This window comes from Thamnophis elegans, chromosome 2 (assembly GCF_009769535.1).
Source record: "Thamnophis elegans isolate rThaEle1 chromosome 2, rThaEle1.pri, whole genome shotgun sequence".
In the NCBI taxonomy this organism is placed as follows: Eukaryota; Metazoa; Chordata; class Lepidosauria; order Squamata; family Colubridae; genus Thamnophis; species Thamnophis elegans.
This window is the reverse complement of record NC_045542.1, coordinates 5,715,368-5,770,367: the sequence shown is the minus strand read 5'-3', so window position 1 is coordinate 5,770,367 and position 55,000 is coordinate 5,715,368. Positions and strand designations below refer to the sequence as shown.

Genomic DNA, 55,000 nt, shown 5'->3' with positions numbered 1-55,000 from the left:
TACTATTCTGGACCTCCTCCTAATATAATTCCTGCTTGTTTAGTTATGCTTGGAAAGTTACTTTAATTAAATATGTTTCATCAACTCATTTTTAAAATAAGAACTAATCTTTCCTAACCTGTTCTTCAGCTAGTACATTTCTGAAATAAAGGTGACACATTTATTTATCTTCCATGTCACAGATGGACTATAGTGCCTTTATTCACTATTTCATAATATTTCTACTGTACATATCCTTTCAATTAATGCCCATCAAGACTGGTAACAGTATAAACAATAGCAGAGAAACAGAACAGCAGAAAAATAGAAGTTGTGACTGGAAGTCTCTTAATTTGGAGAGGAAGTGATTCCATAAATGGGAAATAGTACTGTGAAAAGCGTATTCACATGAGTCCATGAATAGTGAAAGGAGTGTTTCCTCTCCCACAAGGGAACATTTGCAAGCCCCCACCACCACCCAAACTGGATAGATTCCTCCTGAAAAAAGTCTCTTATCTGTTCCCCATTTAATTTAATTTATATAATTAATTCAATTTACTTTATTCAATTGAGGCACAACCCAATTCTGAACAACTCTGGGTGACTCACAATCTAACAAAAATAAAATAGTCAAATATAATACAATTAAAAAACAAATGCAAACAAAATTAAACAAGGGGTTAAAAGATTATAATGAATTGGCAAGCAGGGCTGGATTTGAGGAACACACCCAGTTTTCCAGTCAGTGCTTTCCAGTCAATATCAAGAATCATATTTAGCATTATATCAAGAGAATCAGGAAACTAAGTTTAAGTGAAAGTTTCCTTGGGGGAGAAAAGAAAATTAGGCCTTGTGAGTAAATCATATCATACTGTATTTTCCTCAGCATATCACATTTTCCTCCTTGTGAAACTCAAACTATCTTTTAGTGGTTCTTCATATGAGCGGATTATTGGCAGACCTGCATTTTATCAACCCACACTTATTTTCCCAAAGTCTTTGGCTTAACCAGCTAAGGATCATCCGAATTTCCATGAACTGAAACATGTAAAGCTATGATCATTTTAGTAGTCACTCCAGATTTAGTCTAGCGTTGTCTTTATGCAAAATTTTTCCTTTGCTATTGAGTTATAAATTCAGCCTAAAATGAACCAATAATTGCTAGTATACCAAAATATTATTTCTTGAAACTTGAGAGGTCTGAAATTTATATATCAGTTAAAGATGTACTAATTCAATGGCTGAAAAAATTGGTTGTGACTTTTTGTATGAACATATGTAAAATGCAGTATCCCATCTGACAATATAACTGTAAGCTGTGGTGGGGTATGGTTCCACCACAAAACCGCGTTCGACTAAAGCGCGCTCGACGAAACCGCGTAGCTGACGTCATCACAGGGCGACAACAGCGCGGAGACAGAAGCACGCTGTAAACGCTAAACCTAAAATTAACACCTAAACCTAACCCCCCTAAACCTAATCCTAAACCTAACCCTAAACCTAACCCTTAACCTAACCCTAAACCTAACCCTTAACCTAACCCTAAACCTAATCCTAACCCTTAACCTAACCCTAAACCTAACCCTAACCCTTAACGTAACCCTAACCCTAACCCTAACCCTTAACCTAACCCTAAACCTAACCCTTACCTTAAGTTGAATCGGCTTGCTTTCAAAGCGCTATTTAAAGCGCCCTTCTTTCTCCGCGCTGGCTGTTGTCGACCTGTTGATGACGTCAGCGACACGGTTTAATCGGGCGCGCTTTAGTCGAGCGCGGTTTTGTCGTGCCACAGTGGGGGTATAATCAAATGATAGATACCTGATATGTTCTTCAGAGCCAGTTTCAGATCATATTAATGTAATATTATGCTTGGAAAATATGAAGCACATGTGAAATACATGCGAAATACAGCTTCCTTTATTCGTGTTTCCTTTGATTTGGAGAATTTGTAGTTCTTTTATAACGTAAAGTAGTATAATAGTATTCTGGAATATCATCGATGCACTTCGGTGATACACTGAATTTTCTTTGCAAAGTTCACCCCCTCTAAAATATCTAAATATTTTGACAATAATGTTGTGTTCTCCTTTTCTAATTGTCTTCCTATCTGGTTTTCAGAATCCTATTTGGCTATCATTGTAGCTGTTACTGTTGTTGCTGCTTTGATAGCCTGTGTGCTGGTGGTCTTTCTCATCTTCATCGTTAAACTTTGGATCAATTAATGCAATCGAAAGGACAACTCAATGAATATATGTGTGTGTTTGTCCCGCTCTCTGAAACTCTTCTTGAGCCGAGGTGGCGCAGTGGTTAAATGCAGCACTGCAGGCTACTGCTAGATCAGCAGTTCAGCGGTTCAAATCTCACCGGCTCAGGGTTGACTCAGCCCTCCATCCTTCCGAGGTGGGTAAAATGAGGACCCGGATTGTTGGGGGCAATATGCTGACTCTCTGTAAACCGCTTAGAGAGGGCTGAAAGCCCTATGAAGCGGTATATAAGTCTACTGCTATTGCTATTATTCTTCCTGCTTGAAATGTCCCATTACAAGGTAGCTGAAATGATTGGCTGGTGAGATGGATTCCCATCAATTCCTAGCTTGAAGGACTGTTTACATTTGAGGATTTTTTGATAATTATAAAATGAGCAGTGATCATTCATATATTTTTACAAGGACCACGTTTCCTAGAAGATGCACATGTGAAAGGAATGCCAACAATCATGTATGATGTATTATTCTTATAATAAACTGACAAGGCAATATTATATTCATGTAAATTCACTTCCCCTTCCCATAGTATAAATAATATCATAGAAGGAAGTGAATAATGCATTTACTAGCAATACAACAACTTTGTAACTATAACACTTTGAGAGCAAGCAATGAAATACAAATGTATATAAAATTGGGGACATTTGCTACAAAAAAAAACCCCAGGAAAGTGGAGCATCAGGCCATAAATTAGTACATTGAAATCAATGCCCATTTTGTATCCAACAATATTAACATTCTATATTTCCAGATATTCAGAATTGATTTGATTTTATTTGATTGATTTGATTTAATAAATGTATGGGCCGCCCAATCCCGAAGGACTCCGGGCAGTTTACAGAAAATAAATTTTAAGAAGTGAAGAGTTAAAAACAAACGGAAGAAAACAGATTAAAAGAAAGCACATCATGCACCCAGTCTAATCGGGGGCAGGACCTCGGTAAAGAGGTCAGCAGCCCCAGGACTGCCGGAATAGCCAGGTTTTAATAGCCTTTCGGAAAGGCAGAATATTTTTTTGCAGTATCTAGCCACAGAAATTTAAGGGAACAGGGCCGTGACAAAACCGCGGTCCACTAAAGCGCGCCCGATTAAAGCGCGTCACTGACGTCATCAGCAGCGCAACAACAGCGACCGCGGAGAAAAAAGGGCGCTTTAAAAAGCGCTTTGAAAGCAAGCCGATTCACATTAAGGTAAGGGTTAGGGTTAGGGTTAGGGTTAGGGTTAGGTTAAGGGTTAGGGTTAGGGTTAGGTTAAGCATTAGGGTTAGGTTTAGGGTTAGGTTAAGGGTTAGCGTTAGGTTTAGCGTTAGGTTAAGGGTTAGGGTTAGGTTTAGGGTTAGGTTAAGGGTTAGGGTTAGGGTTAGGGTTAGGGTTAGGTTTCGGGGGTTAGGTTTAGGTTTAGGGGTTAATTTAGCTTTAGCGCTCACAGCGTGCTTTTTTCGTCGCACTGTGATGACGTCAGGTACGCGGTTTCGTCGAGCGCGCTTTAGTCGACCACGGTTTTGTGGTGGAACCAACAGGGCAATACCCCAAAACCTGAATACCTGAAAACTGTTCTTAAGGAGGAATGAGAATGTACAGCAATAATTTAGTGGATCGGGAATAAGGATGTATGACAACCAAATAGACCAGAGAAAAACAATATATGCCACAAAATTATAACTGTAAGAATAACATCATAGTACATATTGTAAATACAACACAACACTGTGTATGGTCGTCTTTCCACAAACAAGTTGCTTTCTTGTTCTAACAACTAGTTAAGAAACATAGCCCCTAGGAGAGTTACTCCTAAAATTGTATCTTCCAATTGATTGTTTAACACAACCTCAAGGATTTTACATGGCAAGACAGTCAGCGTAGGAGTGAACAATTGCTCTTGGGCTGCTAAGTAAAATAAGAGAAGAAAGAACTTTATTCAGCTTCTTGCGTTTTAACATGGACAATTCCTGAAAGGCTGAAGAATTCCTGCACAACTTTTCTGCAGAACTTGGGAGGGAACAGGAAGGCTATTCCATCAGGCCCATGGAATAAATGCTGTTCAATAAATGATAACATGAAGATAAGCAACTGATTAAAATACTTCTTCAAACAAAGTGTCATAATTGCTGGTTAAACAAGATGAATGTAAACAGAATCTGAAGGGAAAAGAAGAAAGAAAAACATTGCCTCCTCCGGGTTCCGTCCACCAGCCAATGCCGTCTGGCTACTACCCGGGGGAGGGCCTTCTCTGTGGCAGCTCCGGCCCTTTGGAATGAACTCCACGCGGAGATCCGGACCCTCACCCCTCTCCAGGCCTTCCGGAAAGCCGTCAAAACCTGGCTGTGCCGGCAGGCCTGGGGTTGATGAGTTCCCCTCCCCTCTCGACTGGTATGGCTGTATGATTCTTGTGTATTTTAATTACGTGTATTGTGTTTGTATCCCCTTTTCCCCTTTTGAGTTGTTCGCCGCCCTGAGTCCCTCCCGGAGAAGGGCGGCATACAAATAAACTAAATAAAATAAATAAATAAATAAATAAATTGCATTATTCATGCAAGCACAGAAGTATACCCACCTGATAAAGTGTGAGAGCTCAATATGATGGGTTCTACCAGAGTTACCTAGGATTCATGAGCAGCAAGCTACGCTAAAGATACAGAGATTCAGGGCAGTATGGATTTGGATTTGGATTTATTCAACTTGTATGCCGCCCTATTCCCAAAGGGACTCAGGGCGGCTGAACAAAAACCAAGGGGAGGGGAACAAATACAAAAAGTAAGACAAAAAACAAAACAACAATACAACAATACAAACAATTTAAAAATCACAACAGGCACAACCAATTCGAGTAGGGGTGGAACTCAACAGCCCCAGGCCTGCTGGGACAGCCAGGTCTTAACGGCTTTACGGAAAGCCTGAAGGGAGGTGAGGGTCCGAATCTCCACGGGGAGATCGTTCCAGAGGGCCGGAGCAGCCACAGAGAAGGCCCTCCTCCGGGTGGTCGGCAGCCGGCATTGGCCGGTAGATGGAATTTGGAGGAGGCCTAATCTGTGGGATCTAATGGGTCTATGGGAGGTAATTGGCAGAAGGCGGTCTCTCAAATACCCAGGTCCAATACCATGTAGGGCTTTGTAAGTGACAACTAGCACCTTGAAGCGTATCCGGAGATCAATAGGCAGCCAGTGCAGCTCGCAGAGGATAGGTGTAATGTGGGTGTACCGAGGTGCACCCACAATCGCTCGCGCGGCTGCAGTAGACTTTCTTTGACATCAAAGAGGGTTAAGAGCCGAGGTGGCGCAGTGGTTAAATGCAGCACTGCAGGCTACTTCAGCTGACTGCAGTTCTGCAGTTTGGCTGTTCAAATCTCACCGGCTCAAGGTTGACTCAGCCTTCCATCCTTCCGAGGTGGGTAAAATGAGGACCCGGATTGTTGTTGGGGGCAATATGCTGACTCTGTAAACCGCTTAGAGAGGGCTGAAAGCCCTATGAAGCGGTATATAAGTCTAACTGCTATTGCTATTGCTATTTCTGCACTTGCATTCACCAGGAACCATGAAGAACCAGCACCATGGAATATGACAAACATGGTCCATGAGGAAGGCACTGCTTTAGAAAGATCTTTAAAACCAGCTGAACTAGCAAACAAATACAAGCCTATCCCCATGTTATTCTGTTTTTAAAAATTTGCCAAACGCCTACAGTTGACTCTTTAAAAATTGTGCTTTCTTAATCATACCCAACCAAAATATGTGTGTGTATCACTAGATGACAACATGAAATAAAAATTAACTGCCGCTCAAATACTGGAAATCTATCATACAAATTAAGCAAGTTTTAAAACCTGACAAACTATTCGCATTTCCTTCCTTGCTTCTTTGTTCAAAATTACTACCACCAAAAGTAAAAGCACACCCAAACATAACACAAATACTAACAAACTTTCAGCAGACCACAGCTTGGGAGCGGTGTGTGTGTGTGTGTGTGTGTGTGTGTGTGTGTGTGTGTGATTGTCTCAGAGTAACCCAGTGAGCTCCATGATTGAGTGGGGCCTTGAATCCGGGGTTCCCCAAAGTCCAGCATCGTAACTGCTGCAAAACAAAATATATATTTTCTTCTAGAGGTTTTTTTTCTGGAGTTTTTCTAACATTCTCATATAACAGCTTTTAAATCAAATCAAATACTTGGTTTTTTTATTAAGAGTTTTAATAAGTTTTACAATTATATACCTTTCCCCCCCCCAATCCCACATCCCCTCCCCCCCAACCTCCCAGAGCAAATACAGGGTATAAACATTTAGCAATCATACACTAAAATAAACTAACTTTAGCATCATCCCTTCGCTTGTGCTTTAACTCCCCTTTTATAAAGCTAACTTTAAACAAATTGTATCATTCCTTGCTCATTCACTCATAAGCTATCTGGAGTTTCTTAATCCCATATTTATTCTGAATATAATCAATCCATCTTCTCCATTCCAGCTTGTATTTCTCATCTGAATGGTCCTTGGGGTATGCTGATATTTTAGCCATCTCTGCTAAGTTTGTTACTTTTAATGTCCATTCTTGAATAGTAGGCAATTCTTCCTTCTTCCAGCCCTGAAATCAAATAATTGTTAATGGAAATTCATGCTGTAGAAAGTTTTCCTGTTGAACTTTCACTGGGAGAAAGTTTTCCGCAACCATTTGGCTGAAATCTGCTTACTGCTGATTAGAAAACCCTGCTCCAAGAGAAAAGGAAGGAGAGAGGGTAGGAAGGGAAAGAGGAAGAGCAGGAGCAAAGGAGAGGTAAGGGAAGAAGGAAGGGGAAGGAGAGGAGGAAGGATGAAAATAGAGAAGGGAGAGAGGGTGAAAAGAAAGAGGTAAGGAGAGGAGGATGGAAAGGAGAGAAAGAGGAGGAGAGAGGGTAGAAGGGGAAGAGGAAGAGCAGGAGTAGGAGAAAGATACAGGAAGAAGGAAGGGAAAGGAGAGGAGGAAGGAAGAAAGTAGAGAAGGGAGAGCGGCTGAAAAGAAAGAGGTAAGGAGAGGAGGATGGAAAGGAGAGAAAGAGGAGGAGAGAGGGTAAGAAGGGGAAGAGGAAGAGCAGGAGTAGGAGAAAGTTACAGGAAGAAGGAAGGGAAAGGAGAGGAGGAAGGAAGGAAGTAGAGAAGGGAGGGAGGGAGAAAAGAAAGGGAAAATAAGCTGGTGTTACAACAGGAGGAAGGGAGAGAGAGAGAGAAAGGAATAAAAGAAGAAAGAAAGAGAGAAAAATAAAAGAAGAAAGAAAGAAAAAGAAAGAAAGAGAGAGAGAGAGAGAGAAAGGAATAAAAGAAGAAAGAAAGAGAGAAAAATAAAAGAAGAAAGAGAAAGGAAGAAAGGAAAAAAGGAAGAAAGAAAGAAAGAAAGAAAGAAAGAAAGAAAGAAAGAAAGAAAGAAAGAAAGAAAGAAAGAAAGAAAGAAAGGAAAAGAGCAACCTGTTCTGCTGGGAGTGAGGGTGGGGCTGGCTAGGGGTTGACAATCCTATGACTAAACGCTGACCTTTGCAAAATATGGAAAGAACACCAGCAATAGCAAACCAACAACAACATTAATGCTGCTTTTAGATGAAGCCATCCTCTTAGTCCTTAAGGAGTTATGTCGAAATACCCTGAGTGTATAGATTGACTAGACTTTTGGGCTTCAATGCCAGTGAAATCTGCAAAGCTGTACTTGCTGCATAGTCCATAACTGGCTTGTTTATAGACCCATCTGGAGCCACTCACGGCATGCTTCGCCCACCCACAGATCCCTAGCTATTATTATAACTGCCTCCCGCACTTCTCCTGCCCGCAAGGCAGTTGCCTGGAGCTGTCCTTGAAGTTATTTTTCTCTCATCAGAACATCACTGCACATGTGTTGGCTTGTTCACTCAGGAGAAAATCTTGGGGGCCAGCAATGTTAGGGAATTGGGGTCAATCTAGCCAAGATATCTAGCTGCTTTCTTTATAGGTCCTGTAGTAGCTGCCCACTGCAGGAGATTTACTGTCCCCAGATAACTCCAATCTGATTTTGAAACACCTTTCCTCTGAAACGGCTTGCCAAGGAATCCACTCCAGGAGCTGGCAAAGCATCTTATCCCACCTTCTGAAGCAGCAAAGACCAATATGTCCCTTTGTTTTCACACCTAAAGAGGGGGAGGAACCATATGTTGCGGAAATTATGTCAACACAGACTCCCTTCCTTTATTTTGCTATCGGAGGACCTGCCCAGCATTTTCCACATTAGGTTCTTCAGCTCCTTTTCCTGATCTTTACAGTATTCCTCTAGCCCACCCAGCGGTGGGTTCCTGCCAGTTCTAACCTCTTCTATAGAAGAGGTTCCCCAAATCTACAGTGCTGTTTAAAACCGGTTCCAGCTCCCTCCTCCCACCCGTCCACACATCATCAAGATGAAGAGCGAGAGGAGGAATTCTGAGAGTTGAAATCCACAAGTCTTAAAGCTGTCAAGTTTGAACACCCCTGGGGGTTTTTTTCTCTAAAGGGTTAGGGGTGCAAGGGACTTGTAACTTGACAGCTTTAAGACTTGCACACTTGAATGCCAGAGTTCCTGAGCCAACATGACTGGAGGAGGAATTCTGGGAGTTGAAGTCCACACGTCTTAAAGCTGTCAAGTTTGAACACCCCTGGGTTTTTTTCTAAAGGGTTAGGGGTGCAAGGGTCTTGTAACTTGACAGCTTTAAGTCTTCCGTGCTTCAAACGCCAGAGTTTCTGAGCCAACATTTTGATTGCTAAGCAAGAGTGTTGTTAAGTGAATTTCACCACATTTTACAAGTTGGCCATACCCACCCGGTCACATGACTGCCAAGCCACTCCCACTCGGTCACATGGCTGGCAGGCTACTCCCATCCAGTCAACTGCCCGGCAAGCCACTCCCATCCGGTCACATGGCCAGCAAGCCACTCCCACAAAGCAGGCCACACCTACAGAAGAGGTTCTAAAAAAATTTGAAACCCACCACTGAGCCCATCTACTTAGTGGAGGCTTAAAGCACACCTCCTTGCATTCTTGCAAAATGGCGGGGGGAGAACAATTGCACTGCTGAGTTTAAGTATCTCCATGAACTTTAGAAAACTGGCCCCAGAACAATGGGAAAATATGTGGATGAAAGGTTTAAAATTTACACTAAACTATAATTTAAAAGAAAAATTGTCTAAGATGATGTATTGTTGATATTTAACACCGGATGTTACCCTGACTGTATAAAGGTATTTAAAAAGAATGTTGGAAGTGCAAAAGAAAAGGAGGAACTTCTTATCATTGTGGTTGACGTGTGATAAAGCAAAGAAATTTTGGAGTAAGATTCATATTATAATATAGAAAATTCTTAAAACAAAAATAAAAACGGAACCAGAATCGTTTCTTTTGGGTTTCATGGAAAAAGACTTGGAGAAGTGTGGAACGTTGTTGTTATATATGTTGACAGCAGCAAGACTATTATACGCACAAAAATGGAAGGACATTTTGATTTCCACCATGGACGAATGGCTACAGAAGCTGAAGAAGTTGGCAGAAATGGCTAAATTGACCATTTTGATTAAAGGAAACATTTGAACTTTGTGCTTGAAATGTGGGGGAAATGAAACTTTGATTTCGGGTTTTATTGACTAGCTTGATACCTTTTTATAGCAATAGCATTAGCAGTTAGACTTATATACCGCTTCATAGGGCTTTCAGCCCTCTCTAAGCGGTTTACAGAGTCGGCATATTGCCCCCAACAACAATCCGGGTCCTCATTTTACCCACCTCGGAAGGATGGAAGGCTGAGTCAACCCTGAGCCGGTGAGATTTGAACAGCAGAACTGCAGAACTGCAGTCAGCTGAAGTAGCCTGCAGTGCTGCATTTAACCACTGCACCACCTCGGCTCTCTATAAAAATGGCTAGCTTATATTATTATGGAAAAACAATAAGTTGTGGTTTGACGTTAATGCTTTTTTTTTTAACTTCAACAGGGGGAGTCAGAAGTCAAAGTTTCTTTTCTCCAGTTTCTCCTCACTATTCTCCCCCTCTTTCCCTACACTGTGTCTTCCTATTTAGTTTTGTATTTTGTATTTTATCTTATAACCTAATAAAAATTTTAAACATGAAAAAGAAGAATGGCCCAGGATCTGTGGGTAGTTCTTCCCTATTTTAAAACAACAAAACATCCAGAAGGAAAAACTGGTTACCAGTCCTGCTTTAAAAGGCAGAAATAAATACTGAGGATCACATAAACACATCTTTATATCTTTGAATCAGGATATGCCAAAGAAAATGGAGTGCGGAAAGGCAAAATTTTGTGATAAGAAAATGGAGCATATATTGAAATAAAAACAATAGGCTAGAAGTTGTGGTGGATTTCTTTAAAACTGGTAAAGGCTAGTCTAAACCCCCAAGCAAGCAGGAGGTTTTTGACACATGTCAGTCCAGTCTCTTCTTGAAAGCTTCCAGTGATGAAGCTCCCACAACTTCTGAAGGCAAGCTGTTCCATTGGTTGGTAATGTAGATGGTAAAAAAAAAACTGTTTGGGTCAAGCATTTATCTTTTCAGGTTAAATTCTGCAGTCAAGCGGACTTGTGTATTGATGTGATAATGCTACATGTGTACAGCTGTTGAGAATATTTGGAAGTGCCCACAGAACAGGTCAGCCGCAAATTTACTTTTGAAAAGTTCTGAAGTGTTCTGAAGAGTTAGCAATAGCAATAGCAATAGCAGTTAGACTTATATACCGCTTCATAGGGCTTTCAGCCCTCTCTAAGCGGTTTACAGAGTCAGCATATCGCCCCCACAGTCAGGGTCCTCATTTCACCCACCTCGGAAGGATGGAAGGCTGAGTCAATCTTGAGCCGATGAGATTAGAACCGATGAACTGCAGATAACAGTCAGCTGAAGTGGCCTGCAGTACTACACCCTAACTACTGTGCCACCTCTGCTCTGCAAGTTCTAAAGGAGCTGGCAGATGTCATCTCAGAACCACCATACCACATCTTTCAAAAATCCTGGAGCACTGGGGAACTACCAGAGAACTGGAAAAGAGCTGATGTGGTTCCCATCTTCAAAAAAAAGGGGGGGAAACAGACCCAGGAAACTACAGACCAATCAGCCTAATATCAATACCTGGGAAGATACTGAAAAGATAATAAAAAAACAGATCTTCCAACATCTAGAAATGAGCAAAGTAATAACTAGCAGTCAGCACTGGTTTGTTAAAAACAGATCATTCCAAACCAATCTTATTTCATTCTTCAACATAGTGATTAAATTAGTAGACCAGAAAAATACTGTGGACATAATATAAGCAAGGCATTCGCCAAAGTAGACCACAACCTACTTCTTGGTAAGCTAGAAAAAAGTGGGAAAGATAGTATCACCACCAGATGGATTCGTAACTGGCTGAGAAACTGTACTCAATGAATAGTCCTTACTGGGTCTACATCTACATGGAGGGAAGTAAGCAGTGGGGGTACCACAAGGTTCCGTCTTAGGCCCAATACTCTTCAATATCTTCATTAACGACTTAGATGAGGGAATAGAAGGGGAACTTACCAAATTTGCAGATTATACTAAGGTGGCAGGAATAGCTAACACCCTAGAAGATAGGCTCAAGATCCAGATGGATCTTCACCAGTGGTGGGACTCAAATAATTTAAAAACCGGTTCTCTGCCCTTATGACCAGATGGGTAGGTGGGGCTTGGTGGTCATGTGACTGGGTGGGCATGGCCAACTCAATGTCACTCAGGTCGATGGGCGCTTCGCCTTAGCTGTTACAATGCAATAAGGGTTAACCAGTTAACTGTAAGCAGGGGAATAAAGATTAGGCTGGAAACAACACCAGAGTATCTCCTTCCTGCCTTCCTTACAGGATTAGCCCTGTAGAGTAGAAAAAAACAAAAGGAGATTTCTTCCAACAATTGGTTCTCCGAACTGGTTAGAAAGTTAACAACTGGTTCTCGTGAATAGGTGCGAACTGGCTGAATCCCACCACTGATCTTCACAGACTTGAACACTGGGCCCTATCTAACAAACGAAATTCAATGTAGAGAAAAGTAAAGTCTTACTTTTAGGCAAGAAAAAACAAAAGTACAGATATAGACTGGGCGAAACCAGCCTTAATAGTAGTAACTGTGAGAAGGACCACTTGGAGTCTTAGTGGACCAGTTAAATATAGCAATAGCAATAGCAGTTAGACTTATCTACCGCTTCATAGAGCTTTCAGCCCTCTCTAAGCGGTTTACAGAGTCAGCATATCGCCCCCACAGTCTGGGTCCTCATTTCACCCACCTCAGAAGGATGGAAGGCTGAGTCAACCTTGAGCCGGTGAGATTTGAACCGCTGAACTGCAGATAACAGTCAGTTGAAGTGGCCTGCAGTACTGCACCCTAACCACTGTGCCACCTCGGCTCTTTTGAGCTACCAGCGTGCAGCAGCAGCCAAAAAAGCCAATGCAATCCTAAATTGCATTAACAGAGGGATACAATCAAGATGAAGTGAGATACTAATACCACTCTATAAAGCCTTAGTAAGACCACACCTAGAATACGGCATCCAGTTTTGGTCACCACGCTATAAAAAAGATGTTGAGACACTAGAAAAAGTGCAGAGAAGAGCAACCAGGATGATTAATGGACTGGAGATTAAAACATGTGAAGAAGGGTTACAGGAACTGGGCATGGCTAGTCTAGTGAAGAGTAGGAGCAGGGGAGACATGATATCAGTGTTCCAATATTTGAGGGGTTGCCACAGGAGGGGATGGAGTCAACCTGTTTTCCAAAGCACCTGAAGGCCAGACAAGGAATAATGGATTGAAACTGATCAAGGAGAGATTCAATCTAGAAACAAGGAGGAACTTTCTGACAGAGTCTTCAGAAGTTGTGGGAGCTTCATCACTGGAGGCTTTCGCTGGAGGCAACATTTGTCAGAAATGGTGTAGGGTCTCCTGCTTGAGACCCAAGAGCCAAGGTGGCGCAGTGGTTAAATGCAGCACTGCAGGCTACTGCTAGATCAGCAGTTCAGCGGTTCAAATCTCACCGGCTCAGGGTTGACTCAGCCTTCCATCCTTCCGAGGTGGGTAAAATGAGGACCCAGATTGTTGGGGGCAATATGCTGACTCTCTGTAAACCGCTTAGAGAGGCCTGAAAGGCCTATGAAGCGGTATATAAGTCCACTGCTATTGCTATTGCTATATTGCTATTGAGTGGGGAGTTGGACTAGATGACCTACAAGGTCCCATCCAACTCTGTTAATCTGTATCTGTAAGTAAAGTAAAGGGTCATCAGATCCAATTGAAGGGGATGGGAGACCAGCTAAAATCTTAAGACTGCAAGTTAGATTAGGAAATAAGCCGAGGTGGCGCAGTGGTTAAATGCAGCACTACAGGCTACTTCAGCTGACTGCAGTTCAGCAGTTCGGCTGTTCAAATCTCACCGGCTCAGGGTTGACTCAGCCTTCCATCCTTCCGAGGTGGGTAAAATGAGGACCCGGATTGTTGTTGGGGGCAATATGCTGACTCTGTAAACTGCTTAGAGAGGGCTGAAAGCCCTATGAAGCGGTATATAAGTCTAACTATTGCTATTGCTATTGCTATAAAACTGAGGAAGGCAAGAGTCAACGACTTCTATGTGGCTTTCAAGAAAATTATAGGAAAGTGTTCATGTAGTCACCTGAAGTTGAGCTTGATTTGATATAGACCAGAGGTGGGTTCCTACCAGTTCGCACCTATTCGGTAGGTCAAATCGTCAAATCTACCGAACCGGTTAGAAGAGGTTCCACCAGTGGACCCAGAAAGCAGGCCACACCTACAGAAGAGCTTCCAAGATTTTTTGAAACCCACCACTGGTCCTTGGATGTGATTATTCTACACTATCATGCTCATATTTATAAAACGCAGTGCCTCTGTGAAAGGTAAGGATGACTACTGCGTTTGTGGTGCAATCAGAACATTGCGTGTGTTGAAGTTGTTTTAACGCAAACCAAAGATGCCTTTTAAAAAACAAGTTTACATCCTATTCTTATGCATGCCAGTGCTGTGTGGGAGGTAATTTAAGGTGGTTCTGACAAGTGTCGTCGGCATCTTCATATCCGGTCACATGGGTGGCAAGCCACTCCCACAAAGGAGGCCACACCCACAAAGTAGGTTCGAACAATTTTTGAAACCCACCACTGATATAGACTACACATTTTAGTTAGAAAGCACTGTTAATTCATTGTGAATTTGATAGCATACAATAAATGTAAAAGGTTCTGCCCCCAAGGGATTCACAGTCCTGATAAAGAGAGCCCAGGTGGCGCAGTGGTTAGGGTACAGTACTGCAGGCCACTTCAGCTGACTGTTATCTGCAGTTCAGCGGTTCAAATCTCACCGGCTCAAGGTTGACTCAGCCTTCCATCCTTCCAAGGTGGTTTCTATAACTAGTTTCAAGGGGATAGAGGTTGGTCAGAGCCCTTCCACTTGAAGTTTATAATTACCCACTCTGGAACTAAAATACCTTTCTGAAAACCAGCAACTTGATTCCTGAACAATAAAGCAATATCGTCTGTGTCTAAAAGGCTGCTAAAGTGGAAGTAGCTTTATATTGCGCGCTCAAGGGAACTCCATTCGGGCTATGCAAAAGCACAGAGTCATCAAAGCAACCTTTCAGTTTGCCCCTCAAGACCAACAAGGCTCTGCAAGGATTCTGCTCTGAAGCATCCCTCCCTCCCACAAATGGAAAGGGATGCAGGAATGGCTGGACCATTCTGCTGATTCTACAGGGGCGAGAGTTTTCCTTCTGAGTAGTAGGAGGTGGGAATTAAAATGCACAGCTTGTGCCCTGAAAACAGTTGGTCTCCTGCTGCCGCCGAGCTTTTTAGCCACCTCTGCATCTTCCTGTTCCTTAGATACCAAGTTGCCAGCGCTAAACCAATCAAGAGCCCCCTTTCTCCTCCCCTCCGCTTGCCAGCTATTCTTTCTCTGGTTTTGCCTCCTCTCTTACTCTCTCTCTCTCTCTCTAGCTCAGCTTTGCTTTCGGCCATGAAGCTCCAGTGGTTCTGGCATTTCCTTCCCTGCTGCTTCCTGCTTCCAGTGCTGATGCCGGTGGGTAAGTGACCAGCAGTCCACCCTTCTCCCCCACCCCCTCCCTGAGATGCTCTCCACTGCCCCAAACTGTGCGGAAGGCTTCTCACTGACGGATGACAAAAGCGAAGGGAAAGGCTTTGTATTTCCCTGTCACAAATGGGATCGGATGCAGCTGAGTGGGCTTGCCTAAGATGCGTGAGGACCCCTCCCCAAAAAAGAAGGTTTCCATTTATCTCTCTCTATGACTCTCCCCACCCCTCCCCTCCCCTCCCCTGGGCTATATAGAAATCGCTGCTTAGATCTTCGCTGCTTTCTGCACATGCTGTTTTTTTCCATTAAAATCTCTTACTCCTAGTTCTCCATTCTGCACTCAGATTTCATTCACTTAGGGTTAAGAAGGGGAATCGTTCTTTGGATGATGATGATGATGATTTCTGTTTCAGCCACGAGGAAACAGTGTGTGTTTTATTAAAAGGAGAACAGATAGTTTGAGTTTTGCATTGGGCTGGGATATCTTTCACTTTGAATTCTTTTCCTCTCTCTCTCTCTCTCTCTCTCTCTCTCTCTCTCTCCTCTCTCTCTCTCTCTCTCTCTCCCTCCTCCCTCCCTCCCCCTCCCTCCTCTCTCTCTCTCTCTCTCCTCTCTCTCTCTCTCTGCTTAGGATGTGAGTTAAAGGGATGGGTGTGTGTGTGTTGAAATCATTCTCTATGGCCCCAAGAATAGAGATCCTCTAGTTTAACAACATCATATGATTTCCAAAACAAGGTATACTAGAACTTGAGATTATATGGATTATTAAGTCTTTCTTGCTCATCTGGCAGAGGCGTGAGTGGAAGTGGAGTTGTGATCCATCGGGATCTCGGCTTGCACATGGTTGATTGAGGCCGCCAGATTTAACCCCATGCTCAGTGCAGAGATGCAAAGTCTAGCATCTTCAGTGTGTGCTTAGACATGTAGCAAAGGGGAGCCTATCCTTTCTATTACCATTAGAAAGATTTTCCTAATGTTCCAGTCAATATCATTACCTTGTTCTGACAGGTAATTTATTTCTAAAACATAATAGAAATAAATTTCTTGATCTCTTTCAATTTTTTCATTTTCACAAATAAGTAATCCTAGGTTCAAAGTGAAGGTTGCTGAGAGATGGCAGCTTGTCATTCAGGCTGGAGAAAAATTGGAGATCGGAAATTCATGCGAAAAGCCCTTGAAGAGTATTCGGCGACTTCAACTTGTCCAGAATGCAGCCGCGCGAGCGATTGTGGGTGCACCTTGGTACACCCACGTTACACCTATCCTCCGTGAGCTGCACTGGCTGCCTATTGGTCTTCGGATACGCTTCAAGGTGCTAGTCGTCACTTATAAAGCCCTTCATGGTATTGGACCTGGGTACTTGAGAGACCGCCTGCTGCCAATTACCTCCAATAGACCGATTAGATCCCACAGATTAGGCCTCCTCCGAATTCCATCCGCCGGCCAATGTCAATTGGCGACCACCCGGAGGAGAGCCTTCTCTGTGGCTGCTCCGGCCCTCTGGAACGAGCTCCCCGTGGAAATTCGGACCCTCACCACCCTCCAGGCTTTCCGCATAGCCCTCAAGACCTGGCTGTTCCGACAGACCTGGGGCTGATGAGTTCCTGTCCCCGCTCGAATGGTATGGCTGTTGAGTTGCTTTTACATTGTGGTATTGTTTTGTCCATGTCTTTTTTTCCTATTTGTATCCCTCCCCCCACCCTGACTTGAGTTGTGAGCCGCCCTGAGTCCCCTTGGGGAAAAGGGTGGCATAGAAATATAATAAATTCAATTCAATTCATCCGAACAACTGAAATGCATGCCCATTTATACTGGGAACTCTGGGAGTTGAAGTCCACACATCTTAAAGTTGCCAAGTGTGAAAAACACTTCTCTAATTGTTATCTGCTTCTGAAAACATAGGTGAAATATTTCTTTTTCCAGTCCCCCATTGCCTCAGTTCGCACTCCCCAGCATTTTTTAAAAAAATGTAAGCCTAATGGGGCAGGAATCCATATTTTTGCTTTCATTCTTTATCCTTGCCCATCTTTTTCTGACCAATCAAAATTCTTCTATATCCCTCTTCAATCTTCTGCGAGGGTAAGCCCGCCAGACAGTGCAGGTCAAAATTTTTGTGCTATCCATAGTTGGGTTAAATAGAGTGAATTCAACAGAACGCCAGATCATGGCAAGATACAACACATGCCCCTTTTCCATGTGTGTTTTAACATTGCACATGGAGAAAAGAGTAGAGCTTATGAGGCCACAAGGCCCCAAACACCTAAGCATATACCCATGCAAAGATGGTATGTCTTCAAATATTGAAGGTTTATGGCCACCTCTTAAGGATTAAGGCCTTCTCTGCTGTTTGCTCCTGACCCTCTGGAACATCTTTCTCCCCCCACACATGAGATTGGCCCCAACCTTCTTTATCTAAGGGTCTAAAGATGTGGCTTTGGCAGTAGACTTGGGTCCCAGTGGGGTAACAGCATAATGGAGGTGGTTGATTACTCTACCCATGTAACTTTGGTTTTAAGGTTTGATTTTAACTTTTTATGTTTTCACTTAGATGTAACTGTAAACTGTCCAGTTACCCTATGGTAAGATGGGCAGCAAATAAATACATTTATAAATAAATAAATATGGAGGTTGGACCGGAGAAATTCCGAGGGCCCTTCCAATATTATTAAACTGTTTCAGAGGGCTGGAAAGTTGCCCCTTGGAAAATATGCCCTTTGTGTAACTACAAAAAAGAATTTGATCATCGTGCTTCACCCATAGATTATTTGATCTATCCTTCCACCAAATCCAGCCCAAGGGATCTTTCCAACCCAAGGGATTACTAGAAAAGAAATATGGGAAAAGGATTCAGGAGTAAGACTCCTCAGCAGGAGGATAACTCCCACCCAGAATTTCCCAAGGAAGAAGCAGCCAACAAAGAAAGGTGGCCCTTGAAAATGGACTTTGGGAAAACTGCAGAATAAAATGCCCTCCATGGGAGCAATTGGACAATTGGAGAGTGGCTCAGAATATTGCTGATTGCTCTATTCTAAGCCCTCTTTTCTCCTCCTTGACCATGTGTTCTTGAAATATAGCAATAGCAATAGCAGTTAGACTTATATACCGCTTCATAGGGCTTCCAGCCCTCTCTAAGCGGTTTACAGAGTCAGCATATTGCCTCCAACAACAATCCGGGTCCTCATTTTACCCACCTCGGAAGGATGGAAGGCTGAGTCAACCTTGAGCCGGTGAGATTTGAACAGCCGAACTGCAGAACTTGCAGTCAGCTGGAGTAGCCTGCAGTGCTGCATTTAACCACTGCGCCACCTCGGCTCTATGATCATGGAATTGAAAAAAAAGGGCCCCAAAAACACACTTCACATATTTTTCCCTTGTTTTTCTTGGCTTATTTATTTCCTAGAGTTATATCCACCCATTTATTCTGGACAAAAAGGAATTCAATTATGTTACTGAAATTATTCCTTGTCCAGCTATATAGAAAGCTGTGAAATCGTTCCAAACCATGGCTGTTTTAATAACCATGCAATGAGCCGAGGTGGCGCAGTGGTTAGGGTGCAGCACTGCAGGCCACTTCAGCTGACTGTTATCTGCAGTTCGGCGGTTCTAATCTCACCGGCTCAAGGTTGACTCAGCCTTCCATCCTTCCGAGGTGGGTGAAATGAGGACCCAGACTGTAGGGGGCGATATGCTGACTCTGTAAACCGCTTAGAGAGGGCTGAAAGCCCTATGAAGCAGTATATAAGTCTAACTGCTATTGCTATTGCTAATTGTGCTCTGGGTTCATAGATAATAATAAATGATAGGTCACTTTTTGGATATGTTTGGGTGTGGTTTAGTGGTGGGGAATGGATCCCCATCATCCAGCCAAGATCTGAAGAAGCTTCTTGGATGAGAAGCGAAACGTCTTGAAAGAAAAAAAACAAGAATTTCCAGTTGCCTCTTGAAAAAGCACCTTTGGGACAACCATGAACTGGATGACTGAGAATCTTCATAGACACTAAGCATATGTGTTTTCCAAAACAAGCTATTGCCTAAAGCCATGATAGTGAACCTATGGCATGTGTGCCACAGGTGGCACACAGAGCCCTCTCTGCGGGCACATGAGCCATCGCCCCAGCTCAGTTCCACCGTCCATGTACATGCACCTCTTGCCAGCCAGTTGGTTTTGGGGTCTCTGCTGAGCAAACGTGGGTATGGGGCAGTGGTGGGTTTCAAAAAAATTTCGAACCTACTCTGAGGGTGTGGCCTCCTTTGTGGGAGTGGCTTGCTGGCCATGTGACCTGGTGGGAGTGGCTTGCTGGCCATGTGTTCTCTCTCTCTCTCTCTTTCTCTTTCTCTCTCTCTCTCTCCTTCCTTCCTTTTGTCTCTCTGTCCCTTTTTCCTTTTTTTCTTTCATCTCTCTCTCACTTTTTCTTTCTTTTTTCTTTATTTCTTTCTTCCTTTCTTTCTCTTTCTCTCTCTGTGTGAGTCTGTGTGTGTGTGAGAGAGAGAAAGAGAGAGAGAGAGAGAGAGAGAGAACGAGAACGAGAACGAGAACACATGGCCGGTGTGTGTCAGTGGTGGGTTTCAAAAAATTTTTGGAACCTCTTCTGTAGGTGTGGCCTGCTTTCCGGGTCCACTGGTGGAACCTCTTCTAACCGGTTCGGTAGATTTGACGAACCGGTTCTACCGAACTGGTGCGAACTGGTAGGAACCCACCTCTGGTATGGGGTGCATGCAGAAGACTTGCGCGCATGCGTGGGGGCAGGGTGCACACATGGGGGTCGTGCGCTCAGGCGTGGGAGGCGGGACACATGCAGGTGGGGTTGCACATGTATGTGCGGTGGGGGCGGGGTGCGCTTTCAGCACTCAGCAACGAAAAGGTTAACCCTAAAGCATTCACCAGGATGAATTGGCCGGCAATTCCTTGATACAGAGAGACGCATAAATGTAGAAGCATTTTCCCTTGATTGCCCTTCTTCCCTACATCTACTGATCTTTGCCTGCAGCTAGCTCCTGCTTCATCCAATTTCATTTGCTAGATTATGTAAAATGTGAAAACAAACTAATTTTCTTATGAAAACAGAGTACAAACACATTTGGAAATACATCACTCAGTATCATAAAGGGCATCTCATTTAGCAACATGCTTTGAGAAAGTAAACGGTCTTTTGTTGCAACATGCTTCAGGAAGTTCCTTCTATTTATAATCCCCACATTGTAGATAGTGTGGCTGAAGCCTAGTGTTTCTTTGGATGGTAAAAAAAAAAAAAGCACAACTATGTTTTGGATAATGCTAATTCTCACCATGCACCCACATACGTACCAGTAGTGGGATTCAGCCAGTTCGCACCTATTCAGGAGAACCTGTTGTTAACTTTCTAAGCAGTTCGGAGAGCCGGTTGTTAGAAGAAATTTTATATTGTTTTTTTTCCCCACTTTACAGGGCTAATCCTGTAAGGAAGGCAGGAAAGGAAACATTCTAGTGTTGTTTCTAGCCTAATCTTTATTGCCCTGCTTACAGAAACTACCTCTCCAGTTAACCCTTATTACCATTGTAACAACTAAAGCGAAGTGCCCATCGACCTGAGTGACATTGACTTAGCAATAGCAATAGCAGTTAGACTTATACACCGCTTCATAGGGCTTTCAGCCCTCTCTAAGCGGTTTACAGAGTCAGCATATCGCCCCCAGCAACAATCCGGGTCCTCATTTTACCCACCTCGGAAGGATGGAAGGCTGAGTCAACCCTGAGCCGGTGAGATTTGAACCGCCGAATTGCAGAACTGCAGTCAGCTGAAGTAGCCTGCAGTGCTGCATTTCACCACTGCGTCACCTCGGCTCTCAACTTGGCCATGCCCACGTGATCACATGACCACCGAGCCCCGCCTACTCAGCTGGTCATTAGGGCAGAGAACTGGTTGGTAAATTATTTGAATCCCACCACTGATACGTACTCACTGGATGATCTTAAGGAGACTGTCACCTTCAGACACTTGAACCTGAGTTCAACTCTCCATGGACAACCAAAAGAGGTCCTTTCATTCAAGACACCACAAGCATAGATGCCTTTCATACATCTCAGGCGCCAACAGGGAGATTTGAGAATAGGATTATGGGCATGCTCTGCCCAGTTTGAAATTCTTAAGCATTCAGATGAACCCCTGAAGACACCAGGAATGCAAAACTAGCATTTCATAGAGTAGGGTAAGTAAAGCCATTCTTTACTTACCCTACCGAGGTGGCGCAGTGGTTAGGGTGCAGTACTGCAGGCCACTTCAGCTGACTGTTATCTGCAGTTCAGCAGTTCTAATCTCACCGGCTCAAGGTTGACTCAGCCTTCCATCCTTCCGAGGTGGGTGAAATGAGGACCCAGACTGTGGGGGCGATATGCTGACTCTGTAAACCGCTTAGAGAGGGCTGAAAGCCCTATGAAGCGGTATATAAGTCGAACTGCTATTGCTATTGCTATTGCTATTCTAAAAGCTAGTCTTTCTTGCAAAGAAGTTTGGTTGAGTTAAAAGCATTATGTTTTTGTGTCCTGACTTCAATCTAATATATGGAGTCATGTAGGTACATTTTTCTTTAAATTCAAGTGGTTTTCTTGGAATAATTCCATTTGTGTTTCCTGTAATTCCATTTGTGACCTCTGATTTCCTTCTTGCATAAATGTGTATAAACTGCAGCTACAAGAATGGCGCTCTCGTATTTCTTTAATTATTTCAGTATGATGAGCACAGTTTAGTGCTAAAATGCCTTGGGATTAATGAGAGGGAAAGGGAGGGAATGGACTGAAATTCCTGCCTAAACCTGTAAAATAATCCCTATCTATGAACCTAGAAAATCTATAAGTCTCTATGCAATCTTTTGGGCCCAACTATTTGGTAAGTCTGAATACCCTATTTCAGGAGCAGAACAGCACGTGTTTGATGTAACCATTTGGCCAGAAAACCCTGTGGTGGAGTATGGAGGTTCTCTCTGGCTGAACTGCAGTACCAGCTGCCAGGAGGCAGATGCCAGGGGAGGCTTGGAGACATCGCTGATGAAGGAGAAGAAAGACAATGGGAGTCACTGGGCAGTTTTCCAGCTTGTGAACATCACGGAGTGGGCGTCTGCCACTGAATGCTCCTTCAGCTGTTACGGAGAGCATAAATCTGTTCAGGCAAACATCATGGTCTATCGTAAGTGGGGATGATGCAAAGATCTGTTTGTTGTTTATATCTCTAAAAGACTGCCTTAAGCCAGCTTTTCATCATCTTAGTCTAAAGCAGTGGTAGTCAACCTGGTCCCTACCGCCCACTAGTGGGCGTTCCAGCTTTCATGGTGGGCGGTAGGGGTTTTGTCCAATACTGAAGCACTTTCCTTCCTTTTTTTTTTTAATTTAATTGACTTTTTTTAAAAAAAATTCATAGCATTATTTAAAATTTTTCATTAGGTTTTCATAAAATCGCCATTACTGTGGAACTGGTGGGCGGTTAGAAAATTTTACTACTAACAGAGATACAAAAGTGGGCGGTAGGTATAAAAATATTGACTACCCCGAGTCTAAAGTAATGGCCTGAGAGTTGGAAATATATATATTTAGAGTTACAACCCCCGGTATGCCCAAATATGGGAGGAAGCTCACTGCTTCCATTCTCTGTCCATCGGCTTGTCACAAGAGACCATCCAGACAGAAACCCAATATTTTTACTGTTGCCTTTTTGTTACATTTGTGTTGTATTTGTGCTGATAAATAAATAAAGGGAGACTAGTATAGATCTATTTCAAGCTATTTAGCTCTCATCAGCTAGCCATACCCTTACTGGGATTCGAACCTGTGCTGTATTGCATCTTAGGCAAATGTGTTAACCATTAAGCCACAGAGTTCGACTCCTTATCAGCCAAGCCAGGATGATAGGTATCTATTTAGAGTTACAACCCCCGGTATGCCCAAATATTGGATTTCTGTCTGGATGGTCTCTTGTGACGAGCCGATGGACAGAGAATGGAAGCAGTGAGCTTCCTCCCATATTTGGGCATACCAGGGATTGTAACTTCAGCTGACTGTTATCTGCAGTTCAGCGGTTCTAATATCACCGGCTCAAGGTTGACTCAGCCTTCCATCCTTCCGAGGTGGGTGAAATGAGGACCCAGACTGTGGGGGCGATATGCTGACTCTGTAAACCGCTTAGAGAGGGCTGAAAGCCCTATGAAGTGGTATATAAGTCTAACTGCTATTGCTATTGCTATTGGCAAGATTCCCACAAATGCTCACCATTACCACTTTAAATCTGTTTTGTCTATGAGATATATCGCAATGAGATTTGGAGAGGAGACATCTTCAATGGTCTAGATCAGCAGGACGGACAATCTATGTCATTCCAAAGATTGTTGGATTGCGATTGCTCTTCTGCTGCATGATTAAATATGCTAGCTAGGACTCATGGTTGTTCAATATCATTTGGAGGGTCACATCTGTCTATGCCTGATTGAAATGGTGGGATACGACTGGTATGCTCCGGTACGGGCATACTGGTGCCTGTTGGGAGCACCAGGTACCATTCTGGTACGATGCTCCGGAGGGCCCACCTGCCCGCCCGCTCTCCTAACTGCTATTTGAGCCGATTGGGGTTTTCGCACACATGCACGGAGCGTACTGTGCCTGTGCGATGCTCCGCCGATCAGCTGGAGCATCGCAGGCGGTAAGTAAGCATGCATGCGCTGCATGCGTGCTTTGCGCATTCACGTGGTGGACACCCCATTGCAGTGTACTGGTTGCAATGGGATCCAGAACCCACCGCTGTTCCCTTCCTAAGGGATTCCTTCAGTAGCTACCATTTTTATATGAAATCCTTTTCCAGTTGGCTTCCATGTATCATTGCAGAAATCCCAGAACATGTAGTGCTGGATCCAGTGCCAATAATGGAGGTGGGCAAAGCGTATAATCTGACGTGCCAAGTTGCCAATGCTGCTCCCATCCAGCTCCTCACTGTGACAGTGTATAAAGGAACAGAAAAACTCCATGTAGAGACCTTTGAGAACCACACTGCTCCTGAAGCAAGGGACATCCGAGTGACCTTCCCCATAACTGCGCAGCAGGACAATCACATGGAGGAAGTCACCTGCCACGTTGCTCTGGACCTGAGGCCTCGAGGGCAGCTCCTTGAGAAGACGTCGTTCAGCGAAGTGCTAAAAGTCTTTGGTGAGTTGCGAGTTTCTTTTGTACATTCTTCATCTTCTCCAGGATGAAGCTTCCTCCTCCCAATTAAAAGGGGCGAATAGTTGTCAAAATGGAAAGAAAAGAAACATTAAAAGCTATCCTCCCAATATCTGGGATTCTTATTGGCTCAGAAAGAGAGGAGTGGGTATCTCAGTGGTGGGTTTCAAACAATTTTTGAACCTACTCTGTGGGTGTGGCCTCCTTTGTGGGAGTGGCTTGCCGTTCATGTGACCTGGTGGGAGTGGCTTGCCGGCCATGTGTTCACTCTCTCTCTCTCTCTCTCTCTCTCTCTCCTTTTTTTCCTTCCTTTTGTCTCTCTGTTCCTTTTTTCTTTTTCCTTTCATCTCTCTCTCACTTTTTCTTTCTTTTTTCTTTTTTCTTTCTTTCTTTCTCTTTCTCTTTCTCTCGCTGTGTGAGTCTGTGTGTGTGTGTGTGTGTGTGTGTGTGTGTGTGTGTGTGTGTGTGAGTGGTGGGTTTCAAAAAATTTTGGAACCTCTTCTGTAGGTGTGGCCTGCTTTCCGGGTCCACTGGTGGAATCTCTTCTAGCCAGTTCGGTAGATTTGAAGAACCGGTTCTACCGAACTGGTGCAAACTGGTAGGAACCCACCTCTGGAGTGTCTGTTTGGATCTTAGAGGAACACTTGTGCTGGGGACTATGGGGAACCACTTGGAGTTCTGATCTAAATTGAGAACTGAATCTGCAATCAGCAGGCAGAGCATATTTCCCATGTTGGGTAGGTTTGTATTTAATAGCAAAGGACAAATGTGGTGACTCAACCTTATTACGGAGAGGGGTGGGATTGTAGGCAGGTGGGCTGCTACTTATTCTGCAGAGTGAGCTCTAATGTTTCTGAATATCTGCCCCCAAATCTTTCCCTGGTAGTCACTACTACTAACAGAAAGTGCAAACAGTGATAGAAAAGGGATTTATGAAGAGAGAAGAGATTGGATCAAACCAAAAAGTGCTTGGAAATGTAACTCAGATGCATTGGGAAGCCAGGAATCAGGTTCAAAACTTAACTCTTAACCACCAAGTCCTGGCTGCTCCAGCAGGCTGAGGGGATTGTGAAACATCCAGCCCCACGGAAACTGTGAATGTTGCGTTTTTTAAAGTGTTGTCTTTGTCTATTTATCCCCCTTCCCTTGTCTATTGTGAGCCGCCCGGAGTCCTCCGGGAGTGGGCGGCATACAAGACAAATAAACTAAACTAAACTAAACTAAACTAAACTCTGGAAAATCAAAATTGTTAATGAATAGCAATAAGCAACAGCAATAGCAATAGCACTTACATTGATATACCGCTTTACAGTGCTTTACAGCCCCCTCTAAGCAGTTTACAGAGTCAGCATATTGTCCCACAACAATCTGGGTCCACATTTTACTGACCTTTGAACAGTGATGTGCAATCACTAGAGGCAGGGGAGGCGGGGCCTCACCAGTCTCCTGAGGAAAAGGAAACTATTTTTAAAATAATTAATCCAATCCAATCCAAAATAATTAAAAAGGCCAAGGTAGTTGCTCCCAGACTCTAAGTCACAGTGACTCTGAGTCTCCTTAGTGCAGTTAGTAGGAGGAGGCTAGAGAATTATGGGCCTCCTTTGCATAAGGAATTTTTCGCCTTTTAAGAGTCAACCAAGGGTTAAAACGCAAAAAATTCTGTATGCAAATGAGGCATGTGATACTCCCGCCTCTTCCTGCAGAGAGCACTTTGTTTAGAGCCTATTTTAAAACGTTTAAGCAGAGTCATCCACGTGGTGATTCTAGCAGCAACTATACTAGCCTGCCTGGCCCTTGCTAGACCAAATCTTGCATTTTTGAAGCAGCTGGAAGGTATGTGGGTCAGAGCGAGGGGGCAGGGGGGGGAGAAATTCAATTTATTTGTAATGTAAGTAATAAATTGCAATTTGTTTTTATTATGTGTGTGTGGCTATTGGTGGTATCTTGTTTACTTTAAACCACTTGCGGGTGAAAACTGATGTGTGTGTGTGTGTGTGCGCGTATCATATGAGTGAGTGTTAAACTTTACAAGGCATCCCAGGTTTAAAAACAGGTGGGCTTATTATCCGCTTGGTACACTTCACAATTAGTTCATGGGGAAAGGAATCACTATTAAACAAAAGGCTGTGGGGGGGGGGAATATCAGAAGGAGCCCGCAAGGTACTCGGGATTTGAGTCGTTTGACTGGCTTCCTGAGGGGGATGCCTCAGTATGCCCATGAGACCCCTCTGCAGCACTGTCTGCCAATCTGATCCCGGTACAATTTAAGGTGTGTGTTGTGTGTGTGTCTAGAGCCGAGGTGGCGCAGTGGTTAAATGCAGCACTGCAGGCTACTGCTAGATCAGCAGTTCAGCGGTTCTAATCTCACCGGCTTCAAGGTTGACTCAGCCTTCCATCCTTCCGAGGTGGGTGAAATGAGGACCCAGACTGTGGGGGCGATATGCTGACTCTGTAAACCGCTTAGAGAGGGCTGAAAGCCCTATGAGCGGTATATAAGTCTACTGCTATTGCTATCTATCTATCTATCTATCTATCTATCTATCTATCTATCTATGGATTGTTGGGGGCGATATCTGACTCCTGGAAACCGCTTAGAGGGTCTGAAAGCCCTATGAAGCGGTATATAAGTCTAACTGCTAGTGCTATCTATCTATCTATCTATCTATCTATCTATCTATCTACTATCTCTATCTCTCTGTCTGTCTGTCTGTCTGTCTATCGTCTATCTATCTATCTTATTCTATCTATCTCTCTATCTATCTATCTATCTATCTCTATATCTCTGTCTGTCTGTCTGTCTATCTATCTGTCTATCTATCTATCATCTATCTATCTATCTATCTATCTATCTATCTATCTATCTATCTATCTATCTATGGATTGTTGGGGGCGATATGCTGACTCTGTAAACCGCTTAGAGAGGGCTGAAAGCCCTATGAAGCGGTATATAAGTCTAACTGCTATTGCGATCTATCTATCTAGTCATCTATCTATCTATCTATCTATCTATCTATCTCTATATCTCTGTCTGTCTGTCTATCTGTCTATCTATCTATCTATCTATCTATCTATCTATCTATCTATCTATCTATGGATTGTTGGGGGCGATATGCTGACTCTGTAAACCGCTTAGAGAGGGCTGAAAGCCCTATGAAGCGGTATATAAGTCTAACTGCTATTGCTATCTATCTATCTATCTATCTATCTATCTATCTATCTATCTATCTATCTATCTATCTATCTCTATATCTCTGTCTGTCTGTCTATCTGTCTGTCTGTCTGTCTATCTATCTATCTATCTATCTATCTATCTATCTATCTATCTATCTATCTATGGATTGTTGGGGGCGATATGCTGACTCTGTAAACCGCTTAGAGAGGGCTGAAAGCCCTATGAAGCGGTATATAAGTCTAACTGCTATTGCTATCTATCTATCTATCTATCTATCTATCTATCTATCTCTATATCTCTGTCTGTCTGTCTGTCTATCTGTCTATCTATCTATCTATCTATCTATCTATTTATCTATCTATCTATGGATTGTTGGGGGCGATATGCTGACTCTGTAACCGCTTAGAGAGGGCTGAAAGCCCCATGAAGCGGTATATAAGTCTAACTGCTATTGCTATTGCTATTGTGGCTTATAAAGCCCTACGTGGCATAGGACATTTATTTGAGGGATTCTCTGCTCTCTATAGTGTATGTCCAACTGATGAGGACTAAAAGAGGGTTGGCATGCTGCCATCCAGAGGCAGGTCTTCTCTGTCACTGTGAAATGCCCTCTGGAATGTAGTTGCCCTGCGATGCAGGTGGCTCCCACCCTGCCATTATTCTGGAGGGCCTTGAAGACTTGGCTCTTCCACCAGGCTTTGAACTAAGGTAGCTGTCCTGACCCCCCTCGTCCCACACCAACACACACTCCGAGCCAAGATAAGTTACGGCATTTAATTAACATACAGACAGGTCCTTGGCAGCAAACTGCACAGACAAGCTTGGGCAGCAATCCAGCACAGATAAGGCTTGGCAGCAATCCAGCCTGCCAAGGCTCACAATAATGTTCTCCGACATTAGTTTCCTGCATTGACTTCTGCAAAGAGGGGCGTGTGCACAAGCAGTCCTTTTTATAGTCTGGAGAGGAGCCTAATGACCACCAGCTGAGTGCAATTACCTCCTGTAACTGTGCAATTGTTCCTGATGCCTATTACTCTTCAGTGCCGGCATCCAGGAACAACTCACTGCTGGCCTCCGGCTCACTCTCCCTTGTCTCCTCCCCACTAGTCCAAGGCTCAGGTGCCTCCTGGTGGCCGGCCAGCCTCTTTGCACCCTGCTCGGTGTCGTAACCCTGTCCAGGGTCCTCCACATCCTCCAGAGCTGACTCATAGGGCCCCTCGCTGTCGGAGTCTGGTGGCAGCTCCAACGGCTCCTGCTGGGCCACAACAGGTAGCTGAGGTCCACTTTGTTGAGTTTCTATGGTGGGCTGGGTTGCCATTCTTGTTTTTATCAGCTTGCCTTTTACTGATTATTATTTTTTGTGGTTCCACCACAAATCCGCGAAGCCCTTATCCGCGGAGACATAAGCGCGAAGACTAATTCGCGGCCATTTAAGCGCTAAGGAAAAACGCGACCCTACCGCGATGACATAATCGCGGAGGGCAAAATTGCGCATTCCCAAGCACTCACTACCCTAAACCTAAACCTAACCCTAAACTTAACGCTAAACCTAACCCTAAACCTAACCCTAACTCTAACCCTAAACCTAAACCTAACCCTAAACCTAACCCTAAAACAAACCCCTAAACCTATCCTAATTGAAGTCGGCTTTCTGCCGCGGCGCCGTTTTAAAGCGCCCTTCTGTTGCCACGCTGTTGTCGCGGCAGTGATGACGCGCGGTGATGACGCCGCGGCTTTAGCGCCGCGATTTTATCACCACGATTTTGACTAGCGCGGTTTTGTCGTGCCACGGTTTTTTGTATGTGTGGGTTACATTTTACTATCTGGAAAGATTGTGCTACTGAAATGCAATAACAAAATGAGTAGTCCCAAAGGTGCCTTTTTTTCAAGAGCAACTGGGCTTTCTGTGTTTTCTTTGAAGACTTTTCATTGCTCATCCAAGAAGCTTCTTCAGCTTCTTGATGAGAAGCAAAAGGTCTTCAAAGAAAAAAAAAACCAGAAAGTCCAGTTGCCTCTTGAAAAATGGACCTTTGGGGCAACCATGACTTGGATGACTAAGAACCTCCACAGACAACAAAATGAGTAATTATCACTGTCCTGTATTTTTTAATTCCCTTTTTTTAAAAAAAATTAAAATAGTGAATGTGATGTGACTCTGGAAGGCTTGATATATCTTTCTGATTATATTTGAACCCAGTGCTCCCCACCATCTCTCCAAATGTTTGGGTCTATGAACTCTAGTGACATACACCAGCTATGCCTCAGTAGTCCTTGAAAACAAATAATATAAAGAGGAAGAAGAACAAGAAGAGTAAATTCAGCACTTGGCCAGAAAGACCTGGTAAAAGCATGGCTGAGATTTTTGTTGTTGTTTAAGGACATATGCTAGTGATAAGGAGGCAAAGCAGTGGTGGGATTCAAATAATTTACCAACCGGTTCTCTGCCCTAATGACCAGCTGGGTAGGCGGGGCTCGGTGGTCATGTGACTGGTATGGGCGTGGGCCAACTCAAGGTCACTCGGGTTGATGGATGCTTCGCCTTAGCTGTGACAATGTAATCAGGGTTAACCGGAGAGGCAGTTTCTGTAAGCAGGGCAATAAAGATTAGGCTAGAAACAACACCAGAATGTTTCCTTCCTGCCTTCCTTACAGGATTAGCCCTGTAAAGTGGGGAAAAAACAAAAGGAGATTTCTTCCAACAACCGGTTCTCCGAACTGCTTGGAAAGTTTACCAACCGGTTCTCCCGAATAGGTGCGAACTGGCTGAATCCCACCACTGGAGAAAAGCTAGCAGTGACTGGAGCAGGATAACGAAATAAGTGTTTCCTGCCCTCCTCTGTACCATGCATAAATTGCCAAAAGGAGGAAGGATCACTTCCTGATACAAGAACCAAGGATCTTTGGAAATTGGGCTGATGAATATGGCAGCCGGACTTCAACTTGTCCCAATGGAAAAAAAGGGACTTCTTAATACAATAATGATTAAAAAAAAACAAAATATTTTCTGATGTTGGAGTGGGGAAAAAACGGGCATTGATTCTCAGATAACTTAATTATAATTATAATTATTGCAAGATATTATTTGATAAGATATTGAAGCTATTTAATAAGCTAGTAAGATTTCATTCCTAGGACAAAGAATTGCTTCAGGTTTTTCCCCCCTTCCTCCATCCCAGTTCCTAGGTTCTGTTGCTCAGGTAAGGCATTCCTACTGCTAGTGAGCTGCCAGAAATATGTAATTATTATAATCCTGTTAGTGGGAGTATATTAATAACCGTGTGTCAAAAACATTAGCCCTTTATTCCTCCCTGAGCTGGCTGCTATAATGAAGCCATGATGGCTGTGACTCACGATTCTGTTCTGGTCCCAGAGAATTAACTGCCCCCCAATTTTACCTGTATCAGAGTGCAAGGGCATTGGAAAGAAAAGATGCAGGCAGATTTCTTCACCCATTTAATGATTGCCACATAAACATGTGTACCTTGATATCCAAACATCAGCTGGCAGTACTGTGTTGTTGTTGTTTATTCTTTATTCTAAAAGGCTCAAGATATGCTTTAGAAATAATTATGCCCCATAACTAGATGAAAAACATCAACGGCTAAGTACAGTGAAGGCCCCCCCAAAAGAGCAAAACAACCAGTGGAGCACATTATGTCAGTGAAAGAACAATAATTGGAGATTGTGTGAACCTGTGGAAAATTTTAAAAGCGTCTCATGGATGTTTTCACAAGATGCTTCACACTTATCAACAGTGTGTCCCTTGACACCCATCCAACCTCCTCTGTGATTACTACCACCACCCCAATTTACCTATGTCAGTTTCATTAGGCAAGGAGGAGCATTTGCAAACAAAACCTTGATTTGCCCATGTACCATTCCCACCCCGTTTTCATTCTGTTTCCTAAGATGGGGAAATGCTTCAAAAGTGATGTTGGAGGCTAACGCGTTTTAAACCGCAAAACAACATCCTGACTTCATTTGGTTCATTAGAAGAATCCTTGATGGGGGAACAGTTGGGGTAGGAAATCTGGAGAGAACCAAGAGAAATGTTGTCACAGCACAACATTGTCCAATTATGTGGTATCCATTCATATGCTACTCTGGCACTAGTAGGTGTTCCTCATTATAAGGGTTTGGGGGACCTTAGCCTCTATCAAGTCTATCAGGTACTCAGTTATTTCAGTGTTCCCATCCAGCAGTAATTCAAAATACATGTTCAGGAGCAAGTGGTGGGTTTCAAAAAAATTCGAACCTACTCTGTGCGTGTGGCCTCCTTGTGGGAGTGGCTTGCTGGCCATGTGACCTGGTGGGAGTGGCTTGCCGGCCATGTGTTCTCTCTCTCTCTCTCTCTCTCTCTCTCTCTTTCCTTCCTTTGTCTCTCTGTCCCTTTTTTCTTTTTTTCTTTCATCTCTCTCTCACTCTTTTCTTTCTTTTTTTCTTTCTTTCTTTCTTTTCTTTCTTTCTTTCTTTCTTTCTCTTTCTCTGTGTGAGTCTGTCTGTCTGTCTGTCTGTTTGTCTGTCTGTGTGTCAGTGGTGGGTTTCAAAAAATTTTCGAACCTACTCTGTGGGTGTGGCCTCCTTTGTGGGAGTGGCTTGCCGGCCATGTGACCTGGTGGGAATGGCTTGCCGGCCATGTGTTCTCCTCTCTCTCTCTCTCTCTCTCTCTCTCCTCTCTCTCTCTCTCTCTCTCTCTCTCTCTCTCTCTCTCTCTCTCTCTCCTTCCCTTTGTCTCTCTGTCCCTTTTCCTTTTTTTCTTTCATCTCTCTCTCACTTTTTTCTTTCTTTTTTTATTTATTTATTTATTATTTATTCTTCCTTTCTTTCTCTTTCTCTCTCTGTGTGAGTCTGTCTGTCGTCTGTCTGTCTGTGTGTCAGTGGTGGGTTTTCAAAAATTTTTGGAACCTCTTCTATAGGTGTGGCCTGCTTTCCAGGTCCACTGGTGGAACCTCTTTTAACCGGTTTCGGTAGATTTGACGAACCGGTTCTACCGAATAGGTGCGAACTGGTAGGAACCTACCTCTGTATCCATTCATAGGCTACTCTGGCACTAGTAGGTGTTTCCTCATTATAAGGGTTTGGGAGTCCTTAGCCTCTATCAAGTCTAGCAGGTACTCAGTTTCAATAAGCATGGTGTTGTCATGTATTGTATACACAATCCCAGAGAAAATCCATGTTACCTCCAAAGGCTGAAGTGTCCATTCTGGATAAATTAGACCAATATTATTAATGACAGGAAAAAGAAAAATGGAAGTCCCAGGATTTCCTGACTGATTAGAGAGCAAAGGACAAACGTGTATAGATAAAATACATTTCTTTGGGAGGGCGGAGGGTCAGGGGTGGGTTCCTGCCAGTTCTAACCTCCTCTATAGAAGAGGTTTCCACAAATCTACAGTGCCGTTTAGAACCGGTTCCAAGCTCCCTCCCCCCACCGTTCCGCACATCATCAGAATGAAGAGCGAGAGGAGGAATTCTGGGAGTTGAAGTCCACAAGTCTTAATACTATCAAGTTTGAACACTCTTGGGGTTTTTGTTTTTTTCCTAAAGGGTTAGGGGTCTGTAACTTCACAGCTTGTAAGACTTGCGTGCTTCAATGCCAGAGTTTGTGAGCCAACATTTTGGTTGCTAAGCAAGAGCGTTTGTTAGTGGGTTTCACCACATTTTACAAGTTGGCCACACCCACCCAGTCACATGGCCAGCAAGCCACTCCCACAAAGCAGGCCACCACTACAGAAGAGGTTCTAAAAAAATTTTGAAACCACCACTTGGGGATGTGTTTCATGGAACTGATCTGGCTTCTTAAGAGGGTGCCTTAGAGAATTTCTCGTATCTGAATGGCTTTCCTGGCAGAGAAATAATTGGAAAAATCATTCTTTCTCATAGATTTTCGGGCAGATCCCCAGCTTCGACACTTCGCCCTATGTACCAGCTAGTGCTAACCTGAGTGTGACCTGCGAGGTTGCTGGGGTCTTCCCCAGCTGAAGAGGCCCAATTTGACTTGAAGTTTGCAGAACAGCATCTGAATGCCAGCATCAACTCTGTCGGGCAATACTGTGAGAGCTCAAGCTCAGGTGTCTTCCTTGGCAACAGGAAACTAATCAGCTAAACTGCAACCGTGTCCCTGGGGCCCCTAACCAAATCTGCCGTGGAGGACCGTACATATCTACAGTGAGTGGCTGCTCTGATTTCCACAGAGGTTTGGCTTGTTTCCAAAACAAGCTAGCCAGGACTGAGGAGAAGGAATGGCAGAGGTACTAAGCACATTAATCCTCATTGTCATTATTGGGATTGGTTTCGAGATAGAATAAAGAAGCCAGTCCCTTCATTTCAATGGAAACTAGTTTAACCTGGTGGTTTCTATCATTGGGTCACACCAGAGGGGGTTCCTACCAGTTCGCACCAAAGGGGTAGAAAACCGGTTCGTCATAAATCTAAGCCAAATCAGTTAGGAAGACGGTTCACCAGTAAAGCAGGGCCACACCTACAGAAGAGGTTCCAAAAATTTGAAAACGGCGCAAGCCACTCTCTCATCTCATCGTCTCTGCTCACACTCACACACAGCACACACACACACACATACACACATCAAGAGAGAGGAGAGAGAAAGAAAGATTCACACAGATAGAGAAAGAGAAAGAAAGTGAATGAAAGAAAAAAAGAAAAAAGAAAAGAAAAAGTGAGAGAGAGATTGAAAGAAAAAAAGTAAAAGGGACAGAGAGCGAAGAAGTGAAGGAAAAAAAAAAAAAAAAAAGAAGAGAGAGAGAGAGAAAGAAGAAAGAAGAAAGAAAGGAAAGAAAGAAAGAAAAGAAAGAAAGAAAGAAAAACAAACACATGGCTAGCAAGCCATCCACCAGGTCACATGGCCAGCAAGCCACTCCCACAAAGGAGGCCACACCCACAGAGAGGTTCAAAAAAAATTGAAACCCACCACTGGGTCACACCTATTGTGATCCAGTTTTTCAAACAATGAAGGTCAGGAAAAGGCAAAGACAGTGGGGAGGTAAAGAGCATCTGCACTCAATAGCAAGTTTCTTAACCATTCCAGGTCTCTCTTTTTTTTTTTAAATTTTTATTTCTCATATATACATTCACAATTATATAATCTCATAACTGTTGTTAATAATATGTATTTATAACAATTTTTCTCCCCTACAATTGACAATATAATTGAGATTGCTTTCTTACCATCCCATACACCCATCTTATTTACAACAATCCTACTTCTTCTTCCTTCCTTCCCTCCTTCCTTCCCTCCTTTCTTCTCTCCTTCTCTACTTCCTTCCCTCCTTCCTTCCCTCCTTCCTTCCCCCTTTCTTCCCTCCTTTCTTCTCTCCTTCTCTCCTTCCCTCCCTCCTTCCTTCCCTCCTTCCTTCCCTCCTTTCTTCTCTCCTTCATTCCCTCCTTCCTTCCCTCCTTTCTTCTCTCCTTCTCTCCTTCCTTCCCTCCAGATCTCAAGTAGTCCCCCAAAGGTGCTTTTTCAAGAGGCAACTGGACTTTCCGTTTTTTTCTTTGAAGCTTCTTGGTTGAGAAGTGAAACCCCTTCAAAGAAGAAACCAGGAAGTCCAGTTGCCTCTTGAAAAAGCACCTTTGAGACAACCATGACCTGGATGGATGACTGAGGCTGTCCATAGACATCTCAAGTAGGCCTGACCGCAAAGCTTTTACAAAAACTGTGGAGAAATATTTCACTTGTTTTCAGATTTTGGGACAAAGGCCTTCCTTTACAGCTGAGTAGCACACAGTCTTCTTTTCTTCACACCTCCAATTTAACTTAAGGTAAGGTTAGGTTGAGGGTTAGGTTTAGGGTTAGGTTTAGGGTTAGGTTTAGAATTTGTGGTTATTGTTCGTTGGAGGCGCGCTTTTGTCGCCGTCCTTCTGCGCTCATTCGTTGGCGCGATTTGGAACTCGCGGTTTTCCTCGCCGCGGTTTCGTCGGCACGCTTTTGTTGAGCACACATTGTCGGTGAATGCCCCAGCTGCCACCATCTCCTGAGCTCTTTCAGAAGTAGCATTCTTTTTTCTTTTTCTTTTTTTTTCAAAACCGCAGGTTTGCCACAACCTTCCTTGGAAATCCACCCCTCTGAGGCCCTTGCCAATAATCCCGTGACAGTTCTATGCAACTCATCAGCGCCTGAACCCCCCAGCTTTTCTCTTCAGATTCAAAATGCTTCTGGGGGAATCTTGGCGTCCGGTGATGAATTTCCTTTGCAACTCAACCTGACAGCTCAAGAGGAAGACAATGGGCAAGAATTTCTATGTGTGGTCGAACTCGAAATTGATGGAGTAACCATGACAAAGCACACCTCTGCCACCCTCACTGTCTTCTGTGAGTACAGAATATCCTTCCTGAAACTGCATGTCGTTTGCTAATTTTCCATTAAAACTCTTATCTCATTTATCCCTGCAAATTAGCACATTTGAACCATTTTGCCTCTGCTTGGAATTGCCCAGTAGGATCTAAGAGACAGGATCTCTTTGATGACCAGTATATTGCTGGAGATCTCACAATGACCCATCCAAATTCTTTTCTGTGATGCTGTTGCCACTGAAGCTTCTGGTCCACTCTGGCTGCAAAACAGCCCATTATTCTAACCCCCCAATAAAAGCAGGCAGGCTTTTACTATAGATGGGAATCCAGGAAGCACCAGTAATCCTGTCAGCAGTGCTAGGACCATTCTGTGATTGTAGCCTGCATTAAAAAAGAACAAGAAAAATCTAGCAAACTATTGCACTTACACGCTCACTGCTACTTTAGATATAATATGTGTTAGCATAAGATAACAGCCAGTGATGGGGAAAGGAGGCAGACAAATTCACTTGCAATTCAGTGTCTATCAGGAAGGAACAAGGAGGTGTAATTCTACAGTGTTGCTACAGGCACCTCCAGCACTGAATTAAAGATGCCTGGAATTTGTGCTGGTGAGAGGGACTAGAGACCTGGATCCAACCTTTGCTCAGGCATATAGGGAAGGGAAGCAGAGATGGAGGCAGCTGAAATATCTTTTTATCCTTGTTTACCCGAGGTGAGAACTGGCCCCCAAAGATGTGCTGAGTGCTCTTCCACTTTCCATTCTGGCTCAGCACAAAGGGGCTCCATCCACCCGAGAAGCAGGGGGAGGAAAAAAACCGAGTGGGAACCCTCCTTTTTGATGCAGGGACGTGCAGTCAGGGGAGGCAGGAGAGGCAGAGCCTCACCACTGTCTTCATGAAAAGAAAAGAAAATGTAAAAGGCAAAAGGCAAGAGATGAGGTCAGGCTGAGCTAGTTGCTGCCAGAGTCACAGTGGATGACTCTGCTTAGTGCTTAACTGTTTTAAAAAGCCTCTGAAAAAGCGCCCTCTACAGGAGGTGGCAGGAAAACGACGTGCCTCATCTAGTCTGGCGTTTTATGATCACTCAAGCAGAGTTAAGCAAGGGTTAAAAGCCAAAAAATTCCTGACGTAGATGAGGCACGTCGTTCTCCTGCCTCCTGTAGAGGGTGCTTTTTTAGAGGCTTTTTTAAACAGTTAAGCAGAGTCATCCACAGTGACTCTGCCAGCAACTTTGTGTGTGTGTGTGTGTGTGTGTGTGTGTTTGAGAGAGGGGGGGAGGGAGGGAGAGAGGGAGGAAGGAGGGGAAGGGAGAAGAAAAAGAAAAGGAAAGAAGGAAACTTATTTAGCAAAGGAGAAAAACAAATGCTGTTGCTTTAAATTGGAACTGAGCATGCCTGCCTGTGGAATTCTGGGAGTTGAAGTCCACAAGTCTAAAAAAATTGCTGCCTCACCAGCCATAAACCTCACCGCACGTCACTGTTTTGATGCTAGTAACTGGCAGCGTGACACCCCATAAGGCCATGGAGATATCAGAGAACGTGCCCCAAAGGATCCATTCTCTGCCACTTCTCTCCTCTTCCCCCTGTTTCTTTCTACCTTCCAAACTAGAGCAGGTGGGAGGAACCAGACCACCCTTCTCCCTACCCCTTCCCCTGCCTCTTGACCTAGGTGACCATCAAAGCAGAAGAGAGGAGTGCAACCAGGATTCTCTATTGTGACATAGTGGTCCAATATGTATCAATGCACTCCTGGTGATGCACAAATAAAAGTTGTGTTTTATTGTAAAACTGCTGTCTCCAGGAGTGCAAAAGCGGCAGGTATTTGTAAACAATTTCCTGGTGAAATGCCAACATGCATCACATATCCAAGGTGGTGCAGTGGTTAGAGTGCAGTACTGCAGGCCACTTCAGCTGACTGTTATCTGCAGTTCAGCGGTTCTAATCTCACCGGCTCAAGGTTGACTCAGCCTTCCATCCTTGTGCAGATCCACAATCTGCATTACATGCTTATTTCTGGCCATTTAAAAGGAAAGAAGTGAGAAAGAAAATAGTGTAGCCCTTCTTTCTGGTTGCACTGCACTGAGGTGCAGCTAAGGAAATCAGCCAGTTCTTATTCATTGTAGGAAGACAGATCAATCTCGTAAGACATAAATCAAATAAAGCAATTTTTTTTTTTTTTAAGATAGGAAAAATGGAAGATATAAGGCTGTGACCACAATAAGACTCTCCCCTTAATACGAAGAACCTGTGCTGTAAAACTATATAAAAACACACCAATATTGAGCCTGGGCAGAGAATATTAATACCAAATACACACGCAATCAAAATAAAAATTCTAACATCGTGTTCTGTGTAGAATTGTCTATATCTATTCCTTAGAGACAAATAGACTTCCAGAGGAAAAAAGCTTTCTTCTTTGTTTCCTAGGAAATGCCATTTTCTCATAGATTGCAACTTTCGATCAGAGGCCCAGGAGCAATATTTCTCAATCTTTCTACCCAGCTTCTGCCTTTGTCTTCAAAAGATAAAAGCTTTTCTCTAGCAGAAAGGGGGAAGTTTAAAGTAATCCTCCTGTGTATGTGATCTTTAGCTACAAGCACTAGTCAGTTCAAATGAATATTGAAAGTCAGACGTTGCTGGCTGTGAGTCAGTATGGAGCAGTGGTGGGATTCAAATAATTAACAACCGGTTCTCTGACTTAATGACCATCTGGGTAGGTGGGGCTTGGTGGTCATGTGACTGGGTGGGCGTGGCCAACTCAACATCACTCACGTTGATGGGCGCTTCACCTTAGCTGTTACAATGTAATAAGGGTTAATCGGAGATGCAGTTTCTGTAAGCAGGGCAATAAAGATGAGGCTAGAAACCGTGGCATGACAAAACCGCGCTCGTCAAAATAGCGGTGATAAAACCGTGTTGCTAAAGCCGCGACGTCATCACCACGCGTCATCACCGCCGCGACAATAGCGCGGCGACGGAAAGGGCGCTTTAAAACAGCGCGGCGGCAGAAAGCCGATTTAAATTAAGGTAAGGGTTAGGATTAGGTTTAGGGGTTTGCTTTAGGGTTAGGTTTAGGGTTAGGTTTAGGTTAGGTTTAGGGTGCTGAGTGCTTCGGAAGGCGCGGATTTGCCCTCCGTGATTATGTCATCGCGGTAGGGTCGCATTTTTCCTTAGTGCTTCGAACGGCGCGGATTTGCCCTCCGCACTTATGTCGGCACGGATAAGGGCTTCGCGGTTTTGTGGTGGAACTGCTAAAAACAACACCAGAATGTTTCCTTCCTGCCTCCCTTACAGGATTAGCCCTGTAAAGTGGGAAAAAAAACAAAAGGAGATTTCTTCCAACAACCGGTTCTCTGAACTGCTTAGAAAGTTACCAACCGGTTCTCCCGAATAGGTGCGAACTGGCTGAATCCCACCACTGGTATGGAGTGAGGGTCTCCCTGCCCAGTTTCCATTTTAATAGTGTCCACCACTACTGCAGATGTATCCTTGCCATGTATGTTTAAAACACGATGGAAGATCAATGGGATCCTGGTTTTTAAAAGGTGACTATACAAGATCAGACTCCCTCCTTCTAAATTATATAATGATTTCTGGTACTCAGAAATCTCTGTGCAACCCCAAATGTACCAGAAGGCAGGACAAGAAGCAACGGATGGAAACTAATCAAGGAGAGAAGCAACCTAGAACTAAGGAGGAATTTCCTGACAGTTAGAACAATTAATCAGTGGGACAACTTCCCCCCAGAAATTGTGAATGCTCCAAAACTGGAAGTTTTTATGTAATGAATAGGCAACATTTGCCTGAAGGTTTCCTGCCGGAGCAGGGGGTTGGACTTGAAGACCTCCAAGGGCCCTTCCAACTCAGTTATATTGTTCTGTTCTATGTTAAACAAATAAGTAAGCTGAAATATGTAGGACAGCCATGAATCTCCACCAAGGTAATAATTCTGAATGTCCCATCTCAGAATAGAACCACTTTGGTACAGTGATTAAGGCACTAGGCTAGAAACCAGGAGATTGAATTCTGCTTGTGGCCTAAAGTCAGCTGGATTACCTCGGGTTCCACCACAAAACTGCATTTGACTAAACCACGCTCAACGAAACCGCGTAGCTGACGTCATCAACAGGGCGACAACAGCGTGGAGACAGAAGCACGCTGTAAACGCTAAACCTAAAATTAACCCCTAAACCTAAACCTAACCCCCCTAAACCTAATCCTAAACCTAACCCTTAACCTAACCCTAAACCTAACCCTAACCCTTAACCTAACCCTAACCCTAACCCTAACCCTAACCCTAACCCTAACCCTTAACCTAACCTTAAGCCTAACCCTAACCCTAACCTTAACCCTTAACCTAACCCTAACCCTAACCCTAACCCTAACCCTAACCCTAACCCTTAACCTAACCTTAACCCTTAACCTAACCCTAACCCTAACCCTAACCCTAACCCTTAACCTAACCTTAACCCTTAACCTAACCCTAACCCTAACCCTAACCCTAACCCTAACCCTAACCCTAACCCTAACCTTAACCCTTAACCTAACCCTAAACCTAACCCTAACACTTAACCTAACCCTAACCCTAACCCTAACCCTAACCCTAACCCTAACCCTAACCCTTAACCTAACCTTAAGCCTAACCCTAACCCTAACCTTAACCCTTAACCTAACCCTAAACCTAACCCTAAAGCTAACCCTTACCTTAAGTTGAATCGGCTTGCTTTCAAAGCGCTATTTAAAGCACCCTTCTTTCTCCGCACTCGCTGTTGTCACCCTGTTGATGACGTCAGCGACGCGGTTTAATCGGGCGCGGCTTAGTCGAGCGCGGTTTTGTCGTGCCACGATTACCTCGAGCCAGGCACATTCTCCCAGCCCTAGGGAGAAGGCAAAGGAAAAACCACTTATGAAAAACCTTGCTAAGAAAGCTGTAGGGACCAGTCCAGGCAGTTATCAGAAGTCACCATTGGTTCAAAAGCTTCAGAAAATAACAACAAAAATCACAGGACACAAAGATCCCCAGTTCATTTTACTTTTTGTTGAAAATATTAAATACCCCTCACTTCCACTGAAAAATCTCCAAGGCAGCTTGCAAAAGATCAATTAAACTAACAGTAAAATGTAAGATAAATTTATATCGTTGTTGGCTGCACATGATCTGAAATATAATAAAGAACACACCATTTCCTACAGTTCAGTGATAGGCAGAAGATGCCACTAGAAAATATCTTTTGGAGGAAAAAAAAAAAATCTGAAGTTTCCAACTGGGGAAAAAGACCACCAAAAGAGGAGAATGATAGGAAAGTAATGATAACCCCCTCCCCCCTGCTCATGATTTTAATCTGATACCCCCTCTCTTGCAGCAAGAGTTAAAAGCTAAGTGAGAGATAGTTATGAAAAATTAAAAAGTGATAGGCAGAAGATGCCACTAGCAATAGCAATAGCAATAGCAATAGCACTTAGACTTATATACTGCTTCATAGGGCTTTCAGCCCTCTCTAAGCGGTTTACAGAGTCAGCATATCGCCCCCAACAACAATCCGGGTCCTCATTTTACCCACCTCGGAAGGATGGAAGGCTGAGTCAACCTTGAGCCGGTGAGATTTGAACAGACGAACTACAGAACTGCAGAACTGCAGTCAGCTGAAGTAGCCTGCAGTGCTGCATTTAACCATTGCGCCACCTCGGCTCCTCCCCTCACCAGATCATAAATCGGCCCCACTCCAGGCTTAACTAACAATATGCCCACTGTCACCCCAATATTCTTCTCCAACCTTAAACATCCCCCTTTATTTCTCATCCAAAGAGAGAAGAGCCTCAACCAATGTGTATGTTCCCTCTGCACATTGCAGATGTGCCAGAAATGGATGAGTTGTCTTGTCCCTGCAACCATACATGGGTAGAGAGAACACAGCAAAGGCTACACTGCTTGGCTAAGGGGAATCCAAAGCCTTCGGTGGCTTGCTTCAAAGAGGGCATTGCTTATGATGTAGAAGAGAAGATACAGGTTGACCGCAGCCATGCTGGCATCTATAACTGCACGGCCACAAATGAGCTCGGCTCCAGCACTAGAACAATCACCATCCATGTGGAATGTAAGTAATGTTTATGTATCAATGTGCATGTACACATCCTTGGGGCATGGGAGGTAGTGTCTAAAAGCTGGACTAAGAGAGGATTTTGGTCCAGCCACTCTCTCCTAGATTGTAAAGTCCAAAAGCATCTAATGTATTTATCTCCCTTTCTCCCTTCCCACATTCACATCCATTAAAATTCATTGCAGGGAATTTCAGGGCCTGTAAAAAAAAGCACTTATTTTTTTAAAAAACCCACTATATCAGCCAGATATGGCAAGAGCCACAAGTTCCTTTTAAAGGGGACTAGATAAATTCATGAAGAATCAGAATGTTTTGGATATCATATTGACTGTATACTTCTGGTTTGGTAGCCGTGTACCACTTACTGAATCACAGGTGTTTTCCATTGTTTATGTAAACAACCATTGAAGAAAGTTTTCATGTCGTCGTCATCATCATCTGCTTGTAAGATTCTTGAATGCCTCTCTTTGCCCCTGGACTGTAACACATAATTGAATTGAACTGAATTGAATTGAATTTTATTATTTATATGCCGCCCGTCTCCGGGAGGACTCAGGGCGGCGAACAATTCAAAAGGGGAAAAAGGGGAACATAAAACGAATACAAATAATCAAAATAAACAAGAGTCACACAATCATACAAGTCGAGAGGGGAGGGAATTCATCACCCCTAGGCCTGCCGGCAAAGCCAGGTTTTGACGGCTTTTTCGGAAGGCCTGGAGAGAGGTGAGGGTCCGAATCCCTGCGGGGAGTTCGTTCCAGAGGGCCGGAGCTGCCACAGAGAAGGCCCTCCCCCGGGTAGTAGCCAGGTGGCATTGGCTAGTAGATGGAATCCAGAGGAGGCCAACCCTGTGAGATCTAATGGGTCTGTGGGAGGTAATTGGCAGCAGGCGGTCTCTCAAGTAATAATACTGGACTAGATGAGCTTTTGGGCTGATATCAAAAGGATTGTTTTTAAGTTCCTGTGTTCTTACCACCAAGTACCTTCTCCATCTTCTCTCTGTTTAGATGGCCCTGAGCTGGAAGAGTCCAGATGCCCAAGTCATCAAACTTGGCTGGAAGGAAACCTGTGGAATCTCAGCTGCCAAGCTGAAGGTGTTCCAATTCCAGAAGTATTCTGCATAAAAGATGGCAAAGTGTACAATGCTGGAAGGATGAGCAATATCACTCAAAGTCACGCTGGTGTTTATTACTGCAATGCTTCCAATGTACATGGGTCAATTACCAAGATGGTTGCTGTTACAGTGGAGTGTAAGTGCAACTTGAAAATTTGTCAGCCTTTCCAAGTAGTGCAATCAGGAAATGTGACCAGATGAGCTAATATTACTTTTTTTTTTAATAACACTTCTATGTTCAGAATTTTGCAAGTCTGAAAATACTGATTACCTGCCATCTTTTGCCACTAGATAAGTTAGTGATGTTCCTTTTTGAGTATCTTTCTCTGACTGTTTTACAGCTGAGGCTATGCTCACTCTTATCTGATTGCAGTGACGTGCGGTGAGCTTTATGGCTGGTGAGGCAACTTTTTAGACTTGTGGACTTCAACTCCCAGAATTCCACAGCCAGGCATGCTCAGTTCCGATTTAAAGCGACAGCATTTTTCTCCCTTGCAAAATAGGTTTTCCCATTCTTTTTCTTCTCCCTCCCACTCCTTCCTCCCTCTCTCCCTCCCTCCCCCCTCTCTCAAACAGACACATGCACACAGAGAACTTGGATCCCTCTCTCACTCACTCACTCTCAAAACACAAACACAGAAGTTGGATTGGATATATTTTCCAAAGGCTTGAAAGCAGTTCCTCTACCATACCCCCCACCACCACTTTCCCTGCTGCCTTCCGATCGGAGCCTTTGATTGCAGGTGAATCACGTTGCCTTTTCAGTGAAGCTGGGCTTATATACTTTTATCCAGCTCTGTGTGTGTGTGTGTGTGTGTGTGTGTGTGTGTGTGTGTGTGTTTGAAAAGGCAACGTGGTTCTGCATGCAATCAAACTTTTTGAATTCCTCCCCCCCTCCCCACACACGCACCTTTTCCAGCTATTTCAGAGAGGATTTCAACTCTGCTTTTGCCTGCCCACATGAAAGGCCAGAGCTCTGAGTCAGACTGAGCTAGTTGCTCCCAGAGAACTCTAAAAAGCCTCTAAAAATGCCCTCTACAGGAGGCGAGAGAACACGTGCCTCCTTTGCATACGAAATTTTTCGCTTTTTAACCCTTGCTTCTCTTAAAAGGCGAAAAATTGCTTATGCACAGGAGTCCCCTAGTTCTCTCGCCTCCTCCTATAGTTAACACTAAGCACTGTTCCAAGTCACTGTGAATTGGAATCTAGCAGCAACTACCTTGGCTTTAATTATTTTTAAAAAAATTCTTTAAAATTCTTTCCTTTTCCTCATGACTGGTGAGGCCACGCCTCCCCTGCCTCTAGTGACTGCACGTCCCTGTCTGATTGTTCCCCTAGGCAGAATCTCTTTCCCTTGTCTTCCAGGGTCATTTCCCCATACCATTTCACTATTGCATGCAAATTGTGTGGGTTAATAATTGAAAAACCGAAGTTCCATAACGTGTTTTTATCTATGGCTATGTATGTATATTCAACATATGATCTGGAATCTTTAAAACAGGGATTGCTAAGACATGGAATATTCCCTCTCCAATAGAAATTATCAAACATCATCGCTTACTGCACCATTTGTATATTGTTGATCTATATTTTCCTACAATTCGCTGAAAAATCAGGATTTTTTTTTAATCTTCTAGATGAGCCTGAGATGGATGATTCCAGCTGTCCTCATAACTGGATTCTGACAGTGGGGACACCACATGTGTTCAGCTGTTTCGCTTGGGGAAACCCAGAACCAATTGTTGAATGCACTAAAGATGGAATGGCTTATAGTCCTGGGATTCTCCAGAACGTCACCAGAGAATATGCTGGAAGTTATCTTTGTACAGCCACAAACATCCATGGCTCCATCTCTAGAGCTGTGAGCATCCAGGTGGAATGTAAGTGAACATGGATTTCAGCCCAACAGAGATGGGTACATTGGCAAGGATTTCTTTTAAAATGTCATTTAGAAGTGATCCAAAATAAGAAGTGCCATTCTGGTACTCCTTAATTTTTCTTGTACTTTTTAATTTTTCATAACTATCTCTCACCTAGCTTTTAACTCTTGCTGCAAGAGTTGGAGTTTGGAGTTTGGAGTCTATTCAATTTGTAGGCCGCCCTATTCCCCGAAGGGACTCAGGGCGGCTGAACAAAAGCCAAGGGAGGGGAAATTACAAAAAGTAAGACAAAAACAATCAGACAATACGAACAATTTAAAAGCACAACAGACACAGCAAATTCGAGTAGGGGGGGAAACTCAACCCCAGGCTTGCTGGGACAGCCAGGTCTTCACGGCTGTCCAGAAGGCCCAAAGGGTGGAGAGGGTCCGAATCTCCACGGGGAGCTCATTCCAAAGGGCCGGAGCAGCCACAGAGAAGGCCCTCCTCCGAGTAGTCGCCAGCCGACATTGGCCGGCAGATGGAATACGGAGGAGGCCTAATCTGTGGGATCGAATGGGTCTGTGGGAGGTAATCGGCAGAAGGTGGTCTCTCAAGTACCCAGGTCCAATACCAGGTAGGGCTTTATAAGTAATAACTAGCACCCTGAAGCGTATCCGGAGACTAATAGGTAGCCAGCGCAGCTCGCGGAGGATAGGTGTAACGTGGGTGTACCGGGATGCACCCACAATCGCTCGCGCGGCTGCATTCTGGACCAGCTGGAGTCTCCGAACACTCTTCAAGGGCTGCCCCATGTAGAGGGGCCCTTATGGATCAGATTAGAATCATGAGCGGGGGGGGTGTATCATTACTTTCCTATCATTCTCCTCTTTTAGTGGTCTTTTTCCCCAGTTGGAAACTTCAACTGAGGTATTTTTTTCCTCCAAAAGGTATTTTCTCTATTTCAAAATTGCTTCTTAAAGAAATTCTCATTTGCACCATTGTCAGAACTGTCGTCCATTTTAAAACATACTTTTTTTTGGGGGGGGGGAAGGTACTGAAAAGATAATAGTTCAAGTTACAGGCAGTGTTAAATGAGACATTTTTTTCTTAACTTATTTTTCCATTCATCCTCAAACCAGGATTTGATATGTGAACAACTTTGCCCGAATCCTACATTTAAAGAGAATGAAAAGAGTTGATTTCTTGATGACGTTTAATATGAATTTTTAATTTAGCTTTAAGGTTTTAAACACCTGTACCTCACCTTTTCAAATCATACCCTTTCCTGATATTCCAGATAAGCCAGAAATGGATGAATCTAATTGTCCAAGCAACTGGACATTGGTGGAAGAGGCACTGCCAACTTTTCTCTGTAAAGCTGATGGGTTTCCACCTCCTGAAATTATATGCACCAAAGATAATAGATCGTATTTTCTCAGCCAAGGGCAAAGAATCCTAGCTAACAATGGAACCTTCTGGTGTAATGCAACAAACCGACATGGCAGTGTATCCAAGGCAGTCAAGATTACAGTTGAAAGTGAGTGTTGATTATAAATACAACTGGTTTATCCATCTCTTACTTTCACCTGACAGGAAGACTTATTTTTACTTTATTTTTGTTCACACCAGGAAGCCCTGCAGTATCGCTAAAGGTTAGGAGTCATTTATCTAAGTAACATTCAGTATCATTGGAAATCTACCCTTTCCTCATTCTTTGTCAGGTACAGGAGGAATATTATACCAGGTTGTGGAGTGGTTTTAAAGATGCCTTTTTGAAATAAGGATGAAATCCTTTACTTTCTGTCATACTTTTGTCCCTACAGATATGGCATTTAATGAGTGTCCATGAAGTATTGAAAATCTATAGTTCAGGCCTATATAGTTCAAGGTTCTTGTAAGCTAAAGTAAAGATAATTGGCTGGCAGCTTTAATTTACTGTATTTCTTTTTAACGTGGCACATCTTGTGAAATGGAATATGTTAGTAACATAGTCCTCTAGTTTGAAGTACAAAGTAATTCATCTGTGAAGCTGGTTGACAGCAGCTGTTAGTTACCTGTTGTGGCCCGGCAGGAGCCGTTGGAGCTGCCACCAGACTCCGACAGCGAGGGGCCCTGAGTCGGCTCTGGAGGATGTGGAGGACCCTGGACAGGGTTCCGACTCCGAGCAGGGCGCAGAGAGGCTGGTTGGCCACCAGGGGGCGCCTGAGCCTTGGACCAGTGGGGAGGAGACAAGGGAGTGTGTTCCAGACGTCATGCATTGGAGCAGTGGGGAGGAGCCAAAGGAGTTGTTCCTGGACGCCCGGCACCAAAGAGCTGATAGGCGGAAGGATCCGTTGTGCAATTACAGGAGGTAACTGCACTCAGCTGGTGGTAATTAGGCTCCTCTCAAGACTATAAAAGGAATGATTGTGGACATGCCCTTTTGCAGGAGTCAACGTATGCACTAAAGTGGGAGAACTTTTGGGGCTAGCTTGGCAGGCTGGCTTGCTGCCAAGGTTAGTCTGTGCTGTCTTGCTGCCACGTCTTGTCTGTGCTGGATTGCTGCCAAGGGCCTGTCTGTCTGTTAATAAAGTCCTGGAAGTATCTTTGTCGCGGCGTGCTTTGGTGTAGGACAAGGGGGGTCAGAACAGTTAGCTATGCATATTTTATATATGTCAGGAGATCCTTGTCCATCAATTTGTTTCAGCCAAACCCAAGATGGATGAATCCAGCTGCCCGAGCAATCAAACCTGGCTGGAAGGGACTCTGCAGTCTCTGGCCTGTGAAGCAAATGGGATTCCCACTCCACTTGTCTTGTGTGCCAAGGAGGGAATGACTGGAGAATTCTACAGAGAGCAGAATGTCAGCAGGAATGACTCCGGCATCTATGAGTGCAATGCCACGAATGGTCACGGAATGGAGAGATGGATGGTGAACGTGCAAGTGGAATGTGAGTCATCAGTTCATTCATGGTTTATGGTGACCATCTATATCAGTGGTCTCCAACCTTGGCAACTTTAAGACCTGTGGACTTCAACTTGTGGAGTTGAAGTCCACAAGTCTTAAAGTTGCCAAGGCTGGAGACCACTGATCTATATGATCTGGGCCTCAAGAGGGATGAGGTAGTGGTGAAATTCAACATATTTTTACTACGGGTGTGGCTTGGTGGGCGTGGCAGGGGAAGGATACTGCAAAATCACCACTCCCATCCCACTCTGGGACCAGCCAGAGTTGGTATTTGCCAGTTCGCCAAACTATTCAAAATTTCCGCTACCGGTTCTCCGCAACCTGTCAGAACCTGCTGGATTTCACCCCTGGGATGAGGTCATACCCCTAATTCTATTCATCTCCAAGAGTTTGTAAAATTCCTTAGTTGGCAGGGGTGGGTTCCTGCCAGTTCTAACCTCTTCTATCTTATTGTTTTAGTTAAAAACAAAAAACAAAAAAAAATCATCTTTCTTTACATCTTGTTGAAAGCGTTATCGATTGGTTAAAAATATATTCCGTGCGTTTCTTCCACAATCCTTACATATGCTTCATTCAAATCAGGTTGTACATTTTAAGTCAAGAAAGAAAAGTTATGTATTTTACTATCCCTCTACCATAATTGTCATTTAGTTACCATTGTTTAAACATGTTTTTTATCTAGAATCATTTATATTAGAAGACACAACCACCTACTGGCATTCATTTGCAATTTCAATAGATCTCCAATAACATGGCACCTTTATAACATATTCTAAAATTAATTCGGTTAAGTAAGATATCTAAGCATTCCCCCACCCCTGTAACACACCTGTATGTATCATTAAATATTGTCCATTAACATTTCTTTGTTATTACTGTAGTTAACTAAAGGTTATTTACTGTTTATCTCACCTCTCCCCTCCAGGCCCACACAATATTATAACTTTATAGTCGTCTTTAAACAATGATTTATTAATAAGATTTATAGGATTTTTCCCTTAATCCCAAATTAGTTAATTACATGCTAAGAAAATAAACATTAGACATCTAAGACAATCTAAGAGATATTAACATTTCTACTTGACAATCACCCAAAAAATTCATTAGCATTTCTATGGCCTGGTTATTTATCCTAACTAGGGTTATTATTTCTCTATTAGTATCATAGTAAATTTATGTTAATGGATAAACATTCAATGGTAATCTAAAACAGTCTATAAGGTACTAAAATCTCTACTTAATAATCATCAAAACTTAACTAGCTTTTTCCCCATCAACTCTTTATATGTAATATTAATGGGGAAGAAAGATTAGGAGGGTATTCTGAGATCAGAGATCTGAACTGCAAAACTCCAAACTATCACTAGATGCAAGCAGAGAAGTTTCGATATCTCTATGCTGCCAGGTGTGAATGTTTACAGCCTAGATCAAACATTCCCTTTCTTTCTTTCGGAAACAAGCAGTTGTGCTACATTTTAGCTACATAACATTTCTGTGTTCAAAACTCCATCTAGTGGTCATCTGATTTTTGCATCCCAGATCCAGTGGCCTCTACAGCTGGATGTTTTGCAAAGCTCAATATCAACTTATCTAAAAACATTTGCAATGCTGTTTGTTTGTTTGTTTGTTGGTTGGTTGGTTTAAAAATGTTTTTTTTAAAAAAATTATTTCCATTTTCATAACATACACTCACATATATGCTATACATAGCCAGTATCATATAGTATTAAATAATAATTACATCAGTTCCTCTTGTCAACAATGCCCAGAAAAATAAAAACCCATTATAGCTCTTCTGCTCTCCATACACCTCTTTCTTCTACCTCTCTCCAACTTCCTATCTTCCCTCCATCATCCTTTCCTACTCTACTTCCCCTTCCTTTCTCCTTCTCCTCTCTCTTCATTCCACTCCTCCTTATCCTCCTCATCTTCCCCCCTTACCCTCTCTCCTATCCCTCTCTTCCCATCTTTCTTCTCCCTTCTGTTTCCCACTCCTCCTCTCATTGGTGTATTTCCGCTTCATGTCAATATGCTTAACATATCCTAGTTTTAAATAAATAATAATAATAATAGTAATGAAAATATAAGAGAAAACAGTATACATGTAGAGTCAAATCCCATTAAAATCTAACACGTCTCGTCAAACCTGATATATATCCCTCCCCCCCACCCTCCCCCCCAAGCCCCCCCAGCCTTCCCCCCCCCCCGACTTCCCAGAACCCGTACATGGTATAGATTTTTAACAAAAACAAAAAACAGTCTAAAATATATTGGAAAAAAGAATAAAAAAAATTGATAACATCTTTACATTGAACTTAGCTCCTCCTTGCTAAACTAACTTTAAACAATTTAAATCATTCCTGATCTTAAGCATAAGCTATCTGGAATTTCTTAGTCCCGTATTTATTTTGTATATAATCGATCCATTTTTTCCAGTCTCGTTTATATCTCTCGTTTGAGTGGTCCTTAAGATATGCAGATATTTTAGCCATCTCGGCTAAATTTGTGACTTTCAATGTCCATTCTTGAATTGTAGGCAAGTCTTCCTTCTTCCAGTGTTGCGCCACCAACCGTCTTGCTGCAGTTATTAAGTGCAAAATCAAATTAATCTCTGCAAATTAATCTCTTGGTTTAACAATGTTTATAGCCTATCCAACTCAAGAGACTAAGATAGCTGGAGAAGGCAGAACAAAAAAAGGAGTGAATTTTGCTGGGTGAACTGAATACCCATCATTTTTTGTTTCCAGACAGGCCTGCTGTTGCCATTCTATCAGTCAGTGGATCTTTACCCATTAGAAGGGGAGAAAACGTCACCATCACCTGCCAGGCGGATGGGTCCCCAGCTGCCAGCTACACATGGAGGTTGCCCCATGCCTCCAACATCATCTTCATTGGTAACAACAGCACAGTGATAATCGTCCATGCAGATGGACAGAACAATGGTGTGTATGAGTGCACAGCAAGCAACAAGCATGGACAGCAGCACAGCCAGGTAGAAATTCAGGTGGAAGGTAAGACCGAATGCAATTTACAATTTATTTGTAAAGATGACAATAGGATATACTGGGTAGAAGGACTGGGACAGCTTATAGGCTCTCCTTTTCTCCCCTAAGAACCAGAACCAGTGATGGGTTTCAAAAATTGTTCAAACCTACTCTGTGGGTGTGGCCTCCTTTGTGGGAGTGGCTTGCCGCCCATGTGACCAGATGGAAGTGGCTTGCCGCCCATGTGACCGGATATGAAGATACCGACGGACACTTGTCAGAACCACCTTAAATTACCTCACACACAGCCCTGGCATGCATAAGAATAGGATGTAAACTTTTTTTTTAAAAGGCATCTTTGGTTTGCGTTAAAACAACTTCAACACACGCAATGTTCTGATTGCACCACAAACGCAGTAGTCATCCTTCCCTTTCACAGAGGCACTGAGTTTTATAAATAGGAGCATGATGGTGTAGAATAATCATCTCCAAGGACCAGTGGTGGGTTTCAAACATTTTTGGAACCTCTTCTGTAGGTGTGGCCTGCTTTCCGGGTCCACTAGTGGAACGTCTTCTAACCGGTTCGATAGATTTGACCAACCGGTTCTACCGAATGGGGGCGAACTGGTAGGAACCCACCTCTGACCAGAACCCATTATCATGAGTTAGATGTGAAATAAGACTTAGTAAAAAAGTTGGGCATATGCTTAGTAGAAAGAAATAAAGCACAGTTAAGATTCAGATAGGAAGATAAAGCAACTGAAAGGGAGAATACTAATTATGTAAACCCACCATCACTGCGCTACTTGAGAGACCGCCTGCTGCCAATTACCTCCCAAAGACCCGTTAGATCACACAGGGTCGGCCTCCTCCGGGTTCCGTCCACCAGCCAATGCCACCTGGCTACCACCCGGGGGAGGGCCTTCTCTGTGGCAGCTCCGGCCCTTTGGAACGAACTCCCCGCGGAGATTCGGACCCTCACCTCTCTCCAGGCCTTCCGGAAAGCCATTAAAACCTGGCTGTGCCGGCAGGCCTGGGGTTGATGAGTTCCCTCCCCTCTTGACCTGTATGGCTGTATGATTCTTGTTTATTTTAATCATGTGTATTGTGTATTGTGTTCTATGTTCCCTCTCCCCCTTTTGAGTTGTTCGCCGCCCTGAGTCCCTCCCGGAGAAGGGCGGCATACAAATAAACTAAATCTGAATCTGAATCTGAATCTACTGTTTCTGTCTACAAATATCCTGGTTGGTTTTCTGTCTTTAAAAAATGTATACGGAGACTCTTATAACTTATGTGCCATGTTGCATCTAATTTAGGGGTGTGCAACCATTGGCAAATTAAAAACCCGTGGACTTCAAATGCCAGGATTCCCCAACCAACAACAGGGAATGGACTTTCAAAATAACTAAACAATAGATAACATTTCTAACTCAGTGGGGCAAAAGAGAAACAGCTAAGTCATTTAACATTTCAGATGAAGCAAATTTTCAAAGGAAGGAAGGAAGGGTTATCGGTGGCTTTTTTTCCCCTCAGCAAAAGGCCACGTGAACTTTTTAAAGGTGCACGTTGGAGCCTGCCCACGTGAGCTTGTATATTTTTTCAGCAGATCGGGTTAGTTCTAGGACAAGTGGCGCTGCTTAAGAATGCTTTTTGTAAGCCCGAAAGGCTGCTAACGAATAATACGCTTCCTCTTTTCCAGATCACTGGCTGTATATTATCGTCATTGTGGCAATTGCTGGTGCCACCTTGTTGGTCCTGGGAGGAATGGCTGGGATCATCTATTACCTCAAATCCACAGCCTGCAAAAAGGGGGAATACAATGTCCGCGATGCTGAGAATTCTACTGAAGCCACTTTCCTAAATCGGGAGAGGCCTTGCGATATTGACATCTATGGCATACAACTCACCAGGACCTGAACAATCTCAGGCAGGTATTCCTCTCTGCCTGGTCCAAGGAAGGTAAATGAAAGAACGACCATTTTCTACACCATCCACTCATATCTTTCACTATCTTCTGCCTTTGAAGGAAGGGTTTTGGGACCGGATAGTCTTCTGTTTCACTCGGCCAGTGTATTAACAAGCCAATTGACTGTCCCACGGTTGAGCATGGAGAGCCAGTTTTAGTGTGTTCAGGTTCTGGCCCAGCCAAGCACATACATGGCATTTTCCCAGACCAAAACTTGAAAGCAGCCTTCATCTCTTCCATTTTTTGTAGATATCCTTTTAAAGTACTTCCTGCAGTTGAAAATATGGAATGAGTCCATTGCCTTTTGAGAACGTTGCATCGGAGGAACTGACTGCTCTTCTATTCTGGGACATGGATGTTAACTCTGGCAGTAAAATTATACAGATTCAGCCTTCTCTCCCTAGCTGATTGGTGCCTTGCCAAGGTGGGAGACATTCAACTTTGGACCATCAGTTTTCATATTTGGAGCGGATGCAATGTTTTTAAGATAAGACCAAGGCTATACTTTAATAAGAAATGTGGAGGGAATTAAATCTTAATAGAACATGGAATAAATGCAATGATGAACTGATATATCAGAGAATTACTGAGACTAGTCAAATTGTTATTGTGGGCACCTCAGTGTAAAAGTATGTGATCTTCCATTTCAATGTAACTAAGATGATAAGAGCCGAGGTGGCGCAGTGGTTAGGGTGCAGTACTGCAGGCCACTTCAGCTGACTGTTATCTGCAGTTCAGCGGTTCTAATCTCACCGGCTCAAGGTTGACTCAGCCTTCCATTCTTCCGAGGTGGGTGAAATGAGGACCCGGATTGTTGTTGGGGGCGATATGCTGACTCTGTAAACCGCTTAGAGAGGGCTGAAAGCCCTATGAAGCGGTATATAAGTCTAACTGCTATTGCTATTGCTATAACTGAATTGTTCAAAACTAAATCAAGAGGAGGGAGGGGGAGGGGTAAGAGAAGAGAGGGCGGGGAGAGATCAAGCCTAATCAAATGAATTGAGTTTACATTCATGCCTTATGGATTTAGTTTTATAGACTTCTTTAATAGATTTGATAACAGTGGCCTGCAGACTATGTCATGTTTGTATGTACACATTACAAGAAATTATCTATTAAGCTTCGCTCACATAGTGCAAGATAGTATTGGATGTCAACTCCCATAATTCCACACCAGCAAGACCATTGGCAGGCAAGCTATGAAACCCAGCACCTTTCAGGCGTAAGATTGGAGAAGGCTGTGAAGAAGAGAAGCAGAAGTAGAGCCGAGGTAGCGCAGTGGTTAAACGCAGCACTGCAGGCTACTTCAGCTGACTGCAGATCTGCAATTCAGCTGTTCAAATCTCACTGGCTCAGGGTTGACTCAGCCTTCCATCCTTCCGAGGTGGGTAAAATGAGGACCCGGATTGTTGTTGGGGGCAATATGCTGACTCTGTAAACCGCTTAGAGAGGGCTGAAAGCCCTATGAAGCGGTATATAAGTCTAACTGCTATTGCTATTGCTAATCACAAGTCGAAAAAGAACCCTGCTTACTATTATGCTTACATTTCATTCTTCATGGGATCAAAATGTCATCAAACTGCTCTGTTAATGTAATTCTCTTTTAAGGCCATTGCAGGTTCAGCTTCCAGGCTACTGATGCTTATGTATAATTCTGACTCTTGGAATACATTCTGTGCATTCACATAAATGAAAATCTTAGCCCCTACAAAGGATTAGTTGGAACTTTTAAGTGGAAAAAAAGCGCATTTTTCCTTGCTTAAATCACATGTCCAATGAATTTCCTGCACCTCTTCCATTTCTTGAGGCAGTGAAAGTGAACATCATTCAAACTAAGTAGAGCTAAGTGCCTGGATAGTAATTGTGTGAATGTATAGGTGGCTATTTAAAGAATCATAGTTAAATATAAGCAGTTTTCCTTTTTGGAGCAGGAAATGGTAGGCCCAGGGTATTATAAGAAATGGACAATATCAACCTATACTTATCAGAGATGTGGCAGGTCATCAAAACAATAAACAGGATCAAGAAAGACTCTTATCTTGCTTAAGCCTTTGTGGCAAAATAAAAAATAAAA

The 55,000-nt window shown here is 43.5% G+C and overlaps 2 protein-coding genes across 3 annotated transcripts in view; both read left to right on the top strand.

Moving 5' to 3' along the window:
- The window catches only part of LOC116503886 (intercellular adhesion molecule 1-like), a 16,977-nt gene extending 14,784 nt beyond the window's left edge, over positions 1-2,193 (top strand). For both annotated transcript variants that reach the window (XM_032210595.1, XM_032210594.1), the window contains exon 5: positions 2,098-2,193. The gene's annotated coding sequence lies outside the window, so the exon portion shown is untranslated. The remainder of the gene's footprint in view (positions 1-2,097) is intronic.
- A 9,430-nt stretch (positions 2,194-11,623) lies between these two features.
- On the top strand, positions 11,624-52,877 carry ICAM5 (intercellular adhesion molecule 5). Its single transcript, XM_032210649.1, is given in 15 exon segments — positions 11,624-11,663; positions 22,186-22,458; positions 24,144-24,461; positions 33,532-33,557; positions 33,559-33,621; positions 33,623-33,799; positions 33,801-33,816; positions 35,695-35,973; positions 41,809-42,051; positions 43,062-43,304; positions 44,806-45,048; positions 46,328-46,567; positions 47,717-47,959; positions 50,724-50,987; positions 52,660-52,877. Coding segments are annotated over 15 exon segments (2,886 nt in total).
- Positions 52,878-55,000: the final 2,123 nt, after the last annotated feature.